This window comes from Elaeis guineensis, chromosome 5, assembly GCF_000442705.2.
Source record: "Elaeis guineensis isolate ETL-2024a chromosome 5, EG11, whole genome shotgun sequence".
NCBI classification, from domain to species: domain Eukaryota; kingdom Viridiplantae; phylum Streptophyta; class Magnoliopsida; order Arecales; family Arecaceae; genus Elaeis; species Elaeis guineensis.
The window spans coordinates 38,907,514-38,979,602 of NC_025997.2; the positions used below are offsets into that span (position 1 = coordinate 38,907,514).

General features: G+C 35.1%; 3 protein-coding genes across 6 annotated transcripts; 1 reads left to right on the forward strand and 2 right to left on the reverse strand.

Moving 5' to 3' along the window:
• Positions 1 to 26,262: 26,262 nt before the first annotated feature.
• On the forward strand, positions 26,263 to 31,882 carry LOC105045364 (acyl carrier protein 2, mitochondrial). The gene is made up of 2 exons (XM_010923620.4): positions 26,263 to 26,637; positions 31,263 to 31,882. The coding sequence occupies exons 1-2, from the start codon at positions 26,278 to 26,280 to the stop codon at positions 31,437 to 31,439; spliced, it is 537 nt and encodes a 178-aa protein (XP_010921922.3). The 5' UTR covers positions 26,263 to 26,277; the 3' UTR covers positions 31,440 to 31,882.
• Positions 31,883 to 37,084: 5,202 nt separating this feature from the next.
• On the reverse strand, positions 37,085 to 58,644 carry LOC105045366 (DDT domain-containing protein PTM). 4 transcript variants are annotated; one of them, XM_019850794.3, is made up of 12 exons: positions 57,226 to 58,644; positions 56,508 to 57,119; positions 53,141 to 54,266; positions 52,756 to 53,041; positions 52,541 to 52,665; positions 51,963 to 52,429; positions 49,496 to 49,524; positions 44,061 to 44,636; positions 42,970 to 43,728; positions 42,807 to 42,882; positions 39,071 to 39,221; positions 37,085 to 37,380 (listed from the first exon to the last, which is right to left on the reverse strand). In XM_019850794.3, the coding sequence occupies exons 1-9, from the start codon at positions 58,419 to 58,421 to the stop codon at positions 43,286 to 43,288; spliced, it is 4,860 nt and encodes a 1,619-aa protein (XP_019706353.1). In that variant the 5' UTR covers positions 58,422 to 58,644; the 3' UTR covers positions 37,085 to 37,380; positions 39,071 to 39,221; positions 42,807 to 42,882; positions 42,970 to 43,285. The 4 variants fall into 4 exon arrangements, with proteins under 4 accessions (XP_019706353.1, XP_010921924.1, XP_073114009.1 ...); XM_010923622.4 differs by lacking the exon at positions 39,071 to 39,221 and adding an exon at positions 42,641 to 42,668; XM_073257908.1 differs by lacking the exon at positions 39,071 to 39,221 and having other exon boundaries at positions 53,141 to 54,107.
• An 8,146-nt stretch (positions 58,645 to 66,790) lies between these two features.
• LOC140857992 (zinc finger BED domain-containing protein RICESLEEPER 2-like) lies at positions 66,791 to 67,769 on the reverse strand. The gene is made up of 3 exons (XM_073257396.1): positions 67,437 to 67,769; positions 67,002 to 67,323; positions 66,791 to 66,891 (listed from the first exon to the last, which is right to left on the reverse strand). The coding sequence occupies exons 1-3, from the start codon at positions 67,767 to 67,769 to the stop codon at positions 66,791 to 66,793; spliced, it is 756 nt and encodes a 251-aa protein (XP_073113497.1).
• Positions 67,770 to 72,089: the final 4,320 nt, after the last annotated feature.

Genomic DNA, 72,089 nt, shown 5'->3' on the forward strand with positions numbered 1-72,089 from the left:
TGTGACCCCGTAGGTTCGAACCTAAGTCGGTAGCACAGGAACCAATTCCTGTACTAATCGAAATGATCATCTAGCAATGGTACCCGATGTCCGGATAGGTCGAATAGTTACAATCACAATATTCAGAACCTACGCGAATATGGTTACTGTATAATTCATCCCTTTTGACCCCTGTGTATAGGATGACTCAGGGTTAAACTGTCAATCCTGATCAGATCATCCAAATCGTGCTCAACTCAAACAGTCTGTGACTCCTCACCAGGACTATCCTGACCAAGATTTTGCTAAATTGAAACACGACTGTATACAGCTCCTGAACTGGAGTGGTCAATCCCATCTTGACACGCATACCGACAGTCAAGTACTTAACTACACCCAGTAGTCTTCTATCACTGAATTAGAAATTCAGATAGTCCAGTGCCTAAGTACAGTGAGTTGCTTGCAAGTCACTGTGGCAGTCTCAGGTCGGAGAGACAGTTATACCCATATCCCATCGGAGCAAATCTTGACAGTAGAAAAAGCTCCAGAGTCGATCACATTCAGTGCAGATGTTCCCTTACATCTCACCTGTATGCCATACCAGTGTCTCCACACTCCTTGATTAAGAGGACAACCAATCCATATGGCACACAACAACCTATGCTTGATAAATATTGTTGTCCTTGGTAACAACGTATCATTTGATCGCGAGCAGGTTTAAGGACTAAATGACAAATTCTCCTTTGTCGAGTCTAAATAGTCCTAAGGACTTCACCACAACACAGGAGTTCATTAGAAGATGAAACAATTTGTGATGAAAATATCAAATAATTTTTATTTATTTATAATTCATATACTAATACAAGAAAGAGCACAACCATCAACTGGCTGACGATTAGCTTTGGGACACTATTCCCAACAATCTCCTACTTGGCTTAAAGTCAATCGGTGTAGTATCTAATACCCATCTTCGACTTGAAGTCATCGAACTCCTTCACCACAATGGCTTTAGTGAATGGGTCGGCTAGGTTCTCCTTTCCATCGATCTTCTGAAGATCGACGTCACCTCTATTCACGATTTTACAGATAAGATGATAGCGGCGCAGAATATACTTCGTCCGCTGGTATGCCTTCGGTTCCTTCACCTGAGCAATGGCTCCAGAGCTGTCACAATAGAGCAGAACTGGACCAACAAGGGAGGGTGCAACTCCAAGCTCGGTGATAAATTTTCTCAGCCACACCGCTTCTTTGGCAGCATCTAATGCAGCGACATACTCTGTCTCACAAACTAAATCAGCCACAGTGTACTGCTTGAAATTTTTCCAGCAGACAGCCCCACCATTAAGGATAAAAATAAATCCCGACACACTCTTGCTGTCATCGTGATCAGACTGAAAACTAGAGTCTGTAAATCCTATAAGTCTCAAGTCCGATTCACCATAAATAAGCCACTAGTCTTTAGTATTTCTTAAATACTTCAGGATAGTTTTAACAACCTTCCAGTGATTCTCTCTTGGATCACATTGGTATCTACTCACTACCCTAGTGAGTATGCCACATCTGATCGTGTACATGTCATGGCGTACATGATAGATCCCACTGTGGAAGCATATGAAATTCTATCCATACGCTCTCTCTCTTGAGGTGTTGTCGGACAATCCCTCTTCAAGAGAGAAATTCCATGGCCTATCGGTAGATAGCCTTTCTTGGAATTCTTCATGCTGAACATTTTCAGCATAGTATCAATGTACGTGAACTGAAATAAGCCAAGCAACCTTTTAGATCTATCCCTATAGATCCTCATCCCTAGGATGTAGGAAGCTTCTCCTAGATCCTTCATGGAGAACTGTGACGACAGTCAAATCTTTATTCCCTGTAATTCAAGGACATCATTTTCGATTAAGAGAATGTCATCTACATACAATACAAGAAATACCACTACTGGACCATTAGTCCACTTATAAATGCAGGGCTCTTCTCCATTCTTAACGAAGCCATACGTTTTGATCGTCCTATCAAAACGTATGTTCCAACTCCGGGATGCCTGCATAAGTCCATAAATGGACCTTTGTAGCCTGCACACCTTAGACTCATCTGTGGATGTGAACCCTTCAGGTTGTATCATATACACTTCTTCGTCCAGCTCTCCATTTAGGAAAGCTGTCTTCACATCCATCTGCCAGATTTCATAGTCCAGATGGGCAGCTATCGCAAGCATAATCCGAATGGATTTGAGCATTGCCATAGGAGAAAACATCTCGTCATAGTCTATACCATAACGTTGACGATATCCTTTGACAATCAGACGGGCTTTATAGGTCTCCACCTTTCCGTCTGTGCCCCTCTTCCTCTTGAAGACCCACTTACACCCTATGAGTTTTACTCCTTCGGGTGGGTCAACCAATATCCACACATCGTTGACCTTCATGGACTCTATTTCGGATTTCATGGCCTCTAGTCATTTCTCAGAATCAGGTCTCTGCATTGCATCCATGTAGGTGATCGGATCCTCATATCATTTTCATCAAGTTCGACAGGATCGCCATCCCGGACCAAGAAACCATAATATCTGTCCGGTTGACGTGGTACTCTATCAGACTGCCTTAAGGGTGCAGGAACAATGGGCTCCAGATCTGATCTAACCAAATTCGGTTCAGGTTCAGCAACTTGTGTCGATTTTTCCACCTATCAAACTTCCTCAAGTTCGATCTTAGAGGCAACAGTCCCTTCACCAAGGAACTTCTTTTCCAAAAAGATTGTCTTAAGGCTAACAAACACCTTTTGCTCATCAGCTAGGTAGAAATAATACCCTTTGGTTTCTTTTGGGTATCCTATGAAATAACACTTGTCAGACCTAGGTCCAAGCTTGTCCGTAATTAAACATTTAACATAAGCCGGACACCCCCAAACCCTAAGTTGTGAGAGTACTGGCTTACGTCCTATCCATATCTCATAAGGCATTTTGGTTACAGACTTACTCGAAATCCTATTTAGAAGGTAACAAGTCGATTCGAGCGCATATCCCCAGAGGAAGATCGGCAGACCAACAAACCCCATCATGGATCGAACCATGTCCAACAAGGTCCGATTCCTCCTTTCAGACACACCATTATGCTGTGGTGTTCCAAGAGGAGTCTACTGAAAGAGAATCCTATTCTCCTCAAGATATGTCAAAAACTCATTGGAAAATATTCATCTCCTCGATCAAATCGAAGAGTTTTAATACACTTTTCAGTTTATTTTTCAACCTCATTTCGGAATAGTTTGAACATTTCAAATGACTCTGACTTATGCTTCATTGAGTAGACATACCCATACCTCGATAGGTCATCTGTGAAGGTTATGAAGTAGAAATATCTACCTCTTGCACTTGAGCTCATGGGTCCACATACATCAGAATGTATCAGACCCAAGAGTTCACTGGCTCGCTCACCTTTTCCAGTAAAAGGTGATTTGGTCATCTTCCCAAGAAGACAGGACTCACAGGTTGGAAGTGATTCACAATCACCAACTTCAAAAATTCCTTCTTGAGCCAACCTGTTTATCCTATTCTTATTAATATGACCTAGCCTACAGTGCCAAAGGTAGACTTCTGACATATTATCCATTCTAGGACATTTACCGGAGGTTTGAACCACATTAACAGGCTGTGATAGTAAGTAAATTCTATTATTTAGTTGTCTAATAAACATTGTAACACCATTCAAAATGATATTGCAAACATTTCTTTTTATTAAAAATTTATAACTGTACATCGCCAAAAGGCCTACAGAAATAATATTTAATAAAAAACTTGGACAATAGTGACATTCACTCAGAATTACATTACGAGAGTTGATTACAAGGTTCATGATTCCTAAAGCTAGAACTGGAACTTTGCTTCCATCTCTAATGTTCAGGAACCTCTCACCTTCATCAAATCTCCTACTGACCTGCTGACCCTCCATTGAATTATAGATATGATAAGGGCTTCCGGTATCCAATACCCAGACAGTAGTATCACAAATGAAAAAGTTGCAAGGTGTTATCATATAATTATCTTGCTTCTTCTTCGACCTGTTCGAGTCCAGGGAGGCAATGTATAGAGGACAGTTCCTCTTCCAGTGCCCCTACTTCTTGCAAAAGAAGCACTCCGTCTGGCTCTGGTCGGGCTTGTGCTTCTTGGTCTGACCCTGTGCAGACGTCCCAGCATGCGGCTGCACCTTCTTGTTCTTCTTCTTCTTGTTCTTCTTCCCTTTCTTAAAGGGTCGACGACCAGAAGAAGACCCTCCCACAACATTCACCGACTCCTTATGGAGCTGGTGGTCCTTCTCAAAGTTCTGCAGCAACCCCAACAAGCCGTGATAATTCACAGCAGGCTTTGTCATCCGAAAATGAGTAAGGAAGGGGAGGAAGGACTTGGGTAAAGAATTAAGGATTGCATCCTTATCGAGCTGCTCGTGCAAGGGAAAGCCCAGTTTACTTAGGCGCTCAATCATTTCGATCATGTATAGTACATGATCGGTGACTGAGGCTCCATCCCTCATCCGAGCATTGAAAATGGCACAACTAGTTTTGTGCCTTTCAACGTCGTCAGACATCCCAAAGGAGTCGTTCAACATTTGAAGCATCTCCTGCGGCTGGGCATTCTCGAACCTGCGACTGAACTCATCATTCATTGCCGTCAGTATTATGCACCGAATGGTGGTGTGGTCGTTGAGCCACTTCTGGTAAGTATCTCGGACCGTCCCTCTAGCATTCGGGGCTGGCTTCTCAGGTGCCGGATCCATTACTACATAAAGGATCTGCTCATGCTCAAGGATGATTTTCAATTTTCGATACCAGCTATCGAAATTAGGTCCCATGAGCTTGTCATTATCTAATAATGATCGGAGCGACAGGGTAGTGGCCATAGGTGCATAAAGAAAATCAGACCTTTATTAGTATATAAATTATTAATACTAAAGACTTGGACTTTAGTCTAAAGTTTCTCTCAGTATTTTTATGAACTGATAGCCTCAACCTCCAATTCGAGGAATTACTTTAATTCTTTAGTGGGTACTAGAATCCACACAAACCACACACGAGCCCAACTTTGGTTGGTCAACCCATGTGCATCTATGGGTAGGTTCATAACCAGTTATTTCTCTAAACAACTTCTAGTAATTAATTTTACCCCAGAACCTAATCAGTAGGCTTTGGCCTCCACTGAAAAGATCTGGTTAGGTCCAACCATTAACATGACTTGATTTGGTGAATCAGACCAATAAATGATCAGACCCGACTTTGGCCGGCCATCCTGACCACCATCAGAAAGACTCAACCAAATTATCATATTATGAATGATAATTCTATTAGTCAATAAGCACCAGGCCTTTGGGCCTCCAGTGATTATTAAACTAATGGACTCATTATCACTCACTTAATGGGAGGCTATGACTTAGTTATCACTATAACTTAATTATTTTTAGGGATCTAATAATTTTTGAAGATTTTATTAAAGGATAGAAGAGAAGAAATTAACCAGCCAATTTCAATCCTCCCACTGACTTCACCAAGTCAGATTAAAAAGGATTTAATTAAAGTCGGTATTAGGAGCACCTAAATCAGTCACACTGATTTACCTAATGACATGGGTGAGCCCTAACCACCAAGTGATCTAATCAAAATCTAACTCACCAGGTTGGCCAGGTAAGTGAGATCAGTGAAAGGGATGTGCCATTAACTCGTCAGAGATCGAATCAATGCGAGTAGCTCCCAATTAAAAATCACTAGTCAGACTGCCGAACTTACCTTAGACACCAACCGGTTCATTAGTTTTAATTTGATCAACTTAGTGAATAGGGTTCCACCGCGTAGCCATGAATTAAGTCCATCTTGGTCTAGTTAAAGACATGGACCCATTCAACTACAACTATTGGAGTTGAGTCTAGAGTGTCCTTGACCTAATCTAATTCAACTTTTGATTAGATTTGACCAATTACTCTAATTTAGTCTATTTCTTTAAGCTAACCTTAGGTCTAACCCAATTATGGACCTAATCCATCTAACCTATTAACCTACAAGTTTATGCAATTGTCTTAGGTCTTAATTCACAATTCTAGACCAACTAGACAACGCTTAATTCTTTAAATTAAGTATTAGGGCTGATGGGTCAGGGTTTGACATTTCGAAAATAATTTGAAATTTTAAAAATTTTTATTTTCTGTTCACTAAATGTGTTGACTCATTTCACAAACAGATCAACATATTTCATAAACAACAATCATATTGCTAATTACATAACAGAAAATAACTCAATCAAAATAAATCATGAATATTCTTTTAGATCTAATCTAACACATTCATGATAAATTTCATAATTGAGCCTTTACAATTAAGTCCTTTCGCTGCTTCGTCTGCATGGGATATAATCGCTCGGCACCCTTATCGCCATAGTAGAACCCCATCGAATGGGAGGAGAGGACCTTTAAACCCTACTTTTCTCCTATGACCAGATGATCATGGCAACCAATCCAATTAGACTACTTGCTACTTGGATCAAGTATATCTAAATATACTAATTTCAAAATTTAAATTTCAAATTTTAAATTTTAAATTTTAAATTTTAAATTTTAAATTTTAAATAAATTTCAAATTTCAAATTTCAAATTTTTGAATTTCAAATTTTGAATTTTAAATTTTAAATTTTGAATTTCAAATTTTTTTAATTTTGAATTTTGAATTTCGAATTTCAAATTTCAAAATTCAAATTTTAAATTTTGAATTTCAAATTTTAAATTCAAATTTCAAATTTAAACTTTTAGATTACTACTTAATCTACGCATACAAATGTAAATTATATTTTAGAACCTGCTTTGATACCATTTGTGGAAATTTCAATGCAGGGGTAAAATGGTAACTTTAAATTTTTTTTAAATTATAATTTTACAATAAAAATTATTAATTAATCTAAATAATTAACATATATTAATCCTACACAAGAGTCTAAATATGATATATATAGCATACATTTAAATTTAAAATTTTGAATTCTACAGTAAACATTTTACTGTTATGTGTTCAGAACACATTACCTTCGTGCAGGTAGTCGATCGCCGCAGTCTGATCACCGTCGGAATGGTCTAATCATCGCAATGCAGCCACACAATATGTCGGCCTCTATGGATCATCCACACGAAGCTTCCGATCTGATCAGCTCCTCACGAATGCTAGTTCATTGCAGAACCCTTTCGATAGCCGATGCTGATCGAACTCCTTCGATCGGTGTCTGTCGACTCCTCGGATACTCCAGATCATCAGCAAAGGAACTTGAGAGATTGATGAAGCTTTCTCTAAAGTTTGGTGGGCTCACGACACTCATAGCTCACCTTCTCACTTCCCCAACCCTAGGCAGAAACCCTAGGGTACTCACAGAAGACCCTGCGCCCTTTCTCTCTTCTTTTCTTTTCTTTTCTCATGCAGAAGGCCTTTCTCACACCACCTTTTCTCTCTCGGATCAGATATTCGCACGTCCCATCTTCTCTTACTTTTTTAAAATGGTGTAAGACCGCATCTTTACAGTATTTTCATCACATGAGAGGATAAAGCTAGGTGGTTGCTCACTTGAATTCAAATCGAATTTAAATTCAAATGCCAACCAACCAATCTTTATCCACTCTTGGTGTGAGAAGAAGGGGGCGTGGGTTCTTTGTGCATGGAGAATTTACACGAGAAACTTTTTCTCATGTAGAATAAGTGGCGCACAAGTGGATAAGGTGGCGCATGAGATTAGTTGCCCATTCAAATTCAAACTTCATTTGAATTTGAATGGCCAACCAACCATCTTTATCCACTTAAAATGTCACACAAAAGAGGGGCGTGGGAAGGCTTCTGCGTGGGAGAAAATTTATGAGAACTTATTTCTCATGAATTCAAATAGGCGCAGGTGAGGTAAGGTAGCGCAGAGAGATAATTCAAAGGTGGTTTCAAATATTAAATCAACCTAATTGAACCAACCTTATTAAAATAGGTTAGGCACAATTAGACTAAGTTAAACCCAATATAATTAGGCTTAATTAGGCTCAATAAAATTTTAATCAAATCAAGAATTGACTAAGCCCAACCCCTGATCAGATCAGGGATCAAACCATCTCAGCAATTAGGTCAACTTTTAACCTAATCAGGTCAAACCCAACTGAATCTAATTCAATTGGACTTAAACTAAAAATAATTACTCAATCAAATTGAGTTAATTAGTGATCAAATTATTAATTAAATCTCTCATAAATACTGAGTCCAAATTCGATGGGCAATCGAGCATCAAAGTCCATCGATATGAAACCTTGATTGAAGAGTCCCAAACCAGTGGGACTCTTGACCCCGGTACCCAAAATGTATGGAACTCATGATCAGAAAATTTTGATTCTCGATTACAGAGTCTCAGACACGTAGGACTCAGAGTCCCTGAGCATTAGGACTCTTGGTCGAAGAGTTCCAGTCCAGTTGGACTCTTCACCAGCCATCAGATCAGATAGGAACCTCTAATGTGTGTGACCCCGCAGGTTTGAACCTAAGCTGGTAGCACAGGAATCAATTCCTGTACTAATCGAAGTGACCATCTAGCAATGGTACCCGACATCCGGATAGGTCGAATAGTCACAATCACAATATTCAGAACCTACGCGAATATGGATACTGTATAATTCATCTCTTTTGACCCCTGTGTATAGGACGACTCAGGGTTAAACTGTCAACCCTGATCAGATCATCCGAATCGTGCTCAACTCAAATAGTCCTGTGACTCCTCACTAGGACTACCCTGGTCAAGGTTTTGCTAAACTGAAACATGACTGTACACAGCTCCTGAAGTGGAGTGGTCAATCCCATCTTGACACATGCACCGACAAGTCAAGTACTTGACTACACCCAGCAGTCTTTCGTCACTGAATTAGAAATTCAGATAGTCCAGTGCTTAAGTGCAGTGAGTTGCTTGTAAGTCACTGTGGCAGTCTCAGTTCGGAGGGACAGTTATACCCATATCCCATCAGAGCAAATCTTAACAGCAAAAAAAACTCTGTAGTCGGTCACGTTCAGTGCAGATGTACCCTTACATCTCACCTGTATGCCATACCAGTGTCTCCACACTCCTTGATTAAGAGGACAACCAATCCATATGGCACACAATGACCTATGCTTGATAAACATTGTTGTCCTTGGTAACAACGTATCATTTGGTCGCGAACAGGTTTAAGGACTAAACGACAAATCCTCCTTTGTCGAGTCTAAATAGTCCTAAGGACTTCACCACAACACAGGAGTTTATTAGAAGATGAAATAATTTGTGATGAAAAATATTAAAATAATTTTTATTTATTTATAATTTATATACTAATATAAGAAAGAGCACAACCGTCAACTGGCTGACGATTGGCTTTGGGACACTATTTCCAATACTATGTGGGATCATTCATGGCTGCAAGATTTGCTTATGGAGAAGTAGCTTCTGCTTGATAGAATTAATCAAAACGATAGTAACATGTCAAGACCGTGTGACCATATTTACAGCAAACTTGATAATATACATTATTTTGAGTTTGTCAATTAATAGTACTTGAAAGTCTTGAGTTATGGTTCTTTTGATGGTAAAGGTCCCTATGGAGAAAAAGTAGATGCTCCATCATTAGAGAAATTATGTGTTGGCTGTGGGGCATGTTGTGGTGGACCTCGCTGTTTATCTTTTTGCACATAATTGACAGTAGGTAGAATCCCACCCATAGCCAAACAAGTTTCGAAAGTTTGGAGTATTAGTTGGGTATTATATTGAAAAAAGAATGTCATATAGTTTTTCAAAACTAGCAAGTTGCTCATACTCTGGACTAAGGTCAAGCAAGAATTGATGGCATAAATCAACGGACAACATCGATCTATGAATGGTAGCTAGGTTGTCTTAGGAGTATGAAAATCCGTACCCTACTCATCCCTTATCCTCCTACCCACCACCTGATCCTACCCACCATGGCGGGTAAAAATTTTAAATTCTTATCCTACCCATATGGGTGGTGGATAATACCCTACTGTTGCTCCATTAATTGATTTTGATGATTATAAAATATTTGAGGGGGTTACTAATGATTTTGATTTGAAAAAAGATTTATTGTATTTCAGGGATAAAATCATAATTTTATCAAGTTCTGATTCAAAAGCCTCAAGAGTAAGAACAGAAGATTTATGATCTATTAGAGGTAATTTCATATTTTTTGAATATATATTTTGAAAAAAAATCAACCCTAGGTCGATCCCTGTCAAAAGAAACTGAATGGCATGCTATTTTTGGCTGGCACACCCAAAGAAGATGACCCAAGGGGTCGATCCCTGTTTCAAGGGTCAACCTCTATTGTCTGTGCAAGCCAAAGATACAGAACGGTCACTTTCTGTTCTGTGCCACAGAGGTCGACCCCTGCGATGAAAAATCTCCGTAATGACTAATTTTTCAGCTCATTTTGGTCATATTTAATGCTCATTTAAAGCTCTCCAACGGCTCTAAACCTGTCTAAATTTTTCTCCACCATCTATTGAAGATATAAAGGCACCTAAAAAAGAAAAAATACAAGAGATTGAAGCATTCATTTTAGCCCTAAGTAAAAAGCCCTCTTCAAATAAAAGAAGCTTTCATTTCAAGTTCACCAACCCCTCAAAAGCTCATTCAAATCTTCAACAATCTTGAGAAAAATCAAAAAAACTTCTTTCTTATTGTATAAAGTATACTTAAAGTTTTATTTGCTCATTAAAAGAGCTAAACTTATATTTCTTTGTCATTAACTCTTATACTCTATTTTTGTCTTGATCTTTAGTTTTGGAAGGATTTCAAAACTTGGATAGGATAATTCGAACCTTGAATCGGATTATATTGGGTTCGTTTGTATCCAAGAAATAAGTGATCTAACTTGGGATAGCTAGAGTCGGAGGTACCGACGTTGTATTCTTGTTAAATACATTTTAGTGGATTTAAATTCTCAAATAGGAGCTTGGAGAGTAGATGTAGATGCAAAGTTGGCACCGAACCACTATAAATCTTAATTGTTTGTATTGTGCTTACTTGCTTTTTTTCTAAATTTTTTTATTTTCTTACATTCTTGCATCTTATTTCTACACCTTGCTTAAATCACTTACTATATATAACTTGCTTATTATTACTTAATCCTTATGGTTCTAAATTAACTTTAAAATTTTAAAAATTCAATTCACCCCCCCCCTCTTGGGTTGCATAGCTGAGCAACAAGTGGTATCAAAGTCCGATGCTCTAGCCCTACTTTGATTTAACCATCAAAGAGCTAAAAATCTATGGCAACTCAAATTGGTGCTTGACTAGCCGAAGGACGGTCCACGAACCGACCTTCACTTTTCAATGGGTCAAACTACACCTATTGAAAAGCTCGGATAAAAATTTTTATTCAAGCACTTCACTATGATATGTGAAGTATCATAGTTAATGGACCACACACACCCACTAAGATAATTGATGGTGTAAAATCAACAAATCCGAAAGAGAATGGGATGAGATTGATAAGAAAATGGCTCAACTCAATGCTAAAGCCATGAATATTTTATATTGTACTTTAGATGCAAATAAATTTAATCGTATTTCAACATGCATGTTGGCTAAAAAAATATGGGATAGGTTAGAAGTAACACATGAAGGCACTAATCAAGTTAAGGAATAAAAAATAAACATACTTGTACACAAATATGAACTCTATAAAATGAAGCATGATGAATCAATAACTGAAATATTTACTCATTTTATGAATATTATTAATGATCTAAAAAATTTTGGTGAGTCTTATTCTAACAGCAATCTTGTGAGAAAGATTCTTAGATCTTTACTAAGGACTTGGGAGGCCAAAGTGACCACAATCTAAGAAGCCAAAGATCTGAATATTTTACTCTTGGAGGAGCTTCTAGGATCGCTAATGACACACAAGCTAAGCATGAAATAACATCAAGAAGAAGATGTCAAGAAGAAGAGGAAATCGCCCTCAAATCCACTGCTCAACTCGATGAGGAATCCGATGAAACAGAAAATGAAGAGTAAAATGAAGAAATAGCCCTCATCACTAGAAAGTTTAAAAGATTTTTGAAGAAAAAAAATAAGGGATGAGGAGGAGACCACCTACAAAAGGGAAGCATAGCAAGGAAAAGGATAAGGAGCAGCCCCTTATGTGTTATGAATATAAGAAGCTGGGACACTTTAGGTCTGAATATCCACAACTTAAGAAGGGCCTCAAGAAGTATAAGAAGAAGGCTATGGTCGCTACATGGAGTGATAGTGATGAGTCAAGCTCCGAAGAAGAAGATTCACATGAACAAGCCAACTTGTGCCTTATGGCACATAAAAATGAGGTAAACATTGAAACTCCTAATGACTTTACTTTTGAAAAACTTCAAGAAGTATTTTATGATCTAGTTGATGATCTAAAGAAGTTAGGGGTAAAAAATAAAGAATTGAAATCAAAGAATCAATCTTTACTAAAAGAAAATGAGATTATTTCAAATGAAAAATTGATCTTAACACAAAAAAAATTGAACTTGAAAAATGAAATTGCTAAGTTAAAACCTATGATAGAAAAGTTCACTCTAAGTTCAAATAAACTTCAAATGATACTTGATAATCAAAAGGCCGTTTATGATAAAGCCAGTCTTGGCTACAAACTTTTAAAGAAACAAAGATTTCTAAAAAATATCTTTGTAAACTCATCAAGCAATAAATTTTTAAATATTACTTGCTTAAACATGATAAAGTAGGACACAAATCCTATACATGTTTCTCTAATAAATCTGAAAATTCTAATATGAAGAAAATATAGATTCCAAAAGGAACCATTGTGACTAACCAAAAAGGATCCAAGAAAACTTGGGTACCTAAAGTCAAAACTTAATTTTTGTATATAAGTGTGTCTTGCATCCCAAGAAATAAATCAAAAATGATATTTTGATAGCGGGTGCTTAAGATACATGACCGGTGATGAATCTCAATTCATCACACTTGATGCAAAAGATGGAGAGATGGTCACCTTTGGAGACAATAGAAAAGGAAAGATCATCAGTATAGATAACATTGGTATCACTTTCTTCAAGTATATTGAAAATATTTTATTAGTAGATGATTTGAAACATAATCAATTAAGTATTAGTCAATTTTGTGACAAAGGATACAAAGTTATTTTTGAATCTTCATTATGCATAGTAACTAGTCCCAATGATGAAGGTATTAAATTTATTGGGCATAGACATGGTAATATTTATATGGTAGATTTAAATGATCTTTTCAAGATACACATGCAATGCTTAGTAGCCTTGAATACCAAAATTAATGAGACTAGTTGGCTTTGGCATCGTAAGCTTGCACATATTAGCATGCATTCACTTTTAAAACTTATTAAAAAGGAATTGGTTACCGGTTTACCTAAATTAAATTTTAAAAAGGATAGAATTTGTGATGCATGCCAACTAGATAAACAAACAAAAATCTCATTCAAATCTAAAAATATTGTTTTAACTTCTAGGCTATTAGAATTATTGCACATGGATTTATTTGGACCCACTAGAACTACTAGTTTAGGTGAAAAATGATATGGCTTTGTAATTATTGATGATTTCTCTCGTTTTACATAGATTTTCTTTTTGGCACATAAGGATGAAACTTTCCATGTGCTCTCAAAATTTTATCGAAAAGTTACTAATAAAAAAAAAATTTAATTCAAAATATTCGAAGTGATCATGGAACCAAATTTGAAAATCAAGATTTTAAAAAGTTTTGTGATGAAAAAGGCATTTACCATAACTTTTTAGCACTAGGACACCCCAATAAAATGAGATAGTAGAAAAAAAAATAAAATCCTTGAAAAATAGCCCATACCATGCTATGTGAAAGCTACCTCCCAAGATATTTTTGGGCGGAAGCAATTAACATGGCATGTTACATTTTAAACCTACTTTAATTAGATCAATTTTAAAGAAAATACTTTATAAGCTTTGGAAAGGAAGAAAACCAAACATTGCATTCTTTCATATTTTTGGTTGCCGATATTTTATTTTGAACAATGGTAAAGAGAGATTAGAAAATTTTGATGCAAAATCTAATAAAGCTATTTTTCTTGGTTCCTCCTCTTCTAGCAAAGCTTTTAGAGTTTTCAACAAAAAAACTTTAGTAGTAGAGGAGTCAAAATATATTATTTTTTATGAGACTAATGATCTTCCTTCAAAAAAGAGTGAAGATATTGATGATGCAGATCCTCTTATAGAAGGGATGAAGGAGCTCATCCTAAAAGACTCAACAATCAAAAATGAAGAAGAACATGAAAACAAACTAGGGGATGAAGGTGAAGAACAACAAGAACAACCTCAAGGTACAAATGATCTTTCCAAAGAATGGAGGTATGATCACAATCACCTCAAAGAATTAATCATTGGTGATCCTACACATAGAGTAAGAACTCATTCTTCACTTAGAGATGCATACAATTATTTTGCATTTGTTTCTCATTTTGAACCTAAAATTATAGATGAAACTGAAAAAGATTATAATTGGATAAATAAAATACAAGAGAAACTTAATCAATTCGAAAGAAATAATGTATAAATTTTATTATCAAGACCTAAAAATTATCCAGTAATTGGCATAAAATGAGTATATAGGAATAAATTGGATGAATAAGCAAATATAATTAGGAATAAAGCAAGATTGGTTGCAAAGGGTTATAATCAAGAAGAGAAAATTGATTTTGATGAGACCTTTGCACCTATTGCTAGATTAGAAGCAATTAAGCTTTTACTTGCATATGCATGCTTTATAAATTTTAAGTTATTCCAAATGGATGTCAAAAGTGTTTTTCTAAATGGTTATATTGCTGAAGAAGTATATGTAGAATAATCTTCTAATTTTGAAAATCATACTTTTTCTAATCATATTTTCAAATTAAACAAAATATTATATGATTTAAAATAAGTACCTAGGGCTTGATATGAAAGGTTAAATAAATTATTGCTTAATAATGATTTTTCAAGAGAAAATATAGATACAACCCTTTTCATTAAAAGAAATCGTGATGATATCTTAGTTATACAAATATACATTGATGATATTATATTTGGATCTACTAATGAAACTCTTTGTCAAGATTTTACTAAGCTCATGCAGGAGAAGTTCAAGATGAGCATAATGGGAGAACTTACATTCTTCCTCAGACTCCAAATCAAACAAACAAAGGAAGGGATCTCCATCATCCAAAACAAGTACACAAGAGAACTACTCAAAAAATTTAGAATGGAGGGCTCCAAAGCAATTGGTACCCCCATGAGCCCATCATGTAAGCTTGACAAAGATAAAAGAGATAAAAATATAGACTCAAAACTTTATAGAGGCATGATTGATTCTTTATTGTATTTAACTGCTAGTAGATCAGATATTATATTTAGTATTTGTCTATGTGCACACTTTCAATCAAATCCAAAAGAATCATATTTAAATATAGTTAAAAAAATTCTTAAATATTTAAAAGGTATACAAACTCTAGGATTATGGTATTCTAAGGACTCATCAATTGACTTAATAGGATATTCAGATACCGATTTTGCTGGATGTAGATTAGATAGAAAAAATACTAGTGAAACTTATCAATTTTTAGGAGTTAACTTAATCTCTTGGTTTAGCAAGAAATAAAATTCAGTGGCACTGTCTATGGTCGAGGTCGAATACATTGCAGTTGGAAGTTGCTGTGCTCAAATCTTGTGGATTAAGCAACAACTTGAGGACTTTGGCATCAAAAACTCAATGAAACTCCCATAAGATGTGATAACACTAGTGCTATTAATCTAACTAAAAATTTAATTCAGTACTCTAGATCAAAGCATATTGAAATTAGACATCATTTTATAAGAGAATATGTCCAAAATAATGATATAATTCTTGATTATGTATGTACTGAAAAATAATTGGCTGACATCTTTACGAAGGCCTTAAGTAAAGATAGATTTTATGAAATTAGAAAAGAATTAGGAATCCTTGATTCATCAGTTTAAGAATCTTTCTGATTCCAAGCTCTTTTTGTCAAAAATTTATTGAACCAAATTTTGAGCTCAATTCTTATCTCTTCTTTTTTAAAAGCTCAAAACTATCCTTTATATGATCAATCTCTTAAATAGACATCATGTCCTCAAGTTTTAATTTTTTTCAAAATTTTTTCATCATTTTTTGAATTTTGTTAGCCATGAGTCAACTCTAGGGTCAACTTGTAATTTTTATTAAAATCCATCAGATGCTCTGCTTTATTGAGAAATCTCCATTAGTTAAGAGGCCGACCCTTTGCCTTTCGTCTTCCTCTTCCCATCGAACAAAAATCCCCTCCCTCTCCACTCTCTCAACCATAAAAATTCTCTTAAAATCCCTCTTCCCACCAGGTTTTCCCCCTTCAAATCATCCTTTTAGGAACTAAATCTCTTTTCTTTTTCTTCTTCATTTGGGCAGATCAAGCTTACCCTAACTCCAAACCCTCTTCTCCAAACCAACGGTCTATCTCCCCAAAATCTTTAGTTTTTCTCTAAAATCCTTTCCACTCTACCTCTCATTAGGTCTTCTAGGCTGTTTGCAAGTCTCTCTTGTGTGAAATGGCTCCCAAATTGAAGCTACCACAGAGAAGAAAGTCTGCTCGTGGGTTAGAAGAAGATGTGCACAGAAATAGAATGGCAGTTGAGCCCTCTCCCACTCCAACCCCAGTTTTAGGTCTTGCTTCAGCTTCTTTACAGTCCCCACTTAGTCCAAGCAAGGTACCTCTCTCAAATCAAAATGTAGAACCTGAAAAGAATATAGATTTTAATTTTTTTAAAAAAGAGGGGTTCTCAATTGGATCAAAAATTGAAAGTCAAGGATGGGAGTTTTACTATCTATTGAAGAAAAAAGACTTATGTTGATTTGGTCAGAGAGTTCTATTTAAATTTAAGTTACTACAATAGAACAGTAAAGTCTTTAGGGTGTTAATATTATTCTTGATCCATTATTTTTGGGACAAATCTTACACTTGCCTTATGAAGGTTATATTCATATAGAGCTCCCAATCAAAGAAGAGAGACTAAGTGTTGTTTTAGGAAGAGCATTTACTAAAAATTTAAATAAATTAGAAATAAGGATACTTTCAGTAAAGATGAGACTTTTGCATCACATGGTGACCAAACTTTTTATCCCTAAAAGTGACAGACATGATCTCTTACCTAGTAGGGATATATACATCATATACCATGTGATCACTGAGACCCCCTTGAACCTTCCTACTCTGATGATTGAGGCCATGAGAGAGATCCTAAATAAGTCTAAGGCTCACATGCCTTATGGTATGGCACTCACCCTGATCTTTAGAAGGTTCGGAGTCTATTTTGAAGGAGAGACAGTCACCAGATTATCACATTCTGACACCATCAACTGTCACACACTGCACCGTATGGGTTTTTCAAAGACTGATGGCGGTTGGTCAAAGGGTGTTGAGGAGAGAGCAGAGAAGGAGGGACCATCTTCACCTCCTTATGATCACAGAGCATCTCCTAATATTCAGTTCATGTCTGATCACAAGGCTAATCCCTCAGAGTCAGTGAGGAGGGATGCTTCTGTACCACAATCAGGGAGCAGAGTAGATCCTTCAGTGATCAGACTTGCAGACAATCAGATTCAGTTGATTTTCTAGCAGATTGCTTCTATCTTATCCCAGCAGTTTGTCACCTCAGGTTTTACTCAAAGGATAACATCTTAGACTGTTCCAGATCAGACTATGATCCCTCATGTCTCTACTGTCTTTTAGATACTTACAGCTCAGTCCGTACGAATTGAGAAGTTTGAGGGATGTATTCTGAGACTGACTGACAGAGTTTTTGATTTGTAAAGACAGGTATTAGCCTTAGCCCATCTCCAGCCGTAAGAGGACATCACGGAGGTCTTCAACCTGTCTGCAGAGGTGGCTAGGCTTCGAGGCATTTTGGAGAGTGACTTTGATTGTTTGAGGAGAGAGATCAGGGACTCCAGTGAGGCTGTCTCTACTCAGATTGATACCCTAATGCAGTCCATATCGAGGGCTTTGGAACAATTGGACACCATCAAATTTGTTCTCCTAGCTGAGTCCATATCTTCTCAGGCTCCAGGACTTTCTCGCCCTTCTGCTCGTGCCGGTACTTCTACCCGTGGCCGAGGCAGACGTGGTCGAGGACGTGCCCGTGGCCTTGATCCTGAGTCTCCTCATCATATCTCTGACTCTTCTGATTCTGATGCCTCTAGCCATGATATTTATTAGATCTAGCATAGTTAGTCTTTTATGTCTAAGATCTAACTTATGACCTTTGTATTTGTTGGCTGATTGACTCATGAATAGTTATATTTTTTGTTATCCATGACTTCTGTATGGCCTATGTATTTTGACTTGACTCTTATATATTGTGATACTTATGTATCTGATAACTCTTCAGTTATATATATATATACATATATATATATATACATATATATATATATGCTTTTAACTTCTATGAATGTTATTTGGATTAATTTTTATGAATGGCATCAATTGAAATATCTTAATTATGTGATATGAAAAATACCTCATATATATGCTATGAAATATTATGAATGACAATATCTTTTATATGAGCAAATTGAAATGTCCTTTATAATTACTATAGTGAGGGGGAGTTTTTTTCATTTTTCTTTAAAATTTCTTAAGATCTTAGTTGATGTTGTCAAAAAAAGAGAGTAGAAAAATAAAATCAGACAATAAGCAAATTTGTCAAAGAAAATAATCTCATAAGCAATTTTCAAACTAATCTTCAAACTACTCATGATGTTCAAACTACTCATGATGTATTTTATTCAAATAATTGGCTATAATATTTAAGTGATGCATCTTCATAAATTTGAAATTCTTAATCAATGCTTTATATATGTTATATTTTGCTTTTGCTCAAGTATTTTATCATCATCAAAAAGGAGGAGATTGTTGCTCCATGAATTGATTTTGATGATTACAAAATATTTGAGAGAATTACTAATGATTTTGGCTTGGAAAAAGATTTATTGTATTTCAGGGGTAAAATCATAATTTTATCAAGTTCTGATTCGAAAGTCTCAAGAGCAAGAACAGAAGATTTGTGATCTATTAAAAATAATTTTATATTTTTTGGATGTATATTTTGAGAGAAAATCAAGTTTAAAGAAAAGAATCGATCCCTAGGTCGACCCCTGTCAAAAGGGGCTGAACGGCCTGCTATTTTTGGCTGGCACACTCAAAAGGAATGATTCTAAGGGTCGACCTCTGTTGTCTATGCAAGTCAAATATACAGAACAGTCACTTTCTGTTCTGCGCCACAGAGGTCGACCCCTGTGCAGGGGACGACCCTATGAGTCAACCCCTGCGATGGAAAATCTCCGTAACGGCTAATTTTTCAGCTCATTTTGTCCGTATTTAATGCTCATTTAAAGCTCTCCAACGGCTCCAAATCTGTCCAGATTTTTCTCCACCATCTATTGAAGATATAAAGACACCTAAAGGAGAAAAAATACAAGAGATTAAAGCATTCATTTCAGCCCTAAGTAAAAAGTCCTTTTCAAGCAAAAGAAGCTTTCATTTCAAGTTCACCAACCCCTCAAGAGCTCATTCAAGTCTTCAACAATCTTGAGAAAAATCAGAAAAGCTTCCTTCTTGTTGTGTAAAGTGTACTTAAAATTTTATTTGCTCATTAAAGGAGCTAAAATTATATTTCTTTGTCATTAACTCTTATACTCTGTTTTTGTCTTGATCTTTAGTTTTGGAAGGATTTCAAAACTTAGATAGGTTGATCCGAACCTTGAATCGGATTGTATTGGATTGGCTTGTACCTAAGAAATAAGTGTTCTAGCTTGAGATAGCTAGAGTCAGAGGTACTGACGTTGTATTCTTGTTGAATACGTTTTAGTAGATTTAAATTTTCAAGTAGGATCTTGGGGAGTGGATGTAAGTGCAAAATTGGTACCGAACCACTATAAATCTTGATTGTTTGTGTTGTGCTTACTTTCTCTCTTTCTAAATTTTTTTATTTTCTTGCATTCTTACATCTCATTTCTACACCTTGCTTAAATCACTTACTACATATAACTTGCTTATTATTACTTAATCCTCGTAGTTCTAAATTAACTTTAAAATTTCAAAAATCTAATTCACTCCCCCCTAGGGTTGCATAGCTGGACAACACCTACCCTATCCACAATCCATCAAAGCAAATACACAATGCAAACACCATCAAATCAAATCTGTTTCAAATTTATCAAGTTTTATACCTATTTTAAATCAAATAAGTTCTAAAATATGTTTCAACCATCAATTTGTATAATACAAACATATACATACTATAACAAAAGAAATCTTAAATCCTTAACAGATTTGGTATATATATGTAGGTATATTTGTAAATATGCTATTATGGAGAGGATATTTTAGTAAATATATATACGTAACGGGTCGGCTAGGATAGGATTTAGGGATAAATCCACAACCCAATCCTATCCGCTGTGGGTTTTCAAAACCAAGACTAACCTGACCTGTGGTAGTTTTTGAAAGAAAAAAATCCGACCCTACCCGATGGATAGGGGCGGGAACCCATCAGGTAGGGTACCCATTGATATCCCTACTCATGCATGTGGCAGTCTAACAATGTGAACCATCATCATATTAGATACTAGCTTAGAACCTCATGCGATGCACGACATATAATTATTTCTGTAAATTATTTTTTTATAAATTAAAAATCCAACATAATATAAAAGACATCATAGATGATATCAAATATTCTAAATAAAAATATTAACTCATTGATGCATACTGTCTCTTCTTTTCTACCCCACATAAAATTGCCTGCACACCTCAATTCTTCTTTTTGTACTTTCAAGGCAACTTGGACGTACGTAACCATATTTTTATTTTATTTTATTTAAAAATATGGTGCAATGCCACAACTTGGACGTACTTTCAAGGCAACTTGGTGCAATGCCACAACGCTTACCATGTAACTGAGATCAAACACAATTAAATCATTGAAACAATAAATTAAGAAAAAGCAATGCCAAGAAAATATTAATATGTAGACATCAAAGTCTCCTAAACAATCAACAAAAAAATTATACATTGGTTATGCTACCAAAAATGTCACTCAGAAAAAATTAAATGGTTCAGATATTACTTCATACGCAGCAGAAGTTCAACTTATGTGGCTTGCAAACTATATCGACAGACTCAAAAACCAAATGCATTGCTTATTCTACTTACTTAATTGCAGTATTATATTCCCATTTGCAAAAAGGTAGCAAGAAAACCAATGCTACATAGAATAAAACAAACAAAAATAAAATAAAATCTTACAACAGGATTTTTCAATTCCAAGAGTGCCTTGGCAGCCTGCTCCTTGTTGGAAAATGTCACAAATGCAAAGCCTTTGTTCTTGTTGGTGGCAAAATCTTTGTTGAGCCGAACCTTAACAACCTCCCCAATTTTTTCAAATGCTTTCTTAATATTTGCTTCCACAGCATCACGGTCCAAACCCCCAACAATGATCTCCTGCTCTTTTTTCATCTTTCTCTTCCTAGCCATATCTGAGATCTCAATCTGTTCATCCTCCTCCACCTGTGCACCTCCTTCCTCTTCTTCCCCAACCACTGTCTCCTCTCATTCTCTACTTGCTGCCTCCTCCTCCCTGCCCACAAACTCCTCATCACCAAGCTCTTAGAACCCTCTGGCTCCCCCCCTCCTCCATCAGCCGGTCTCTCGCAGCCTCTTTTTTCTCATTCTTGACTGGATTGCTCTCTAGCTCGTCCTTGACATACGTGACAGCTTCGGCCTTCGCATATGTGATAGCTTCGGCCTTCGCATCTGGGACAGCTTTAGCCTTCACATACAGGATAACTTCGGCCTTTGGCTCTTTGTCCTCCTCCATCTCCTCCTTACTTGCATCTTCTTCAGCTTTCGATAGTGGCTCTTCAGTGGCATACATCACCTCTGGTGCTGCTGGCTCTTCCACAACCTCCTCCACCTTAGGAGCAGCTGCAGCAGCCCTCCCACCCAACAGTGATTTGGCCTTATCGGTTGCCTTCTTCTCTGGAGGAGACTTCACAGGCAAAGCCAACTTCTTCTCATCGGCCAGAGTTGCCACCTCGTCGACTAGATCAATGACGCATATTATCAAACACCTAGACTACACAACAACATAAACCTACAGTTAAAGAACCAAGGCTCCTACCTCTAGGGTCTGGTTTGGCATCAGTCGTGGTGGGTACAGGAGTAGGGGAATAGGTGGCGGCGGTTCCTTTCCCTCTCTATCTACATACCTCGCCCTCCTTCCCATCATTCTCAGTGTCGTCCTTGCCAGCACCAACGTGGTTTCACTCCATGCGGCAAACCAATGTTGAACCACGTATCAAACGGAGACAACCCAATGCGGTTGCTTCATTTTATATTATATATATTAGATATTGTTGAGAAACCATGCCAAAGCAACTTGATCATGGAGAAATGATGGTTCATAGGCCGAATTAGAGATCGACTTTTCTATTCTTCCATCATCTAAAGTTGTGTTAATGTTGGAGGTAAAGGTGAGGTCGTGCCATATATAAGATTTCATAATCAATTAGCTGTAAAGAAAGACTAAATATGTGCCTTCCAAGTAATAAAATTATCTTAATTAAGTTGATCGAACTGCAATTGAAGGCAAAATGGTATGTATATAGGCATGGAGTTGGAGAAGGATGCCATAGAGGTTGTTAAGGTTGAAGGCTCTAATACCATGTGGGAAAAAGAATATGCAAGAAAGAAAATATTATGCAAAAACTTTTCGATCTCAATTTTGTGATGTGGTCATATATATTTATAGTTGAAAATAGACAAGAGATTACAATCAAGATAGGAAAAAAATAACAAATAAATCTCTAGAATCTCTCCTAAATTTATGCTATTCAAAATTTAAAATTCAAATTCAAATGCCTCCTTAATGTATAGCTTAGTATGGATCCAAGATGAGGATACTGCCAACAAAATATAACATAATATGCTTTCTTTATAGATAATTTTATCAGATTTTTTTTTTTCATGTCAAATTTAGGTAAGGATGGACATAATTTTTTGCATATTATTTTGATGGACTGTACATGGCTTTCCTTAAATGATTTTTTGCATTTTCTTATGGCTCTAAAAGGCTTTTTCTTCCAATATTTTTTTCTATTTGGATGCTCTCAAATAAGAACATTAAAATGCTAAGACATCATCTCAGTAAACTCACATTTTCCTAGGTAGCTATTAATTTTAAATAAAAAATTATTATATTACCAATAATTTTGTAAAAGAAAAATAATTTTTAATTGAAAAATAATATGTTATGAAGAGTCTAATTGGTTCTGAAATTTATGATATAGTGTTGTTATAGTTTTTTTGGACTCTAAATAGCTTTCCTTCCCTTTTTTCATAGGCTCTCAACCAAGAATTTTAAAATGATGAGTTATCATCACACTGCTAGCACATACCAACTAACATCTATGTGAACTCATATTGTACTAAAAAAATAATTCATGATAGAAAGCAGCAATGAAGCCAAAAAGAAAGGCCATATGGCCACATGAAGTGACGATGATGGTAGTGACTCTAAAGAGGAGAATCAAGATATTGCCAACCTATGCCTCACAGCTTACGAGGACAAGATGATATCTATATGATCGCTCATCATGCACAAATTTTTTGAATATTAAACATTATCTAAACAAGTGAATTGACTTTTGTGATTTTGTTTGAACTCTTTAAAATTTATGGTAATATTTAAAATTAAATTAATAAAATAGACACTTCTTTACTTCCATACTAAAGAAAAAACTAATATATAACCCACATGATGCCCGAGACACCTCTTTTTATTATTTAAAAAATATTAACATATCTTTTAAACTCTGTGATACTAAATCTATCTAAGTCATAATTATCAAAGTAGCTGATGAATCCACTACCATAATGATAGTAAAGGAGATACTTAATAAATCCACTGTAGTGAATCTGTATAGCAAATAAATTATTATCCATCCTTATAAGAATAGATGAGTAAAATACAAGAAGCTTAACATAAACTTATATGAAAATAAATAACTTTTATGAAATAAAAATACAAGAACCTAGAATGAAATAGATAACTTCATAATCTTCTTACATGAACATAGACAACTACATGAAATGGCATATTGTAACTTATATGAAACCAGTGACAAGTGTAGCTATGGCACAAAAGGAACCACAGCTCTATTGCAAGAAAGAGTTTTAAGAGCCTTGCATTCGGTTGAAAATTATTGCATGGATAACTTGACTCATGTTTCAAAGGTTAGAAAATTGAAATAGAATGCTCAAATCAACTAGCCTTTTGTCAACCTATTTAGCCTAAAAAATCATAGCAGTAGTTAAAGCATTTTTTGTGCTTCCATTATGTATTCAAAAAGTCATCACATCAGTCAAAAACTATATGATGTTAAGGCTTCCACTATGGCTACGGTAGTCAAAAATATAATTTAGCTTCCACAATGGCTACCATAGTCAAAAAGACTTTTTTAAACTTTGACTATAGCATATTTAGGTTAAAAATGAAATACACACATACAACACATAAGAGGTCTAATTTAGAATAATCACCAAACTCTATATGAATCACTTTAGCCACTACATATAGGGTTAGATAGGGTTCAGAAACAAAATCTGCCATATCAGAAAGTCGAGTCGCAAGCTAAACTTCTAAAAGCTATAACTTGGTGATACGATGTATAATTTCTATAATTTTTTTCTAAATCGGATAGTTTTTAAGATTTATATATGACATCATGCCCTTTAGAAGGCAGGGCCCTAAACGATCAGATCCAAACTCTTTTATTTGGGATCTAAAATAGGTCGATCAAATGAAAAAAAGATTTTGGATAAAATTTTGACTAGCCATGACTTTTAATACTAAAAAAATCTAGTCAAGTGACAAAAGACAGAGCTGATGTAAAAGTTGAGATCTATCTGTAAAGATTGTTAGATTTTTCTAAATTATTTTCACTAAACATATGTATTTTAGATAAAAGAGTCCAACTAGAATTAGAAAAATGAATCTGACTTATTGTGTAAGGATGAAAATTCTTCTAAAAGCTAAAAAGAAGAATCCAATCCAAATTAAATAAGGACAGACATCGTTACTATAAATAGAGATAGTATACCTTATTTGTAATAAATAAGAAGAAAGAAAAAGGCCTTTAAGTGCTACTTTTGAAAATCTTTTATTTTTCTACTTTGTTTTACTTTTGTGAGATTCGAGTTAAGTGGATTAAAGAATATCTTCATTCTCTCTGATTGGATCAAGATCATAATACACGAGCATAGAGTTAAAAGAATTTTTTAACAAAAGACTGTTAAACACTAACCATTGAATCCCAAATAAGAGGGACTACAATGCAACACATACCAGCGAACATTGCATGCACGAAAACAATATTATATCGTAAAACAATCAACCCAATACACGCACATATTGTGCATGAACAGAGCAAAATTTGACCTCTAAATCTAGAGTTATAATGAGTAAATTGAAGTTGGTATCTAAACCGACACCCCAATACATAATGTGCACTAAATTAAGAAGTTTTAAGAAAAATATTAAGTAAAAGCATTGCTAGCCGAAGAAGAGGTGAAGCACCCTTCGTGCTTTGATAGAGGTTGTATTTTTCAAATGCCTGTTAAGGAGTTGCACAAGGAAGTAAGGAGTTGCACAAGGAAGGAGAGATAGGCAGATCCGAGCAAAGGATGGAATTATCAGTATTTGTCAAAAAAAATTACTAAAAGATGGAGGATGTGATTCAGAAGATTTGAATAGAATAACTTGTATTTGCCAAAAAAAATTGCGGAAGGATGGAGGACATGATTCAGAAGATTTGAACAGAATAACTCGTAGGTTAAAAAAAAGATAAGTTGAAATTTATTTTTAATTATGTAAATAATGAAAGAATATTTTTATTAATTGAAATAGCAAGCTAACACCATCTCTTGGTCAAGAAGCCATGGGTCAATTTTGAAATATTCTTAAAGCTAGAAGGGTTAGTTTGGTAGTTTCTAAAATAGAGACGATGGAAGTAAAATTTGTCAAAGATGTCTTAAGAATTTAAAAAAAAAAAAATCAAAAATCTATCTTGACCTTTAGAATTAATATATATATTAAAAAAATCAAGGCACTATGGCCTGGTTCCAGGCAAACCTTACTGGGCATTTTGGAGGCCCAGCTTACATGGAAAAATTAGCAAGGCAACAACTGCTCCGGGGGAACACCAGAACGCAACTCCAAAGGCGTTATCGCCGTCTCGCGAGCAACGGGAGGAAGAGATATTCGAAGTTTCGATCTTTTCTCTTGCTCTGCTCTCCAATGGCGGTGGCGGCGGCACGAAGCGCTCTCCTGAAGCACCTCAGGGTGACGGTGGCATCTCCGGCGCCTCCCCGCCGGGCGGCTCCCCTCTTCTTCGACCAGCTCGTCCTCCGCCGCCGCGGCTTCTCCACGGACGAGGCCAGGGGCACCTTCCTCGACAAGTCGGAGGTCGCCGATCGGGTCATCACCGTAGTCAAGAATTTCCAGAAGGTCGATCCCTCCAAGGTAATCTCGATCTCAACTTCCCCCAGTTCCTGGAAAGTCCTGTTTTACCATTCGTTCTTCTCTACTTTGCTCGCTCTCTCTTGGCGGAGCTCAAGAGGCTCTCGGAGAGCTGAGACCTCATCCGAATCGAGCGTATGTCCGCTCACACCTACCTCTGGTTTCACGTTTTAATTTTTTTTCTAAGGCAACGGAAAGGAAGAAAAGAGAGCAAGCTTTGGAGGCGAACAGACTCCAAAGTCACAATCATCGACAAAATTCTTACCCTCCATCTTTTTACTTATTTATTTCAGAAGCTTCATCTATCACTCTATCACTGAATAGCACACAATGCATGGAAAAAATTAATTCAATATAAAGTCATACTATTGATTCTTTCAGCACATAAAAAATATACATCTACACAACATATGCTGGAGTAACAACATATGCTGGAGTAACAAACGAATAATCTGATTGAAAACCCAGATTCCACATGTTAAACGTACAAATTGGAGAGTTGCCTATCGTATTGCTGACATGATTAGTATTATTTTTGAAAGATGGTTTATTACCGTTAGTCCCTAACCAAACACGAAGAACCCGAATTCTCCAAAACCAAAATCCTAGAGTGCGACTCCTCAATCCAAACCCTAGATTTTGCAAAAATCAAAAATCAAACTCTGAAACTACGCTCGGCACTCCATATTCCCCCAAGAGCCCTCTTTCTCCTATCTTTCCTCTATTATTTGACTCAACTCCCTCGCCTAATGCCACAGAGTCGGAGACAAAAAAGAGAACGATGATTGGAGACAATAGGGGAAAGCGACGGGAGAGAAAAAGAAAACGAGGTGGGAGAGAGAAGGTTGAGAGATGGGTTTTGGGTGTGCCGGATTTTGCTATATTTGAATCGCTTTTGGCATCTGTTGACATAGCATTGCTTCGTTTCTCCGTTTTCCGCTGGCTGCAAGCTATTCGCTAGATACACATGTCAAATGGAGGCTCTACCAACAGAGAAGCCTCCGTTTATATATATATATATATATATATATATATATATATATACACACACACACACACATATATATATATATAAAGTATTACAGTTGGTTTGAATTCGTTGAGTTGTTGTGCTGCTGGTATTGTGCTTTTATTCTTTTTGCTGCTTGATTAGGGGAAGTCTTTTTGTGTTCTTTTATTGTCGTTTCTTGATTCTTACTAGTTATTTGGTATTCGTTTGATCAACTAATAGTTTCAAGAATTTTTATTCAAGTTATCAACATAGCATCATAGTTAACACTCCCAAATTTAGTTGATTATATGCATCTATAAATTATCTGCATAAATTTCTTAGTGTGCTAATTTCAGGTAGCATGATCTTACTTCAAAGCATGGACAGCAGAGGGTAGAGTAATATTGATTTGATCCTAATTGAAAGAAAGTAGTTATAAAACTGAAATAGCTTGAAAAATCTGTTGGAATGGCCTTGTCCACATTTCCTACTGAAGCTGATAGTGAAAATTGTTTGATAATATACATGTGGAACATTTTTATTATCTTTGACTTCTAAAATAGTTAACTAACCTAGCATGCGCAAAAGCAGGTATTGTTGCCTTAACATCTTTCTGATCGAATCTCTTAGATCTTTGCCCATGCTTATATTCTTGTGCACTACCTTTAGTTTGTCCCTGTCCTTATCATTGATATATTAGTATCTCTTAGAATCGTGGCCTATGGATAATAATAGATGCCTTGATTTCTTTCTGATTGAAGTTCTTATATCTTTTCCCAAGCTTGTATGGTTATTGATTACCTTAAATTTGTCCCTGTCCTCATCTCTTATATGCTAGTATCTCTTAGTATTAATGGCCTATGCATTACAATGCATCACCTGAACTTTGTTGGTGTCCTCTTCCTAGCTATGAGACTATCTTTCACATTTGGGTTATTTGCTATATTTTTTTTGGATCTTTTGTGTTCTAATTCACTAAGTCAATAACATTCTAGGTAAATATATGTGCTATGTGCCATTGCAAGACTAGTACTATGTTGTTGATTAACAAGACTCTATTATTATTTTTAGGTGCCTTTCTCTGGAAGCTGCATAAATCTTTCAACCCTCACCTATGTGAATGTTTCAACATCTTGCCATCATTGTCATATCACCTTTCTTTTTTCCACTTTTTTTTGTTTTGGTGTGCATGTGTGGGGCTGGTTCATCGGACTATTCGACTGTCCTGTACAAGATGGGCCGCTGAATCATGCATGAATTTTTACACATGCATCAAAGACATGCTAAAGCAAAAATTACAGTATTACCCTTGCATGCATCTCGATACTGCATCAGATTATCAAATGATATTGGATCCAACCTTACTGAAATAAGAATCCCAAACTCCCAATCTTTGTACAGAAAAAAAATAATAATAATAATAAATCTGGAACAGTACGTGGAAGTAAGATTTCGTTCTCATGTCACCTGTATTGAGCTAAACACTGCAAAGCATATCTTGCTCATGTCTAGCTGGTGATTTTAAAGCTCGAAAATCACAGATCGTATTATGCTCGTGTATTAATTTGACACAAATATAGATATTACTTAATAGTGTGTAAACCATATCAGAAGAATTTTATAGGATATGACCATGGTAACTCATACTTCAATTGCACTGTGGGTGCATATATTCGTCAGTAATAGGATTTATGATTAAGGTTGCATATCTATGTCTATGCATGAGTGCATATGGTTTTCCCACCTCACTAAACCATACCTAGCATCATTAACTTAGACTCAAGAATTTGCAGAAACAACATGGAATTTATCCTAATTAAATATACTGAGTAAAATGGAAAATGAAAGATAGCATGAGATTGTTTGAAATTAGTGTGTTAATACAATTATAAATTGCATGGATTCAACTTAACCAAAGGAAAATGATTTTCATTTCTTATTTGTATTTTTTGAAGTAGATATTAGCATTATAATGCCTTGATAAGAGATAATATCTAGATTTGGTTCACAATTTTTCCCCTTATGCAAGTTTGGTGTTTCTTTGTGCTTTTTCCTAGCTTCTTCCACACTTTTTGAAAGCTTGATGCTATTCTTACACTCTTAAGGCTGTGGGTCACTTTTTGTAAATCTCTCTAGTTAGACTTAGTGCTTGAGTTCTGTCTTTCTTGCTGGGATATTCTTGCAGAAGCTTGTTTTGTATTGAAAATTATTTAAAAAAAAAAAAAACAAAGGCATGTGTGTACAATTGAACAAAAAATCTAGATATATGATATGCATAGGCAACCAATGAATAATTCTAGATAAGAGCAAGAATTGATGTGTCTGTATTGGCATACTTAACATATGTGATACTGTAGATTTTAGAGGTAATTGGTTAATAGCATATATCAGAGGTTGATCTTTGTATTGTCACAGGCATGCATGGAGCAGTAATACATGCATTAAAGCTAGCCATGACACCACAATGGAATTTTTATCCGAGCCTGCACTAGTAATCAACCTTTTAGCCCTTGTTATTTTAGACTATGACAGATCGATTTTTGATTCAGGGCCATATTATATTTAATTCACAAATGGTGTATTGTTTCTTGATGGAACAAATTTAATGTCCAATGCTAAATTTTATTTATCAAGGTTAATGGATCAAAAATTTAGAACTAAAACAAGGCATATAGAGTGTGAGTAAGGTGGATATTTAGACTTATTACCTACTTAAAATTTGTGCCCGATCATGGTCAATGGAAGACATTTAAGTAGAATCAAATGAGGCTAGGGGATGTGTACTTCAGGGGTATTCTGCAACCTTGGGGAACTTTTACTAAAAATATTATGAGTAACATGAGGCTCACAATGTTGGGTGCATATGAATGTCTGGAAATAACAAGAAACTTGGAATGTAAAACAGCATGACACAATGATGTGTTTTAGTAATATACAAAAAGATGGGATTAAAAGGTAGTAAAAATGGAGTTGCACTAAAAACATAGCAGAAGAGCATAACTTTATTATGCTAACAAAGATCTTGACAAATACACTTGACCTTGGAGGGCCAGCATGTACTTCAAAGTGATGATTGGCCAGCACTCTTTGGAAAATATAATTATTTTGCATTATTCTGGTTATCTAAAACTTTAAAAATGTTGTGGCATGATTAAGATGTTGTTTATATAAATGATAAACGTATATGTGTTAAGTTACTATTTTTGTTGCCATAAAATTATTAAAATATTTAGAATGGCTTTATTTTTTTTGGTAGAAAGAGCACCGCTTGCTTGTTTGAAATGTTGCACTGTGCACCAAAGAGCACCGCTTGCTGTTTTTGACCAACTCAGGGACTGCCCTTTGATATTTTCTAAGACTTCAGTTCCAAAAGGGTGGTGGTAAATGTTGATCATCATCTTCTGCATGGATGCTACTATTGCTATTCAACCATTGCAAGTCACAGGTGATGATTAACTAGCCTATGAACCCATTATGTAGAATAGCATATAAAATTTTGGAAGAAAAAAGAATCTAAAAATTGCTGGTTCCAGATTCATGAATACCAACAATTTGTAATATCATGAACCAAACTTTACACTGTTACTTGATACTACTCCTAAAACTAGAGTGGTCCAATACTGTGGTCGTTGTGCAGGTCACACCAAATGCTTATTTCCAAAAGGACCTTGGCCTGGATAGTTTGGACACCGTAGAGATTGTCATGGCCCTAGAAGAAGAATTTGGCTTTGAGATCCCTGACAACGAAGCAGACAAGATTGACTCCATTAGCTTAGCCGTTGACTTTATTGCTTCACATCCCCAGGCAAAATGAGATAATGTCTATGTCGCTTTGTTTCCCTCTGCTTTTTCAGAAGTCTCCACAGGCTGTTTTGTTCTAAAAATTCAGTTTGAGCTCGAAGTTGGACTCTTTTCTTGATCATTTCAGAGCAGATCAATGCACAGCACTCAGATCGACAGTCGATCGGTTATGGTATTTTTAAGCTGAAGATATCATGGACATTCAATCTGTTTGGGCTTATTGTGTGTTTCTGGATATAACAAAAGTAACAGAAATCTTTAACTGATTTTTGTCGAGGATAAATTTATTCTCCTGAATAATACCACTAGTTCTGCATATGCCAAGGCAGTTCTGTGACAAATGGCGTGCTGAAGGTCCCTGGTTTTCTTTTAAAAAGGATGAAATTCCAAGCTTGTTTGATGTGAATATTCTCCTGAAATAAAGATTCTTCCCTTTGTCAATTGGTTAATGACCTATATGAGGATTGGGCAATCTGCACTTTCAAAGAATCTTATCATGTAGGGGGTGGCGGTGGAAGGTGTGTATTTTCTTTGAAGGCCTCATCTTTCCCTTCCAGTACTTTCATGTGGCTAATAAAAGGATTGTCTTAACACCTCAAATATGCAACGTCGGATACATATGGGATCTGCATGGTGATGGGTTTGCTTCCCTCTACTGTTTCGTGTCCTTTTGATCGCCAACGAGCGGGAGACTACATGGGTAAGGCAGTGGCAATGACTGTTTCGTGTCCTTTTGATCGCCAACGAGCGGGAGACTACATGGGTAAGGCAGTGGCAATGGGTAGCAAAACTCTTGAAGAATCTGCAGACCGTGAAACCCAGATGACATGCTTCCGTCCTCCAGAGTAGCCAGTACACGCACGTTTCTGGGGTTGCGCAATCCAAGCCGAGTCAAGGGCTGTTTCTTACCATTGGCATCATAGATAGCAGTCACATGGGGGTGAACCTTAAATTATATAGCATGGAAAATCTACAAGAATAAATGAATGCGAGGAACGTCACATAGGGGTGAATGTTAAATTATATAGCATGGAAATATTGGGAGATCAATGCAAGAGATCAGGAAACTAGCAATAAAAGGCAAGCATTTGGTTCCGCCTAAATGTTTGTCATACGTCTCATAAAACACTAAACGGAGATTTCTTAAAAACACCAAGCACAAGCATCCTCTCCACTAAAGAGTATTCAAGAAACCTGTCAGTCCCACGAGCATCTTAGGACAATACATCAAGGATTTCTTGGAAGAATGAAGAGGACTCTGGACACCGAGCAGGCAACTTCACATCAGGTTTGAGATTGTAGGCGGTTGTAATTGTCCAAATACGTATATGGTATTAAAAAATTAAAAAAAAAAAAAAAGGTGTAAAGAATTACTCAATAGTCACAATCCCAAGTGCAATATTCATTGTTTGTCACCACATGCACATGGAGCAAGTAACTGCACAGAGAATTCAGGGGCTCGACTAGGAATTGCTTCTACAATCCGACCCATAGAGGTGAAATAGCCATCTCCATTCACTGAATCAATTACTCATCAAAATAGGTATCAGTTCTGGGATACAACTGAAGTCAAGAAGCACAAAAGGAATCTAGAGATGTTGCATAGCACCTATGCTGCATGATTAAGTTATGAAAGCTATTGCTGCAACTTTCAGACATACAGGTCCAGAAAACCGTGATATTAAAATGTAAATTGAAACCATGTTTGCATGCAGGAAATTATTCAAATACAAGATCTTGAGAACAGGAGGCTCTACTATCTGTTGATCTCCACAACTTGTTCCTTCATTGATTACATCACCGGCTAATAATGCCTTCTTGGGTATCCAAGATTCCAAGTTTGACTTCCAAGATTTAAGAATACTATTCCTATAAGGAACTTGTATCCAAATTTCACACTAATTCATCTCATTTGTTTTTCATAATTGATCATTGTTTCTGAGCCCTCTTGGCTGGAGAACCCTAATTGTTTATCAGACCATAAGCCTAATAAGTGAAGGGAGATGAGTGAAGCCAGTCACAAACAGGTTGGCATGGAAAGAGGGTAAAAAAAGGTGTTGTAGGACATCCCAAGAAAGAACAAAGTCTTTGATGCTCTCGACAATCATGTGCTAAAGTCACCAACTTTAAACTGCTTCAATAGCATCCATATCCTGCTAATAATACCTGAATTTTCATCATGTTTCAAATTGACTTTATATCTACTGGCAGCTAGCCAGCAGGCTTGCTTGCCAAACAACCATCATAACTGAAACCAAGGTTTCAACATATAAGTCACCTCAGCAGCAGCTTAACCAGTTGTATGGATCAACTTGGCCCTTGGTCATTATGGATAAGCCCCAAAACAATTCACACTAATCAGTTGGTAATAAAGCAAAGAACTTCTATAGGTCAAAGAAGAGGTCGTCATAGTTTATAGGCCTCGTAAATAACGTCCAGCATAAAGTATGCAAACAAAATTATGGTTTTAGTCAGTCTACAAAAATGGTTTTGGTTTTAGCTAGATGAAATAAATTCCAATTCTGGTAGTCTTGTTCAAGGTTCGCTGGACTGATGCTTTCCAAGTTGGTACTGTACAGCTCATGTACCCACATAAGGTCGGAGACCCTTTTCACATGCCCCACCCTGGTACCATCCAAAACTGGGCGCTACATGGTACAACACACAGGCAGAAATGGTATACAAACCAATGCAAACTCCTACGCAATAATGAACCTATATTGGTATCCAACCAGTACGCCAACACAAGACAAATAGAAGTCAGTATGGCAAACCATGGCATTCTTTTTTTTTTATTTCAAAATGTCATAAGAAAACCCAAGTCAATCAAAATTAGGCAAAAAAATGTAAAAATAAAATAAAATAAAATAAATCTAGGAAATAAAGTAGAAATCAGTTCAAGTTAATTCATATTCTTTTAGGACCTTTATATTGCTCTTGGTTTTTTTACTGAAATAATCAAAAAGTTGTTTCCATACATAAAATATTGAATAACAATGTCTTGAGATGCTATTGTTGTCATATTTTTCTATGGTAGTTTAACATACAAAATATAATATTTGAGTTTTAAAATTCAGATATCCACTTCCAAAAGTCGAGTTCCAAATTTTCATTGAAACACAAAGCTTCTGAAATCTCATAAATTCATTTAATTTTGAGAAAACGGCTCACAACGTTTAAAATAATAAAGAAATGAAAAAGAAATTGATACTAATCGATCATACATACACTCAATTTGGTTCAAAAATTTTGGTTCAGCTGGGATTTTGGAATTGACCCTGGTTGCTGATAGTTTCCTGCGAGCATCAAAATATTTTGGTTCCGATTTACGCTTATTTTGGTTCCATGTGTTCTGTTTTGACCTGAATTTCAAAACTGCCCCTAGTTTCATATCAGTCCTAGCTTTCAGTTTGGGCTAGAGGTGTTGGACAAGTCTTCAAAGTTCAACCACAATAAAGTGTTGAAAATGGACAGTATATAGATCGGATGCCGGTATATCCATATTTTTCATGAATACAGATATGGATGCGAATATAGATATTAAAATAATACTTAATATCTATATTTATTTTAAATAGAAATATATATGAGTCAAAATTAAGCATATCCATATTTGTTCCAAACAGACCGAGATAATATGTTGGATATTATTTATATCCATATTTTCTATCCCAATGTAGACATAAGTCAAATATTATTCAGATATATACCAAATTTTCAGTGGAAATGTCTGATGAAAACTAACATTAACTTTATCATCATAAAGGACTGGAATAGAATTTACTATGCAGATCACACACATAAAAAACAGATAAACCTAGGATTTTAGGCATGGTTATTAAACCACACGGAAACTAAGGTGGTTAAGTGTCCAAGCCACTAATTCGATCAGCTTGCATTAAAATATTAAAAATCAAACATTATTAAGATAAAAATATAATATAAAAATATCAATATTTTTTTTGCATTGAATATGTTACTACTTTTTAATTATAGTATCAATAAAATTAATCATGAATTATCTATTCTTAGAAAGCTTTAAGAACAAAATCTTTGAAAATATCATAAAGAATAAAATAAAGTATGTCCGGTTTTCATTTTTATCAAAAAGAAACCTTTTTATAAAAAATAATGATTAAACATGAAATATCATGATATACTAAATAATTATTTAACGACTTGAATACATGTGAATTAGTAAATAAACTCATTAAGATAGGAATGCATATTGTAGCCTCTGAATTTTTTAGAATTTTTTTACCAAATATCTGGATCCAGATTCAAAAAGTATTTAAAATCTAAAATTCAGATCCATATTCAGCAAGATTTATAAATAAATATTCGAATTCAGATCCAGATGCAACCAAATATCACAATCTCTATATGAATCTGATCCACTTTGCATATGGAAACAGATGCGGTCAAATAAAATTTGGCCCATTTTCAGTCTTATTTAGTAGCATCAGGAAATTCAAGAAAGCTAAAATTCTGCAAAACCCTTCAACATTCATCATCCTTTATAACAGCTCCTGGTGGAAGACATGAATCATATCCTACAGCCAGATAAACCACTAGATCTGCATAATATAATGTAATCTTCAAATTAATGGAAAAGGTACAATTACATATTCTATTGCAGCAATTTTTAATGAGACACAAAGGTATGTATGATTCTGTGGTTGGTTCTATAAATGCTGTCACTGAAGGACACAAATTATACCCACAAAAGAATCATCAAGTTCTCAACTCCTAAATGTAAGAAACAGAAAAATCCATATTTTGTTAGCAAAAACATGGAAAGGCCTTAGGATCCTCATGCCGCACAAATCCAATTGTTTCAGTTATGAGTACCACTACTTTGTTAGAAGGGCAGAGCAAAGCATTCATTAATAGGGGTTAACATGGAAATGTTGAATATGACCCTTTTTTTTATATATATCTTTTCATTATTTTCTAACAACGAAATAGCCGGAACAGCTTCACCATCTGAAACTAGGATATTATGCATTAGAGGATGCGATGTTTGACTGTTGAAAAATTATAATGGGACTGTCAAAATTCTAGTGAGTGTTTCATTTCCATCTTCAAATTAGATGTCAGTCTGTCCTGAATTCATATGGAAATTTAGCAGACAGATATCTAGCATGCATATTCAAGCCAATTATATTTATCTCAACATATCGCATCCCATACTCTGCTAATAAACTCTAAATACTGATTTCAAATAATACTGTACAATCATTTCTATACTAAATTAAAATTGATGGTTATCAACTAACACCTAAACTTGCAAATTTACTGAGAAATAGATAAATATCCATGTTTTCTAGCAATCTGATTTCTTTGATTTCACCAGAAAACTCTTCCTCGTTTCATCAAAAACAGAAATAACCATGAATCCAAGCTCAAGAACAGGGACTTTTGATGCTTTTAACATATTTTAACCCATTTAAATAGGAATATCAAAGTCTTCCTCTGGAGAAAATGCACACCTAGTCCCTAATCTGTCGCAACATCTGCAGCAAAGTTCATGCAGAATAGGCTTGCAGGGAAACATCCTCATACAAATTAGTTTATATGCAAGAAGATAAAACTTAATACCAATGAACCTGCTGACAACAAGAAGTTTCTGAATGTGATGTTAATCAATATCGAGAATTAACCATGTAAATTAAAATTTTTGATTCCTTGCTTTTTATATCCAGACAAGTGATAATAACAAGAGGGTGTAAGCTCAGATCAATGTCTTTCGCATGTCTAAATGATATCTTTGAATAAACGTTTGAGTTAGTAGATTAGCTTCCATTTTCCTACTCAGGTCAAAGAATGGATGGAAATGTGTTGATTCCGCAGAAAAAGATAAACCAATTGTAGAGTGAGATAGAATGTTGAACTATGGTCTCCAAACAGCAGAAGAATAGTGTTATCTTCAACAGCATGCCCAGTGTACCCTCCTGCCCACAAGGAATGAAATATGAGCAACAAAATAAACTGTTCACCTTCCATTCTACTTGAGAATAGCTTTACAGTTATAACATCAGATGAGAAGAAAGATTATAGAAGATGATCAGGTAATTATCAATAGCTATCATAAGTAAAAATCTTTTTATTGTCCATAAATGCATATCCCATGCCCAGGCACTAAAATAGTAACTGTATGCAGGAAATTTATATTATAATTTTTCCCAACAGGCCTCATCCCAGTTAATTTGGAATGGTATTGCACAACCTACTTTGTCATTTATTACCATCAAGGTTTGTCACAAGCATGGCAGACACATAGACAGCAGATCAATAATGGTATGATCCTAATAATTAATAAATATACAGTAAATGACTGCATGTATGGTAAGAAATCATAAAGTGGTAAGCAGTGCAGTGCTGGCATGTTAGAGCTGACTGTTAACCAGGAGACCAAAACTGTGGGCTGCTAGTTATAAACATACACTACCTTAAATCTTCATGAGGATTAAGTAATAAGATGCCACATTTCCTTGCCCGTTTTCACTTGTTTCAGGTACACCACGTGTTCATGAGGGCAATTAGGTTGCCTTTTGGTGGACTGAAAATTTTCTAATTTCCCATCTGTAACAGTATGGAAAATATGTTGGCACAAAGTCTAGCTTTGCCGTTAGCTTGTTTTACCATACTCAATATCCAGCATAGCTATCTAACATGTAAAAACCATCACTGAATTAAAAGAACAGAAAAGCTTCCTCCTCTAGAATAAGAATTACAACTTTTTAACTAAAAATTCCTGTATCCACCACGGGTATGATTTCCAAGGGGTTAAAAAGAATAGGGCACTTCGCCTGAGACGCTTCCAGAGCTAGTTTCAAGGAGGGTAGGAAGGATTCCAGGATACCCCATTGCCGTGCATCTGTTGTGATCATAACAGCTACCAAGCACTTCACTCCTGCATCCGTACATTATTGCTAAAATACTAAAAGGAAAACATTAAGAATTTGTTGTGAATCTGACCCAAAATTGCTATGAACATAGAGGGGACATGGAGATCCTTTTTCTTGTATAAACTTTTAGGCACTCTTCAACCATTTTAAATGGGTGATTAATCATTATTTTAATGACATATGGGTGACAGCTGGTCTGCACCAGCACATGAGATTTTGGCATGTGAGGAAAAGCATGGTGTAGACAACACACTGGTGTGAGTAGAAGAAACAACAAGCTTATCAATAAAGCATCAAGGTCGCTAAACATTCCCTGGATTTTTCCTCTTCCACTACATTCACACCTTGAAGATGATCAGTACACCATCATCAAGTCAAAATACGTGAAAAGGCACTCATTTGCATGACAACCCTACAATTTTAGTAATATACTTTTCTTACTGGCATTTTAGGGAAATAAATGAAGGCACTAAAAGAAAAGAATAAATATGAAAATATATTACCCAAGACTAACACCGGTCAAATATATGATTAAAATCATCCAAGAAAATCACAAATTGGGACATCATATGCCACAAAAAGATTTCTCAGGGTTGAACCATAACTAAGTTGAACAGCTCGTCTACTTTGAGTTAACGTTGAACTATCAACCCGCCATCATCATCAAAAACATAACAGAAGAGAAGAATCTACATCCTAGTCACCTGGAGCTAAATGGTCCAACTTTAATTACCTGAAGCAGTGAACATGATAGCAGATTCAGGTGCAGGTGCTGGGAAACAGATCTTTAAAAGACTCAAGGATAGGAAGTGCTTAGAAAACATGTGCAGGAAAGAGCTTCATGAGATATTTGGTAATGGGTGCGGCACCTTAGAAGTTTCCCTCTGTATAGATCCAATGATCAACAAAAAGATAATGAGCTTGATGCCTTCTCAAAATACACCAGATCAATAAGAACAACCACAGTGACTTGAAAGATCTGCATCAAAATTATGCTAGATGAAGAAGATTAAAAAGGAAAGGACAGAGATTTCTAATACATGGGAATGGAAACCATGTTGCCACTTGATCTCACAATTGAGGAGCCTCCTCAGGCCTTTCTTTTAAAATATTGCATGGTAGGCATGCCAACAGCAACTGGTGGCACCATGAAGGACCTCTACATGCAATGCATGCTAAGAAACAACCACTAGATGGTCAATTGGTAGCAGGAGTCAGGTTTTTCCTACTCAACATTCTGTTTATAGACTCCTAAATCTTGTGACTTGAACTAGTTACATAAGATTGCAGTCTTTAACATTAAACTGCTAGAGACTGGTGGGGATGCAATGGGCCAAAATATGACAAGTGGCAGGCTGAAATTATGACTCAACCCCCAAAGTTATGATCACCAGCAGTTGACAGACATGAATGAACCAAGCCCAACAATGTAAAGACCAAATCGATTGATTATACCCCTTTCTTCACCTTTCATCTCACGAATCAATAAAAAAGACTAAGGCCCTGTTTGGGATTGCTCTTAGTAGTAGAGCTTTTGTAAGCTTTTGGAGAGTAGAGCTTTTACAAAAAGCTATTTGTTGTTTGGTTCTTACAGTTGTAAAGTGCTTTGAAACTTTAACATGTGTTTGATAAGAGTATAATACAATGTAATATTACATATTATATACAATATTCTAATATAAAGTATTATAATTATTATTATTACATATTAATATATTATTACATAGTATAATATTTTTTATGGTATTTGTTCATGAGAATTTTGGTCACCACAAAAATTTTATTAAAGCCAAAACAACTTCTCAACATCCACTAGAAAGCACTTTTTGGAAGAAGCTACAAAATGGAGCTTCTCCCAAATAGATCTTTTCAGCTTGCTAGCAAAGCCAAAACAACTTCTAGATTTTTTACTGAACACCACTACACCAACCAAAAGTGCTAATGGAGGGCCAGAAAATACTTTTTCGCTCTCCAAAACTTTGCCAAACTGGGCCTGAATCACTTATTATATCTAACTTAATTGTAAAATAGCAAAGAGATCAACCCATAAATGCAGAAGTTGTAATTTTTGATAGCCATTTGCAATATTCTGGGAACTTGTATCCCTACACAAAAAGTAGACGACTATTCCTATCAAGAACTACATCCACCGGACACCAACTCTCTCAGTTACAAGGCAACCGATTTAAGTTAGAGAAAATGGGTACATTTATCCCATGATGCACTTCTAGATGAAAAATCCATGTCAACCAAAAGATTCAGAACTATTTTTTATGATTATAGTACCGCACCTCCTAATTTTTGCCAGGGTATAGAACCTCTCTGGCATTCTAAATAACTGGATGCTTGCTCTAGTGGAAGTATTTTGAGTTAATTGATTGGCTATGTGGACCTGAAAGAATTTCCAGGTAATATTCAGTATTACTTTCATAATTTAAGAGTTGTTTCATAACGATTTCATTTGCCATATTTATGAAGTTGCAAGATTATAAAATATATGTTGTCTATCAATAGGATTATTTGAAAAGGATTGTGCCCTTAAGAAGTCAAGCAATAGCAGATATTATGCTATATCTTCTTACTATTTTATTATGGCGAACCTATAAAGGTGATCTGCTATCAAGGACAATTACTGATCAAAGATCCAACTAAATGTTGATGAATCTCCAACCAAGATCTTCCAAATTCTAGAAAAAATAAAAATAATCTTCTACCAAAGATTCTACTACATATCGAAGTTGGTGGGAGATTCAATGAAGGATGCAATTCTGACAATGTGGAAGATGATGAATCAACACCAAGATCCATAATTTCATTCCAACTTTCTTCATTCCTACATCAGTTTACTTCTTCCATTTATTGTACTTTCCCCTTCTAGATGGCAAAGAAATGCCATAAAAGACAACCGCAGGTCATGATCAAAGATCAATGAATTTCTTTGAGTGGTCTGAGGGGATTGAACCCCTCTCTAAGTGCATCCCAAAGATATGGACAAAGTCCTAGAATTCCCGCTTCTGACTTTCTCCCTCAAGCCAAAGCCACATTTCTCTACCTTCAAAACCAAAAATCAATCACCAAACCCCATTTCAGGCTGTTATCTGAATCAGTAACTATGTGCAACTCTTCCATCAACCCTCACCAATCATCTCTAAACACTTTTCCCCCATCATTCTACCTTAGATCCCCGCAATACTACATCAAAATCAGCAACCAACAACCCTTATTCAGCCACTAAACACAAGGCCTGCGATGATCTCATGTAGGGAAAACATGCAGCAATTTTAGCATCTGATCGGAGACATAGCATGGCAAACTGCAAAAAGGGAAGGAAAAACAGCATTCTTGCCTCAATTCCATGGTGATATCGCTCTGAAGCATTCCTCTTTCATATCTTTATTTGCTTCTTTACAAATGAAGTATGATATCAGTACACTAGTCCTATCATTTGCATCTTACATCCATTTAAATCCTATCATTTGTTTGTTGTTCATGCCCAGGGCCCAAAGGTCCCAAACCTGGCCTCGAATTGCTTATATTCCAACTAATTAGTGAACCCTAGCATCCAATTATTGGTTTTCCTACTATGCAAGTCGCCCATCTTCTCACATAACTTTATGTCATAAATGCAGCAAACAAGCAAAAGCATTTTTGTCAATAAAGCAATTCATTGCACAAAGTCATGCAAGAAGATATTCATGACTGAGACAAATAAGCAGGAACATCAACACTGCATTATTCTACCTGAGGAGATTCACAAGACACCAAAACAAACTAGCAAGATGGTAAATCTTATTCATCATATTGAGTTTCTGTTAGACCTTTAAGTTGGATTATGTTTCATCTATTTTCTAAGAATACTTCATATTTTTTTCCATTGTTCTTTGATCTGATGAATCTTTTCCTAAGTTTCGCACTAATTAAGAATTTAACAAAATTAGCTAAACTTGCCAACTCATGCTTAGAATGAGACGTCTAGTTTTCATTCCGTAAAATGACACATTCCTGGGTTTCCTTGATTTTCAAAAATTTGTTAATGTAGGAAACCAATAAGCAAATAGATGGCAGAAATAGGTGATATAAACAGTTTATGCACTCACAGAATACAATCTTTTATGATATCATGAATCTTCCAATAAGTTAAATACCACATCATCACTGGCTGATAGATAATGCAGAAGTTGGCATGAAGAATGACTACCTAGCTCAAGCATGATTTACAGTATTGAAGGAGAAATAGAATTCTAACATCATAAAAAAGATAAGAGAAATGAAATGGAAAACAAACAGTAGCAACTATATTTACTTGGATAACATCTGACAGTCTGATGTTCCTGAGACAGAAGAAAGCCACCAAAATTCTTGAACAACTTAGCATATCTCAGATAAGTTCATTTGAAAGTTGAAATCAAACAAAATGAGCAGGAAGCCAAAAAAATGCTTAAAGTTCATTAAACTTGAAAGATTGTAACCTCTGGAATCTGGTCCAACGCATGCAAGCCAAAAATGGAAATGATGAGCAACCAAATCCACCATGGACTTTATAAGCTGAGAAAAAATAGAATTTGCCAATTAACAGACACTCAACATACGACATATAAGCTTTTTAACAGTCAGGGAATGAATGATGCTTACACAATTCATTGATCCATGAGTGCATAACGCGACAGAGAATTAATGGCAAAATCCCAGGTCAGATTCAATCTAACAAGAATCACACGAAAAACTGTTCTCTTACATGTGCGAGCTTTTACCAAGTTGGACCATCCCAACAAATTGTAATCATGAAGTTGCACCAACCATAATGATAACTCATTGCATCAAAAATGAAGAAAACATCTTTTACTTCAATGACAGCCAACTATGGTGCTGATAGAATTGTCTGTTTTTGAATGTGGAACAGCAGAATGACCAAGCATACCAGCTAATAGCAACTCATACTATCACCATTTCATTCAAACCCTCCCATCTCACGTGATGCTACCAGTATTTGAATTTCATTCTGATGTCCAGAAGATGTGACTGTTTCCTCTGCATTTTCAAGCAACTGATCAGCAATAGGTCCTGCTGTTAACCCAGTTTCACTGGACAACATAAGTTCCTCTTCAGCATGTTTAGTGCCTTCTTTTTGCTCCTCATCTAGATAAACATTATTATGAACTGTAGCTGCACAATCTTCATATATTCCACTGTGAGATTTTTCCTTATCAGTTTGATCCTCAATACCAACAGCCCCTCCAATGCATTCATCATTTGATTGACCCTCACCAATTACTGAATTTCGTGAGAATGGACATGCAGGGATGCTTCTTCTACGGCATTTATGGCACTTAAAACCAATCAGATTGTTGATATTCTCAAGAGTAAGGCAATAAATATCTCCATGAAACCAATCTGCACAGAAACATAAAGATCAAAAAGATTTCCAAAAATAAATTATGTGTAAAGCTTTCTGGATGCTGCAATGAAGAGCTATTAGACTGTAGTATGGTATCATCAAGACTCAAAATAAGAGGGATAAAGCTTGATAGACGAGGTTATGCAATTAGAACATTACTGTATTAGAAATAAATTTTGCATTTCCCTTTGGTATTGTTTTTTCCAGAAAAAAAGGAAAAGGAAAAGATGTTGGCTACATTGTAATCAATAACTGGACTATCTGCTACCAACCACAAGAAGCATTAATCAAGCAGAAGGCAGCAGGGGCATAAGAGAGATGTTTTTACCTTCACAACTTTCGCAACCAATATAGATGATGTCTGAATTGTATTCTTTACCACAAAGGCAGCACACTGGTTGTACAGAGGGGTCTCCCAAATGTTGGGATGGCAGAAGAACTTTTCTTCTTCTAAAACACTTCCCCTGTTCATTGTCTAGTTTCCCTGTCCACTGAAGACCATCTAGCCAGTAGGAATGATGCACAATTGTTCTTTTTCTCTTAGGCCAGCTGATACCATTATCTGATTTTCTGGACTGACTCCTTTTAGGTTTACCCTTTTTACCTTTTTTACCTTTCTTTTTTCCATTGAACTTTTTTTGGTTTTTCGCCACTACATGCTTTCCCGTCTTAGGCAACAGGCGTTGCGCATGCTTTCCTTTCTTAGGCAATCCATTTGAAGCACACTTTCCTTTCATAGGCAAACCCTTTGACTTTTTACCTGTCAAGGTTTTTCTTTTCTTTGAAACTCCTTTACGGCCTTGAGCTTTTATCTTCATAGTATTTTTATCCTTGCATCTGTAGCAAGTGTAAGTTGTAGTGATGGCACCTTTGGGCACTCTGAAATGCCTTCTATGAAAATAGCCTGTAAAGGAAAAACAATCAGCTAACAAATTTGCAAATTTACCCCATTGACATGGCTGCATTTTAAGCACTCAGATTTAGAACTTAATGAGAGAAGAAAGAATAATCAAGTAATTTCCTTTTCTTCATTGATAACTAAGTACTTTTGAAAGGATGAAACATCATTAAAAAAACATAGCTATATGGAAAACAATTCTATAGGAAATATATTGCTTATATGCAAACTGCTTCCCAAAGATTTTCCTAAAATAGGATAATCCAGGTCCACTTGTATTTGAAAGTGCAGTAAGTCATGACATGATGACATTATCTATGAGGAACTCTGTATGGTAACTAAAGAAAAATCAGAAACATGTAGAACCCATGTATATTTGAATAAGCATAAGAGAAAGGTGTCATAACCAATATTTCCCTCCAATAATCCACACTTATAAGTGTCAAATTAAAAGGCTTCATAATTAACAAGGGAATCATGATATAGTCATTTTCCCATTTATCTGTTATGTTTTTGGATAGCTTCACAAGTTTCTGGAAGCATTCTAAACTGCAATTGTACCATAAGATGAAGCAGCAGGTCCCTCATGGAAAAGTTATGTAAAGATCTTCAGAGTCACAGCATGGCCACCTCACTATTCCACAACAATACAATATCAAGACCAAATCAAATGCTGGGTGATTCATAGGAAACACAATGGATAAGAAAACACAAAATAACCCAAAAGAGACAATAGTTAAGCACTAGTCAACTCCAGGTTATGTAATGGAGCTCTCGAACAATGAGTCAGCCTTCCGACACAGCAAATGATAGATAACCTAGGACTCATTTGGTTTGTGGAAGAACTTTTTTTCTAAGAAGTTACTTCCTGGGAATATGATACCTAGGAATATAATTGTGGTATGTTTGGCTGACCATGAAAAAGTGGGTTATTGCAGAGTGGTTTAAGTTTGGTTGAGCATCCACTTTCTCAGAAAAACTGTATAAAATACTTATTATACCCTTAATAGATATAAGACCATACCATTTTGCTCCCAAACTCTGTATAAATATTAATATCATATTTATATTAATATAAATAGGATATTAATATAATAAAATAAAATTTTAGATCATAATCATATTAATATATATTATTAAATTAATACAACATTAATATATATGTATTGATATAATATTAATATTTTAATATAACAAATTTATTAATATAAATATTGATATAAACATTAATATATTGATATTTATAAAAATATTACATTAGTACAAATATTAAAATAATATTAACATATTATAAAAATTATACTATTTATATTAATATAAATATTACTATAATATTAATATTATATTACATTAATATTTATAAGGTCAACATTAAAAGGATATTTTTGAAAAGAAAAATAGCCATCAATTTCCATCCCGTGGAAAGTCCCAAAACCCATCTCCTTCATGGGTTCATAAAATATAAGGAATTATCTTCCCATGGAAAGGTTTTTTTTCATTCTCTCTCCTCTTAAAACTCCAATCAAACAAGGAGACTCCCCTCCACTTCCCAAGAATTGTCTCTTCCCCCCTCCACTTCCCGCGAACCAAATGAGTCCTTAAGAATAGTCCCTTCAAGGCACATAATCTTGTCAAGGAATAATTTTTCTTAAATGTCAATATTGCAATAGAAATTTGTTCTTGAAACTAATGATAACCATATGAAAACTAGAGAATGGTCACATCTTTTTTTCCTCTTGTAAGCTTTCTCTTGGATGGATTGTATGCTTCTTGACGGTGATTAGAACTCCCAGTGCAAAATTGCAAAACTGCCCAGGTGCAGCCAGACACTGGACCCCCAATGGCCTAGGCAGCCAGCTAGGGATGATAGACAGCAGAAAATTTGAATATTGCTTCATCACAGACATGTTCAAAAAAATTATATAAACAACATAAAGACTCTTTTTTGGGGGGTGGGAGGGGGTATACTATATTTGGCACAATTGAACCCATTTTCTGCCATTCATCACAGCACCTATAACAAAACAAGTCTAATCATAGACAAGCAACACAAAACAACATCAAATAACCAATAGAACCTCATGAAAAATGAAAATACCACAATCTTCAAAATTGATATCCATCTCATTCTCTTCATCCTATTTATAGCTTTGGATTTCACATCATAGGAAAAACCAAGGTTTTAAAACTTGGTTTTGGTTTCTTTGCCAGCTGTAGAGTTTGGAATTCAGCCATTTCAGCTGTTTCAGTCGCTACCCTCCAAGAATCAGACACCAGTCAAAAAGATAAATATATAAAATATTAAGTTAAAAAAAAAAAAAAATCAAGTTAAGTTACATCATTTTCTTGTGTTTTGGGTTATCTAGAATCATAATATTTCAGTTTGGGTAGTTCTGTACTGAAAAGGAACTTATGGAAGCTTAATGCATTAAACATATCATGGGAAATTATTAATCTAAAGAGCATCACTTGTCAATATCAATCAAGCATAAACTATAATTTTCAAACAACTAGAAAAGAGTAAGAAATTAATTATGTATACCTATTCAGCACCACCTTCAATAGGAAAAAGGTGAAAGACACAGAAGTGACATCAATAAAGCCTCATTAGCTGTTCATAATCGCCGAGCTTCTCGAATCGGATAAAAGGCCCCCATCTCCCCAAACAACCCATTTTCAAATTAGACATACACATGCATCTTCTCATGTTGTTGTCTTGTGTATAGCTTAAAGACAAATCGCATATACATGCTGATGCTTTGATGGATGAAATTGCAGCCAATCCACCACATAAATTACTAACAAAGCTTTGATGAATGCAACACAACTTAAGGAAATGTCTGGTTGAATAATAGTGATAGTTTTTAAAATACAAAATTTATTCACTTGTCAAACCAAAACAAAAGGAAAAAAGTAGTTTCAGTTGAAACTATCAAAACGAAGTGAACTGACTGAAAAACTGACCAAAATAGAAACTTTCAGTTTAACTCCTTATTGGTTTCAAATCAAACAGATAGGTTTTGCATCCAAAACTTAAGACCTTGAGAAAAAACATGGTTGATATGACCAGTGGAAGAAGAGGGTAAAACACTAGCTGCAACACTGGGTTGGGTATAGAAGAAGGGAACTGAGGGAAAAAGGAAAACAGCATAGGCTATGGCAGAACAAGAAAAAAAGGAACTAAAGAAGTAGGAAAACTAGTCTGGTTTAAGTGCCTAGACAAGAGCCTATGACAACCCCGGCCCACTTTGCAATCATCCTTGTATATTTCTTTGAAGTTGTTTCACTCATGAAGTTACCTAACTACTTTTACAAGCTTAAGAATCCATCTTGGACGTCAGTCACCATGATCAGACACCAAATGTTGGAGCCAAAGATTATAGGATATACCTTATACATAACATGATTTTACACAGCAAACAATCCACATTTGAACTTACATACAGCCAATGCTAGAATATATATATTCAAGCTGATAAGTTGCAAATTGTACATCCAATATTTGCATGTATGCAGCTCAATTCTGCATCAGTTATATTAGCATGTAAGTTGGCTGCATAGATACCACTATCATAAGTGTCCTAAATGTTGGAGGTTGTAAATAATGAAGTCAAAAGTGAACCAGGTTTGTATTTTGTTGGAATACAATAGAAACTAGTTCAAACCTGTTTGACTTGCTACCAAAAGTAGGTTAAAACCTGAGCTTGGACTGGTTCCGTTCTGCTACCTCTGTTTTAGCTTGCCATGTCTTCATCTGGTTCTAAAAATTTCTATTAACCAAAACCAAGTTGGATTTGAATGTTTAAAACTGATTAAACGTTGCATCATAGTTGATCGACACTCTAGAAGCATTTTCCAACTGCATTTTCCAATTCCTTTAATAGCAAAGTGACAAAGCCCTAAATTTCGAATCTCGATTCCATGATCCTTATGTTTTCACCATAAGTAAACAAAGAAGTCTTTCTTTTGCCCAAATAAAACCTTCCTTTTATAATCTCACATTAGAAGAAGGATATATCTCATCAGAGATATAATTTAAGGCTTCAAGCAATCCAAAGAAATCTGAATTCTAAGGCATCATGACCTCAAATGACCTGCTCGGTATCCTATAGTCCAGCCAATACCTCCATTATTCTTCCATGAAAAGGTACAGGATAACAAAATGATAAATATAATGCAGCAAACTTATGCCCACGAGCAACATATATATCAGTAGCGACTTAAGATTCGCTTTCTTTTAGCATCCTTAAGATGTTCAAGGCTTTTCAAATCAATCCCATCTACAAACATCAAATTCATAACTGCCACGCTTGTGTCATACACCACTCCTATTCCAGTCATTACTCCCATTCCTTTTCAGCATGATGAGCAACATTGCAAGAACCTCATTTCCATGAAAAACGAACCACCAAAATTTATTAGACACTTCCAATTGGACCTTCCCGAAGAGGAAGAACATATAGACATATATATGCAACAAATTTAAATCAAACCTTCTATTAGTACTGAAGGATAAACAGCATAATCATCACCATGAAACAACTTGGTAGCACATAATTAGTCAACAACACTTCCTGATAGAAATGCTGGATATAGATTTGTCATCATAACCTTTTGCTTGATTCCATGACCACCATCAATCATTAAATAGAAATATTCTGACCTATAGACATAATTAATAACTCCCGCATAGAATTTCAGGCTTTTAAAGTGTTAAGCATCAACAATCTACCATTTGATCAAGATGTGAAGTAACATGATTAATTCATATTGAAGTAAAAATATCAGCAGGAGCAGCAGAAACAAAAAGGCTCTTCACATGAAATGCTAAAAATCAAAATCTGAACAATGTTCAAAGTACATACCATTACAAATTTCGCAGCTCACAGCTTCTCTGTTGGAACAAAATTGAAGCATAAGTTAAATCATTAGTATTAAAAAAGGGGAAGAAACCAATATGTAGCATAACAGGAAGGAAATGATACATTTTGAAATAAGTTATGTTTATGTATTTATATTTCTGTGCATGAATATATGCATGACTTTAGTGACATAGAAGAGCTTGATGTACATAATCATTGGAAGCATTGCTCCGAATTCATCAAAATTAAATGATTGAGACATTGATGGAAGCAAAATAAGTGCAAGGTAGAACCAGAAAAGCCTTCTCGCTTCATTTTAGAAAATCACTGGAACCATTGGAACCAAGCCTGCTAAGATGGCTGCAGGTTCATTACTCTTCACCATTAAACAGTTGTTTTAGAACATAGCAACAGGAAAACAGTTTTCTACGTTAAAATTAACCAATCATGAGAAAAAATAACAATTCAGCATGAATTGGAACTTTAATCTGGAGCAGAAATGCCCAGGTAAAACCAGAATGATCCAACATATATCTCTCTCGATATTACTTGAGATAATCAACATATTGTATGCTATTGTTCCACTTCAGCTTAACATTATTAAGCAGAAATAAGCTCCACCATTTATGACTTGCAAATGTGCCTTTTGTATGTAGTCTAAAGCTGGTTGTTTTATTAGGACCAGCTCATCTCATTGAGTTTCTAAATGTTCGAGTTAATTATTAAGATTACCTACTTCCGTGATGCAGAGTTTCAGTATTATCTAGATACCAAGCCTATGCAAATCAGTAAATATTTCTGACCTTATTTAAGATCTAGAGGTTCTTCCTCATTTATCTTTTAGTGAACTAATCATAAATACTCAAGCATGTCAAGAAGTCCATCAAAAAATAAAATTTTAAAAAAAAGGTCAAAGAGAAACAAACTTTGCCTTGTAACTGAGATCATTGCTCATAATACTCAAGATACCACCTCTTACGTGCACCCTATTAACTGTTCTTGTGATGCAACTTCTACTGCGAAGGATACCTCTTGCACCCCTTAACCTTCAAAAATAGAAGTTCACAGCTCCACACTACAAGCTCTCCATGCCATTATTTGCATGATTCACACGTGAATAGGATCTCTTACTATATCTAGGGATGGTAATCGGGTCGGGTCGGGTCAAAAATCTGTCAACTCGAACCCAACCCACTTATTAAATAGGTCAATTCATATCTGAACACGATCTGTTTATCAAACAGATAACACCAGACCTACATAACCCGTTTACTAAACAAGTTGAGTCAAATTAAACAGATTAAACAAGTTAAGTGGGTCTTTAATAGATTAAATAGATTTAAATAGGTTAAACAGGTGAGGCAGGTTGGGTTAAACAAGTTGAGTAGGTCAGGTCAAACAAGATGGAAACGGCTTATGTATATTTTAAATGGGTTAAACAAGTATTAAATGAATTAACATGAGCCGACCAATTATTAAATAGATCAAAATGGGTTAAATGGGTCATAGGCCTAAACCTGAACCCGACCCATTTAATAACCAGGTCTAGATGAGTTGACCCAAGTATGACCCAAGCCCATTTATGTCAAAACCAAACCTAGTTAAAGATGGTCGTTTGCAAATCTGGTTGATGGATTGAGTCATAAATTACCACCTCTAACCATATCTAGTAGTGTGAAGTCATTGCCCCTTATTTATATCTTAACCAATTCTCGAGTACATGTTCCTCTACTTTATCTATGCTTGCTTGTCTTTTGTAAGTTAACAACTTTGGCCTTCCAATTTCATACCTTGCCCTTTCTGCCCATGCAAGAGCTTATGATCTCAGATTCAGTTCCTCGTTGATCTTGGTCTCATTCTTACAAATCCTTCCCGCTCCACCTTTTAAATAATAACTAGGAAGTTTTATCGGATATGAACTGCCTTTTCAGAACTAAACTTAAAATTAGATTCAATTGTAAGATCCATCTAAATAAAACCTAATATAACACAAATTGCATAGGAGAAAAAATATATTAATTTTGTGCATATCATTTAGCTATTATGAAGTTAATATTTGAATCATTTTTCAAACACTATTAAAAAGGTACCATCAACATCAAGTGCCTTATGTAAATCTACAAGCTACAGCTTTGAAAATGCATCTCTGAGATTCTTTTCTATGCATCCTAATGCACAACTTAAATATATGCTTCCTACAAAACATCACACCAAATATGAAGTTACCAAACCCTTCCACAACCAAACAGCATATTATGTGCATCATAATAGAAATGAATGCTAAATATTCTAATTTTATGGCTAAAGCTTGAAAGCACTAAATATGTACTAACCAAAAATGCAAATTAGATTCAACAACAGGATCACACCATATGGACAATAACATAGACTGTTAATGACTACAGGTGTATATGAGATTAAAAAAAAAAAAAGCTAAAAAAAATGCAAGTGCATGTATGTGATCTCATACCTAATCAGTACATCTTTGTTACAGTGCCCACAAAGCTGGCTCTCTAATTTTTCTGCTTTCAATATTAGGTGAGAAAGTCCCTTTGATCTTTTGCGCTTCTTCATGTTGCAGCTATTTACCTTCTCGGAAAGCAGTCCAGAATTTGTCCTTTTAAGTAAGCGAGCAATTTTTTTCTCTTCAAAAGACTTCAGAAGGTTTAGAGGAACATGAATTTCATTCAACCAATATTTCTTTCTTTCACTATTGGGTTCTTCAAACATAACCCCATGTCTGGCAACAATAGGAGGGACACACTCTCTCTTGCCAAAATCAAGTAGATATTTCACATTTGTTCCCTCAATACACTTTCTGCGGATCATCACCTTCTTGAATAGCCTTGCTAATTTCTTGGATTCATTAGTCAGCTGCGGGAAAAGCTGACTGTTTGAAAGTTCAGTCCACCTAATATTTGAATCAAATTCTTTAATCTGAAAACACATTAAACGAAATAGTAAGAACTACTGAAATATCCAACTTATTCAATCCTTCTACTTAAATATTTATTCCTTGACTCCTGGGTTCATACAAGTGGTTATTACCTGAAAAATGAGCTGCGCAACACTCTGTGACATCTCAACAGCAGCTCGCCAGGCAACAAATTTGCTTCTCCTGGCAAACTCTGAACCATCAGGATATAATATATTTGGAATTTTCTTACAGCCAGCTGCAATTTCAAAAGATGTTTAGCATGTTTTCTTCATTTGGTCATAAATAAGAATCTCTGAAAAATATCAACAATTAAGAACATCCTAACCTTGGTGACCACCCTTGGAAGCCAAAGATCGAGGCAATATCTTCCACTGAAAAACTTGTCGGGACAGTCTTCCACCCCTCCACCAAAAAAGACTTCCAGCAGCAGGTTCACGAACACTCTCAGAAACAGATAAGGTTTTTTTGCTCTGTTTTCTACTACCACCATTATTTGACGATACAAGCAAGGAACCAGTCACTACATGAGATGCTGAACCAACTATCTCAACAGAATCCACAGGTTTTAGCCATTCTGCTGAAAGTGCAACACGACGCAAATTTGATTCTAACTGCAGCACAGGACTCTCATTAAGTATATTTCTACTATATTAACAACAAAAGGAAACAGGACAACAGTCAGCTCCTTAATAGATTAAGTAATCACTTACATTAAGAAGCAGATGTTTTAGTGATGCAACATCCGATGCCTTCAGAACAGCCTTGCGCCAGAGGTTACTGTAATGTGGATTCTCCCATAGACCAGATAAAAAGCAACGCACGCGGTCTTCAATCGACAAAATATGATGCATAGCAGAAAGAATGTGACTTTTCTTTTTCTTTTCAGAACGAAGTCCAGCTGTCCGGGGCTTAGAACTTTCAAGATGCTTGTCATCCATAACTTTAAATAAACAATCACTACCATTCAGACTTTTGCAGGAATAACACCAACCACATTTTTCTTTCTGTGCATCCAATGATAACTTCTGGTTACTGTACCAACAAAATCTGATTGAATTCTTAGAGATCGCCTTTAGTTGTTGTGACATCATGTCCTCAACAGGCTTCTTAGACTCCTTATTGCCACTCTCAGACGCTTTATGCATTAGCTCTTGAGCAACAGAGAAAGCTATTCGACCAAAAGTATAGTAATTCACATAACAACCAGGATCAGATTGCAGTCGAGAATCCACACCTTTCCATCGGTCGGTTATCAATGATATGCCAACCCCCCAACCAGGGAGTTCAACATATTTTTCATTCTCAACAGATAAGTCCACTGGTTTCACAGAAATAAATTCTTTATCAGGAACATTTTCGTTCTTAGAACATTCATTGTATATTTGCTGAGAAAGTTGATCACAGGTTGTAGCATCAGCCATTTCATCTACAGATTCAGAACATGCAAATGGCCGGTTTATTTCTGCAGACTGATGAGAGTCCATCAAATTCAACTGTCTTAAATCTGAAGCACTAAGACAATTAGGTTCAGAGCATCCAGGTGAAGCAGAATATTCCTTCGGTGCATTTTCAATAATGCCATCAATGGAAACCTCTTGCTTTGCGAGTGCTAAGTGTTGAGAGTGCATACTAGCATCCAAGACTTCATGCACGTTAGGAATCTCATGGCCATGATTGCTGGAATTAGAGGCATTTACAGGAACTTTCCAATATGAGGATATTGCATTCACAATTGCACTATAAGAAGCATGAGATGATTTCAACAATTTGATAACAGCCACCAAATCATTTTTGTTATAATAATGAGATGGAGCAACTGTATCACATGAATCAGACCTGCAAGTCCACCATTAATAAAAAAACTTGGTAATATCAAAGCCGAAAAACATGGCTTAAATACCAATCAGATAAGATTACTATCTAACAAGGACAGATAAAAATCATTCACGGATAAGTTACTCATGAAAAGATCATTACCGACACGTGGAAAATCCTGTGGGAAAAAGATATAAAATAGATAACAATCATTCGATGCCTTAATAACTAAATAAATTTAAGTTGATTAACATATAACACATGGTTCATACATCATAAAGTGAAAGAATGTCTCTCACATGCAATGTTGCTTAGACACTGTAGCAGGTTTCAGTACCAGGCACTATATGATGTTTTGTTTTCTCCAACCTTTAAACATAGAACTAGCCAACATTATATGCACATCAAGTCTGTAATCGAAGTTGAAAACCTATCGAACTGAGCATTCAAATCAATAGGCAAATTACATAAAATTATCATTTATTATGTCAAAGAACAATGTAGGTAGCAGCAATTGGCAAATGCAAAGTCCTTGAAAGCAATGATTAGAAAATAAGGACTCATTCATTAAGCCAACCTTAAATACTTGGTTGAAAACATCATGATTATTGTTTACATGAACAAAGGCATGACCGCAAACATATTAGATGAAAAATTAAATCTTATATTGCAGGAGCCTAGAGGTCGTACCCCTCTATTTAACAACCAGGGGTTTTGGTGCAAGCCCTGGGCGATGCATCACCAAGTATTTGAGCTTTGGTAAGTATAGTACAGGTGGATTTCCTTCCCTGTCTATTAAGAAAAATAATAATAAAACCTTACATAATATGAATCAAATCTTAGATACTCGGGCGAAGTCTTCATGGTTATTGGTTCATGAAAAAGGCATGATTACGAAAGTCTCATATGAATTAATCAACAACTGTTATATTAAACATTGTTCAAGAAACACGGTGAATTTTGCATTCATCATACTATTATTCTTCAAGAAAATTCCATATAATTTCCAAGAACTTTCAAGCTAAGCAGAGATAAATATGTATTGGTAAAAGACTCTAGCTTTACAAAAAAAACCCTATATTGCTCCACAGAAAAGTAAAAATTCAATCGACTGGTGAGAAAATGCCATTAAGGCATACAGGCAAAAAAGCTAGAAAAACAGATGAAAACAAAGAAAATGTTCTAAAAAACAAATTCTATGATGACAACATAAAAGATTAATTCAAGTAAAATTACAACTCATAAGGATTAATGAAATTGATCTCAATAATTCAACATTATATTTACTTAAGTAATTTGTAATTTCTTGAATATTAGGTTCTATAAGATTCATTAAGCAAGAACATATAATGCATTCACCCACTCTACATTAAACCAGTTGCCGATTTTCAATGATGAATGAGCCCTGTAGAACTTTGCATCTAAAAAAAATGGGCCTTTTCATAATGAAGTACCCCCTACTTGATCAGTCAAGGTCCCAATCCAATGGAATTTATCTCTCAAGAAAAATACAATATGCAAGTGGGGCCCAAAGAGAAATAAAGATTTTACTGGTTTTTACTTGCTCCCTTTTTGTTTTGGGCTCCAAAATATATCAGATGGAGGTTAAATCATTAAGTCGTCTTTATTTTGTGAAAAGCCTTAGGATCCACAAGAATCATGCTTTCTTTTCCCAGTACAAGACAGCTCAATCATGAAAACATATAGACTGGCATATTCCTGACATAATAATCATAATTTTCTCAAAATAAGTTTATGACCAACTCCCGATAAAAAGGTAATATATAGGTGGTTACAAAACCAAATACATCAACCTTTGCGAGCAGGAATGTTTTAGAGCACCCTAGCCACCTACTCACAGCAACCTATACCAAGCCCAAATCCTTGGATAACTAACTAAAATTGTTCAAATTTTCTATATTCCTATAAGATAATCTTTCCTTATATGAAAATTTTCACCATTTCTACTCTCTGTGAAAATTAATGGATTCTCCCTTCCTATATACAAAAAAGAAAAGCAAGTTCTGTTTAAGCGTCGTCTTTGTACTTTGGTCCTTAGGTCAACAATGGAATTTGAGATCAGTTTCAGACATCTGTATTCCAAATTGTGCCCCAGAAGAATGAAATTCTAAACAGTTATGGTATGCAAATACAGACTTTTTTTTTTGGAGGAAACCAAAGTTGAATTTGTATAAGAAAAGACAGTTCAGCAAGAGATAAGTAGAGCAGAAAAAAATGTGCAAGATTTGCAGAATTACGTACACCAAAAGATAGCCACAACAGCTGAAATACAGGCGTCCATGTGGATCTATTCCCAAAGTCTCTGCTCCATGGCAAGACTTTGACAAATTTACCAATCCATCTCCTTTCTCAATCAAGCACTCTGGACAATACCAGTAGCCTTCAGGCAAAAGATCTTTGGCCACTCCCACGCACCTAGAATGAAAAGCAGCAGGACAACCATCACAGCATATTAAGCTACCATCCATCTTACAGAGGCAACATTCATCGCTATTTCCATCAGCAGTTTCTTCAAATGCATCTTGAGCCAAAGACAAATGTGCCGAACCATTCATGCACAAATAATTCCTCTTCCTTGCACCGTTCATGCTACTAAAAACATCCAGATTAGGTTCAAATTCTATCATCCTTGCATTAAGTTCTGATCTTATCACTTCAACTTCAATGACATCATCACACAGGCAACGAAGTATCTCCAGCTTTACCCCAGCTGGCTGTTTATAGTACTCCATGTTCAAAAGTTTCAAATGTGTAAGCTTAAAGTCACACCTCACTGATGGACAATGAACTAGTAAATATTCAGCAAGATATACAGGCCATGTAACTAAGTCTAACAGCTCCCAATTGAGATTCCTACAAAGATATGTGAGCAGACCAGAATTTTTAAAAGATTAAACAACAAAATGATGTATTTAAAACTTAAAAGGAAGGAACTCATAGAATAGTGTATGAGAGGTACCTGAGACAATCAGCAGCTGACCTTGATCCTTCTTCAGAAAGAAACTCCAAATGCTGTTTCAAGGCTTGCAAGAGAGAAAAATGTATGGAATCAATCAAATTATTAACAAATTTGCATCGCAATGCTGCCACAAAAGCTTCCAGACGAAATGGACTCAAAAAAAGCAACCGACTGAAGGACCTTAAACAAGTATAAACAGAGAAGAGATCAAGAATGGGGAGCCCATCTAAATCCACATCATTCGAAGATGGGGGAAGCTCCAGCTTGGAATCCTCAACAACCAAGCCACAATCTTTCCTATTAAACATGACATTCTCAGAAGCCAGCATATTCTTCTCCACCTGACGGGGAACAGAATCCACTGGAGATAACTGAGCAGCTCTTGCTCTACGAGCACTCCTCCTCAAAGGCATCTCTGGAAGGGACTTGATTTTCTCAGATAGCCTTTGCCTTTTCTGTGGGCCCTGCTCATCCTTCTCTACCTTACAGGCGCTAACCCCTCCTTGACCTTCCGAAAACACATAATCAGAATTGCAATCTTTCAACAAAGGTTCCTCCACGAGGGTATCTTTACAACCTTCTAAATGGGCAGTTTCCTCTGGATGCGCCACCAATGTTTCAGCCTTCATCTCAGAGCCATCAGTACCATCAAAACCATCCTTCTCCTCCAATTTCTCTATTTTGGGAGTTCCTTCGAAACCCTGAGGTGAACCAATCTCCCTTATGCACACATTTGAACAATCCCCATTCACATGGGTTCCTCCACCAACTACCAAATCACCATTTTCATTCACAATCCCATCAGACACTGCACCATTTTCCACCGAAACCCCACCCACCTCCACTACGTTTCCACCTTCCCCAACCAAACCCTTACCCATAACCTTACCTCTCAGAAGTTCATCCTCCCCTCCCCCACCGGAACCGCCATGCGCCACCCGATCCGGCTCGCTCCGGCGCCGCTTCTTGGGCCTCCGCCCTCGATTACTCCGCCTGGGCTGCCCCTCGGGCAGCGGCGACGATTCCCCCATCTCCGTCAGCATCAAGGCGATCTCCCCAAAGTCGACCTCCTCCGAGTCCCCATCCTCGTATACCACCTTGAAGTAGCCTACCGATGGATCATAAGACTCGACCATTCCCTCAAAGATCCCAAACCCCGGAAATCTCTTCCTCACCGCCCTCCCGACCAGCTCCATCACCTCAAAAACTAGGGTTCTGAGCGCTCCCAGGAATTGAATCGATCCAAATCGAAGAAACAATTGGAAGAACAGGAAGAAATCAAAGGGAAAGGAGAGAGTAAGGAGAGCGAGAGGGGCGAGGGTTTGGTTTCCGATCTCTTTCTAAAGGGGATTCAGGAGGGCGAGAGAGCAAGCCCCCTGGGCGAAAAGGGAGCCAAATGGCAACCGGTCGTTCGGGTCCCGCTTCTCCTACCCCGCAGGAATGTTTTACATTATACTACGCCACTCATAAAAAAGGGAGGTTTGCTAATTGGACGGCTGTGATTCTCGTAAAACCAGATATTTGACCCAGTGATACAACTTATTAGTCTGTGACTGTGGAGTATTGGAACGAGGTTGGGGAGGGAGAGGGTGGGCGTTTTGCATTTTGTACAGACGAACGGACTGGGCACCGGGGGAATGAGATTTTGAGGTTGGGATTTGGAGGGAGGGAGGGGGACTGAATGTGGGGGATAAGGGAAGGGGTGTAGTGAGGGAGGGAATGGCGTAAATAAGTGGAGCTTTCTTGTCTCTGTCATAGGTGATTTTATTAGCCGTTGGGGAAGGTTGGTTTCGACAACATTTTGAATGCTTAAAGGAGGGAATGGCAATTGGTGGACATGCTTTCCAAGTCACTTGATCATGTTGTGCTCAATTGGGTAAGTCTTGTTGAGCCATGATTGATTATGTCTCATCCAGTGATTAGAGGGCCATGGTTGAGCTTGATTGATTGAATTTTGACTTACAACTAATTTCAAATCTACAGTGATAACTGTCAAGTCTTGAATCAAGAGCGTAACGGACGTGTATGCCTACAAGGTGGATCACACAAAAATATAAAGCTATTTAAACAACAAATCCAATCATTTGATGATAATTTTGAATTAATAACAAAGTAATTTTGATTCTCGAGAATTTAGATCTATCAAATACTCCGATAACCTAGCACACTACTCCAAATCATATAACTAATCATATATCAAAATATAAAAAAATAATAAGCTACACTAGTCCAATAAACAATATAACACTTTAGAGTGGATAAGAGCATATCACTAAATAATAAATCAAATATAATAATATATTACTGACTATGAAAAAAATTATTCTAATCAAATTTCAAAGAATATTCTTTCTTTTAAAATATATTTTTTGAAAGGTTATTAAATCTAATATTTGGCTATAGCTGTATAATCCAATGGTTTGGATCTGATACTGAATGACAGATAATAAATAATAAGAGCCCAATAATCACTATTTTAATCATCAGTGGTGCGATGTTAAAACTAATTTCTTATATTATAAATCGATAGGACCAACGTATAATCTCCATTAACAGGACCAAATCATAGCTATATTGAATATATAAATACAAAATTTTGATAAGCTATCTAGTTAAACTTTTTAAAACAAGTCATGCGTTCAAAATAACTCATTTTCAAGAATATAAGAATATATTTTATACTTATATCATTTTCAAAGATAAAATATAATGTACTTGATCACTTAATTAATAGAAGTACAAATCATAAAAGCCATTTTGTCAAAAATTATAAACTATAATTTTTCAAGATCTCTTAAAAAATATTGTGAAGTGTTAAATTATATACCTTATGGATGTCAACGGATAATCTAATTACCTTACTGAAGTTCCTCATAACCTAATAATCCAAAAAACTACACACATACATTAAGTCAATAGCACACTAGTATTTTAAAATAATTTTTAAAAAATCTCAAAAATTTTAAAATTCTGAAAAATCAACTATCATTATAATAGAAAACAAGATACTAATCTTACCATGCTTTCTATCACAAGATAGAAGAGGAGAGGCAACAATGAAAACTTTCTGAAACATAGCTCGAAGATAGGAGAGAATTTAATAGCGAGCTTGAGGGAGAGAGAGTATGAGAGGGATAGAAGAGAAGGCCTCTCACCAGCTAATATCCACATACATACGCAGAGTAGAGCAGAAGAGAGAGATTAAGAGGGGATAAAGGGTGCGCAAGAGAAAGCAAGAGAGGGCAAGAGAGAGCAAAATAGGGAAATGAAGGTTAAGATGATGGTTGCATAGGGAAATAAAAGAAACAGGGATATGGCCTAGGTTTTAATAGAGCATAGCCTCTTTCTTACTTCGTGCTTATGCATAGGACCACCTTAAACTTGCTCAGAATCCGAGCCGCCCACTAGCCCACCCAAGTCTAGCCCCCTTAAAATAAGCTCGGGCTATGATTTTTAGCTCGATGAGTTGGACTGGGCTTAAAAATCGAGCTTGAATTTTTAAATGGGCCGAGTTCGAATTTATATTTATCCCACCTAATTTATATTCCATTCCAAACACTCGTAGGCCACCATGCCTATAAAGTCCGTAACAGTAAAAAGTAAGAATCGTAATCCGATCCCTATTCCTCTTTTTTCTGACTCTCCCAATCTTAATCTCCGATTCACAACTACAACCACCCCATCTCTGTATCTGAATTTTGATTCATTGACACTAACGCATTGCCCATGAGGCCACAACCTCCACCTTCATCTCTACAAACACCACCATCGCTTCCCCATTGATAGCCCTAAGCTCTCGATCTTCTACTACTTCCACAAAAGCTAGCTCCTGCACTTAGTCCAATTAGTGTCTTCACCTCACCGTCGAGCTTTGCACCATTATCATTGCCTCCGACTACCGCCTCACGTCTGAGTACCACCTCCTATCTTCCTCGACGTGCTTAGCTCTTCCCAATCGGGCTAGAGCTAGGGCTAGAGTTTTTTCTCTCCGCCGTAGTGCCTCCCCATCTTGTCTTCCCACCTCATCTCTGCCTCCCCAGCATCAGCATCCTCCCCAACTCCCTACCTTCTCTCATCTAGTGATATCAGCTCTGGCAGATAAGCATGATTAATTATTTTAATCCAAATCTTAATCATATGCCAATTAACCAGCTAAATAGCTGATAGATATGTCTGGGATCTTCTTTCTTGAGAATCTGCTTGGAATATCATGTGCCCATTAACATTGTCCTAATGGATTTTGATTTTGAGATTTAGGTATCAAATTATTTTATTAAACCATCACTTTGAACCAAATTACATGGCTCACTTCAACTATTATACAATCTTTTGAGACTATAAAGAAGACTTGAAATTGGACGATTTTAATGATCCTTATTACAATAGATACTACATCTTCCGAGTCCCATTTTTGCTCTTGTTTTACTTTCCAACCCTTCTTCCACTTTGTTATGTTTCTTATTGATTTTTTTAAATATTGTGCGACACAGAACTTCAAAAATTAATGGCTAGTGCTAATGCATCAGTTAGTATGGATGTACAAGATGGATATAATGAGTATGATAGTCCTAAGCGTTAGAAGTTAAATTCTAAAGTATGGGATAACATGGAGGAGATTATAGAAAATGATGAAGTGAAGGCCAAATGCAAGCATTGTAAGAGGTTATTTGCAGCTAGTTCTAACAAAAAAACTTATCATTCATTGCATCACATAAATGGATGTCCTAAAAAGAAGAACAAAGATATTAGGCAACATATGCTTCAAGCTCATACTTCCATTGATGTAAGCACATCAATAAAAAATTATAAATTTAATCATGAAGAGTCTCGTAAACCACTTATTATTTTTTTGATAGCTAAAAAATATTCTTTTACTATTATAGAGGAGCTTGTCTTTAGATACTTATATAAGTGAACTGTCCGAAGATTAATAATATAAGTAGGCATACTGTGAGAAGAGATTTGTTCTCCTATTACGTGAAAGAGAGAGAACTTATCCAGAAAAAGTTGATGAAAGCTCATGGTAGAATTTATTTGGCTTCTGACAATTAAAAATCTAAGCACATGATTGATAAATATATTTGTATTACTGTTCATTGGGTTGATAGTGATTGGAAGTTGCAAAAGAAAATTATCCATTTTAGGGTCTTAACTTCTCTTTTTGATGGGTTATCTATAGTAGATGAGGTAGCATTGTGCTTGGCTCAATAGAAAATAAGCAATAAAATTTTTAACATCACATTGGACAATGTATCTTGCAATAATTCTATAGCTAATTTTCTCAAATATCGATTTTTTGCCAAAAAAATTCTTTACTATGTGATGGTAAGATTTTTTAAATTCATTGTTGTGGCCATATTTTGAATCTCATTGTGTAGTGTGGTTTAAACATTATTGAAGATGTAACTACTAAAATTCTTAATGGAATCAAGTATATTAAAAAATTAGTTCCTCAAGAAAATTTTTTTTATAAAATTGCTATTAAGAGTTTTCAATTGAATATAGAGAATAAATTATATTGTGGTGTCTGTGTGAGATGGAGTTCGATATATTTGATGCTTGATCATATACTTTATTTCAAGAATATGTTACAGCATTGAGCATAAAGAGATAAAATTTTAAGTTTGCACTTTTTGAAGAGGAATGAAAAAAAGGTAAGCATACTTCATAGATTTTTAAAAGTATTTTATGAAGTAACATGCATATTTTTCGGTACTAAATACCTAACTTCTACTATTTAGTTAAAAGGGGTGTAAAAGATTCATACTTATTTGTTAGAAGCAAAAAGAGGTTCATATAGTTTCATGTCTAATATGATTGATAATGTGCTTTGAAAATTTGATAAGTATTGGGCCGAATATAATTTAATTTTGTCTTGTATGGTAATATTGGATCCCCAGTATAAGGTACATTTTATAAGCTATTGTTTTACTAAGCTTTATGGTGAGAGTGCTGAAGTGCATATAAAAAAGATTGTGACAACCCTTTATGATTTGTTTGATGAATATAGAAGAAATGCTCCCACCACTTTATCTGCTATTGGATCTTCCATTGGTTCAAATTCTTCAATTAAAATTTATGATGATGATGCTAACTTTAATGATTACAAATAATTTATGAGCCAACTATCTGATCCTCGATCTGAAAAGTCTCAATTAAATATGTATTTGGAAGAATGCAGTGAAAATGATATACATAGTGAAATTGATGTTTTAGACTATTGATATAAGAATTCATCAAGATATCCAAAGCTTACATTAATGGTCTGTGATAAATCTTTGGAGAAGCTCATTTAAATTAAAGATGGTTCAGCTTATTGGATGATGGATCATCTAGCTCTACTGATGATGAGGTTGATGAGAAAAAAGATGATGGTGGTAATATTTTTTTAGATATTTTTGTTGATTTTATTTTCTATTTGCTTGGCAAACATATTTTCTTTATATTGAATTTTTTTTTTTGTAGGCATTGAATCTCTTGATGTTTGCTTAGTTGATTTTAATTTAACTGATTTTTTTTGTATTTGAGATCTACAGACTCTTTCAAATAGTAAAGAATAAAGATGAGGAGGAAGATATAGTTTGTTTTGATAGTATGATTATTCTACACTCTACGATATATCAATGAAGTATTATGGAGTATTTATATAAATATTGTCTAGTGCTTATTTCTTTTTTTATTTAATCCTATAAACGTGATTATTTCAATGTTAAAACTTAGTGCAACTTAGCACTTGGTACTTTAATTGTAATTTTACTTTTAATCCTTGCACTTGGTATTTTGTTTGATTATTTCCTCTTATTTAGCTTGATTATTTTCTCTTATATTTTGTTTAGAAGTTTTCTTCTAATTCCAATATAGTGAGGTAGAAGAGCTGCATATACTTATGCAAAAAGTAGACCAAGGCCTAAAAATAATATACAGTCAAAATGAGTAATCATTTTCTAATTTCCATCGATCATATATAAATAGTATGTAGGAGAGCTTTATAATTTGAAGTTTGTGAATATTTAAGGACTAAGAAACCTATCGCACTATTTTCTACTATTATGTTTTTGTTACCAAAGTGGGGATGGATGAAAAATATAGTGGATAGCTATTGCATCATAGTTAAGATAGCAGCAATGGCCAACATATGAAAAAAGTTAAAAAATGTAGAAGACATGATGATCTAAACAACAAAACAAAGAGAAAAATATTGGACCAATACAAAAATTATTGGCCTAATTTTTCTGTTATTCCAATTTTCAATGAATTAAATGGAAAAAAAAAAGGCTCGAAAGACCAAAGCCTAGTATATAGTGGGCTCAGACCTAAAAAGAAGGCCTGAAGGCCGGGCCAGGCTGAGCCTAAGCCTAAAAAATTATTAACTTTCCTTGAGGTGAGCTTAGCCCAGCCAGCCCAATAAACAGGTCTAGAGCATGTAAAATGGTTCGCTCATATGGAAAAAGCTATTATAGTAACCTTAAATGAAACAGAGATTAATGGAGTCTATATCAAGGACAAATTATATATTTGATCAATTGAGCTAATATTGTTGAGAAGGAGATACAAGTTTAAAAGATGATAAAAATTGATAATCCTATTGGAACTGAGTTTGGGTCACTTTTCCTTACTTGGACTTTAAGTAGGTTGAGCATGGGTTAGAGCTTGGACCCAACTCAAGGAGAAATTATTAGGTAGACTTATTCTATCACGTAGAATATAGGTAAAGTCAATGCAAACCCCGATATTTCAGTTGATTTCTCATTAATGGCTAACCATGGTTTAAAAAGAAACATTAATGGCTTAAAAATTACTTATGTGGTAGACTGAATCATATTTTAAATAAAAAAGAGGTGGGGTGCATTGTATTTTGAATTAAATCAAGATTCCAATATGATAGTAGGGTCCATCATACAAAAAACTCTTTTTCGTCCATTTTGGAGTTTTTTAGATCCACCATATTTTGAATTAAATCTGAAGTCCACCGTGGTAGTGGGGCTTGCCATAGAGAAAAATAAGCCTTACTTGCCCATTTGAGAATTTTTTCTCCATGATGGGCCCCACTACCATGGTGGATCCCATATTTTCAACTCTTTGCACTCATAGCCAACAAAGATTTTATTCAAAATATAGATCTTACTTTCTTTTTTGATTGAAAATATGGTGTACCTCTTGACCTTATGCCTAATAAAATCTTTCAAGCCATTAATGGTTCCCTGCTAAACCATGATTAACTATGACTAGCCATTAATAAAAAATCAACTGATGTATGGGGTTTTTATTGGCTTTGCCTCTATTCTATATGGTAGAATGAGTCTATCTAATAATTTTTCCAACTCAAGATATAAAGATGGAGTTCTATTTTGGTTGAAACAATTTAAAGGTTTCATGTTAATGTTAATATATAAACCATGTGATCCATGAGATGCATTTTTTTCACTTTTTTCAATTATTTTTGAAATGCAATATAGAATGGATAAATAGAATAAATAACAAATATAGAATAAAATATAATAGATATAAGAACTTAATTATTTTATAAAATAAATTTTGGATATTGATATTATGATATAACTATCACTGCACAAACTTCTAAAGAACATATATACTATATGGATAATATAATACAATATAATAATATATTATTATAAAATAATAATATCATGATCTAACCTATGTGTAACAAGAAATAGAAAAGTATTGCATTTAAAGAGTATTTAAATGAAACATAGTGGGATCACTAGCACTTTAGTTTAATTTTAAATAAGATCATGATTATAAAATTATAATAAAAATTAATAAAATACAAGTGCAATCTAACATAGAATATGAGTAGGATATAATGTTAATAAAAATATTTGTTATTAATATCCACATACACTAAACAAATATAGATATTAATGATGCCATTAATTTCTATATTAATTTAGTAGTACTAATAAAAAGTTATTTTAATACAATTTAATGAGCTAATAACTTCTTATTGATGATATTATATTACTATATTTTGATAAATATTTATACTAAATAAGAGTTTGACATTAGAGTTTTATTAATAATATTATTAATATGGGGATCCAGGTTAGAGCCGTCAAAATGGGTCGGCTCGGTCCGTGGAGGGCCGACCCTTCACAAACCGGGCCCATTAGGGCCGGGCCAAAAAAACTCTTTTGATAAACGGGCCATCAAATAGGCGGTCCAGCCCCAGCCCTTATAAGTGAAGGGCCTAAACGGGCCAGCCCTTATAGCTCACCAAAAAAATTAAAATAATTATAAAAATTATAAAAATTAAAAAATTATAATAAATTAAAAAAACTCTCAAATATAATACTTCATCAAATAAATAAATAAAATCAATTCCTACATCAAATTTTAAAACACCAAAAGTAAACATGAAAAAACTTCAAAATTTTTGTAATAATATCATAATCTCCATTCTCCATAAGAAAAAATACCACAGACTAATTAAACTCCACAAAATCAAACAAACCAAGAAGTAATAAATATTGTTCAAATAACATTGAGTCCAACTATTGAAATTTAGTCTCTGTTCTTAAGATTTTTGCTAATATTTCATTAATCAATAATCATCCTCATCTTCATCAATTATAACATTAAAAATTTGACAATCTTGTTTTGGCAAATTTGCATCAACTTTTGTAGTTGAATCATCATCTTCATCTGCAATCCACAAGTAACAAATAACAAAGATCAATAAATAGTTAGAAAAAATCTATTTTGCATCCAACTAAATTCAAATTCTTATCTTAAATTATAAAAAAAGATATTACCATCATGAATAAAGTCATGTAACCAATTGCGGGTGTAAATGAGAGCTTGCACATGATCACCAAGGAGGCAGCATCTATATTTATTTAAAACACGAGCACCAATGCTAAAAGCTGATTCGCTAGCCACTGTAGTGATTGGTATGCTTAGTATATCACAGGCCATTCTTGATAGATTAGGAAACCGATGTTTATTATCTTTCCAATATTGTAGCACATTCAATTTTGAAAAATATTTAGGTTCAAGTTTTGGCTCCTCCAAGTATAGATCCAATTGTGACTTTCCAATTGTAGAATTGTTTTGGCTCACATAAGTTACATACTCCTGCATCATTTCAAACATATTGGCAACAAAGAATTATTAATCAAAGGAACAATTAAGAAAAATTATCATGCAATTGAATTTTTTAAAAAGAATATCAAATACATTCAACTTACATCAAATGCATCCAAGCCTTCTAATTGTATTTTCTCATCTTGTCCTCCTCCAACGAGCGCATATGTAGATTGTAGACTAGAAGAATGAATCTGAGAATCACTTAATGCACTTGGATCACTAGAGGATTTATCTTTTTTATATTCCTCAAAAAGCATATACAACTTACATTTGATGGTTTGCAACTTCTCTTGGCAAGTAGTGGGCTCAAGTTGTGAGTAATAAAAATTTAGCAAATCAAACTTCATGCGTGGATCAAAAATAGCCCCAAGTGCAAGAACAATAATGTAATCACTCCAATACTTATCAAACTTTTTTTTCATCTTAATAGCCATGTCTTTAATAATTGGATCTTCACTGTTCACATTATCTTTCAATAAACACTCAATTTTTCAAACTTCCATAAAATACAAGTTTGAGGTTGGGTAAGATGAGCCGGAAACCAAGTTGGTCATCACATAGAATGGGCGCAAGAACTGAAATATTTTTTCTCCTCTTCTCCACTCTTCATTTGATGGATAAAACTTAAAATTTCTATCATTCAATTGAAGACTAGCAAAAGTACATCGATACTTAATTGCACTTTCAAGCATAGTATAAGTAGAATTTCATCTAGTAGACACATCCAGATGCAAACCAACTGAAGTATCAATACCACCAACTTGTTGAACACATTCTTAAAAATATATTTTTCTTGCCTCCGATGCCTTTACATATTTGATGCTCTCTCTAATTTTGTGCAAAGCCACACTAGTCACTTTCAAACCCTCTTGAACTATAAGATTCAAGATATGTGCACAACATCTCACATGAAAGAATTGACCATCACATAGCAAGCTATTTTGCAAAGCAAATTGTTCCTTCAAAATATCTTGCATATTATCATTAGCAGAGGCATTGTCCAAAGTAAGAGAGAATACTTTTCTATCTATTTTTCAATCTTTCAAACAATCAAATACCTTTCTTGCCAATTCAACCCCAGAGTGCGGAGGCTCCATTTTACAAAAAGATAAAATTTTACTATTTAGCTTCCAATTTTCATCAACAAAATATGCAGTCAAACAAATATACCCCTCACTAGTATAAGCAATCTAACAATCAGAGGTCAAACATATTCTACTAGGACTCTTATGCATAACTTGTTTCAATTTCTCCTTCTGAGCCATATAAAATTTCATCACATCAGACACAACAGTATTTCTACTATAATGTTTTGCATCTGGATTAAGTAAAGAGTGAAGTTCTCTAATCCGTTTATATTCAACAAATGAAAATGGAAGATCATTCTCAATGATAGCCATAGATATGACTTCACGTAAACGCTTATGATCCAATTTTCTAGATTTTAACTTTTCAGTATGATCTAATATTATCTCACCCACATCAAAAATTTAGGTAGAAGCTTACAACTCGACATGTGATGAAATAGATGAGAAGTCCCATTAGCACCACCCGCAACAAACTCTTTTCCACACCCATTATATGTTGCCTTTTCTTTACCATTTTTCACACCTATTTTAGTGAAACAATTCCATACCTGTGAGTTGATAGATCTAGCTCTTTTACTTGATTTTTTCTCAAAATTATTATTTGTGCCTTCTTGTTGACTAGGAGTAATTTTAGGTGCATCCAACATTTCTAATTCATCATCATCGATATTTTTGCTATGATCAATATTTTCAGAATCCATACTGCAAAATCAAATTAAAGTATCATATAATCAATCATCCAATGATTATATATCATATAATCAATTGTTTGTTTAGTAATGGAACTAAAAAAAGAGACAGATGGAAAGCAAAAAGTTCTGATAATAAAATAGTCTCTCCCCCGTGTCTTATCCTCCCTCTCCCCTAGCATCCGCATCCTCCTCTCTCTCTCCTGCTCTTTTTTTTTTTTTTGCATATGCATCCTCCCTTTCCTCCGGTGTCCGCATTCGTGTGTGCATCCACGGTGAATCCAAAAAAAACATGAAGATAAAAAAAAAACCGTATTCTTCCTGTGATTCGTATGTGCATCTATAGTGAGTCCAGAAAAAATATAAAGACCGAAAAAAAAATTTATATCATTCCTGTGATTTATGTGTGCATCTATGGTGGTCCAGAAAAAACATGAAAAATCAAAAAAAAAATTACATCCTTCGCATAACTTCATTCCATGAAATCATTATAAACATCAATAAATTAAAAAAAAAGATTGACAAGATAATAAGACATACCTTTGAGGGCTTAAAGAAGCAGAAATATAGAACCACCATGGATATTTGAAGAAAGAAGAGAGTAATAATGATCAGATGGGTAGTGGGAAGATGAACAGGGACTAAGGCTTGGAAAAAGTGATTTGAGTTATTAGACATTAACGATGGAAGTAATGACTAATGAGGCATAGAAATGAGAAAAAGGATATTTTAGAAATAATTGATTATTTACTGATTACTTTAAGTGGTTAAGTTATTTTAAAATAATTTTTTTAAAAAAAATGGGCTGGCCTGCGGGCTAGACGGGCCAGCCCTTCACGGGCTGGGCCATAAACGGGTCGGGCTAAAAAGCTCTTTTGTTAAATGGGCTGCTAAAACATTGGCCCAGCCCTACTATTTTAAGGGCTTAAACGGGCCGGCCCGCGAGCCAAGGCCCATTTTAATGGCTCTAATCCAAATTATGAATGGACAGCTTTGCACAAGTAGAGCCTCCATTTTAATATTTTAATATACACACATAGATATAGAATTTTTTTTTTTAAGAAATTTAATTTTTTTAATAAAATCATTTTGAAAACAAGCCATTGAAATTTATATGCAAGGTCTAGTCTATTAGGAATGGGGCATTACAAAGTAAATCTTATTAGGATCAAATGGGTCATTTTGTGTCATGGATGTAGAATTGTGAATATAGATTGGCCAAAGGGTCTTGGCCTTTCGTAGAGGACAAATTTTCTATATTTTTATTTTAACTTGATCAAACCTAAACTTGACCTGTATCAACTTGTTGCCACCCTTTAGCAAGATGATGCATTTTGAATTTCTTATCATAGAAAACCCAAAAATTAATTATTAAATCTTTTATATTTTATTATTATTTAGAGTAAAATATAAAACCCTCCCTAATTAGTTTACATTTATTATACTTACACATAATAGTTTAAAAAATATATGCTTAAATCTAATTAGAATAACAATGTTGGTACTGTTGGATGTATGCCCTAGAAGTCAATCATTGGCAGACGCATTATATAATTTTAGGATATAAGTTTATACTTATAAAATTTTATTAATTAATAAAAAATATTTTTATTTTCAATCATATTTTTATGTGTCCATGATTTATCCTAGAGATTAATAGATGATATCGTATATTCTCAAGGTATTGAGAATTTAAGACATACTATTGATAGTTAATTTCTAAAGGCTTCTGATCGAAGAATCATCATGGAGGACAGTGATCGATTCAGTTAGATCGATGTACAGATCTCTCTCTTTCGGATAGATAAATCTCGAATCTGCAGTATGGAGACACTGGGATGAAAATGCAGGTGATTGTTAGAGAACAACTTGTACTGAGCGTGATCAATATGAGAAACTACTTGAATGTCTAATCACTCATTAATGATTTGCTCAATACTACAATGGTATAAATGATCCTTTGACCTGCGGTTCATTGGCTATTCGTAGTGAGGCTACTGAATTTGATTGCATCCAGACTTGGACTCTTAACCATTTAGGTCCTTACGGTGTATGTTGGCTTCAATGGGTTCAGGTTCAGGTTCAGTATTAGGAGTATGATGTACCTAAATAGAATCTATCGATCTTGATAAAAAAAAAATTTCTATGTGATTTGTGAGACTGAGTTCAGAAAATCTTCGATCGAAACAAGTGTGAATACTGAAAAGAAGTTTCTACAGGATTCATGAATAAACTCGAGTTGAGCTAATTTAACATATGACTGACGTTGGGATTTGACGAGTTTTTAATGACCTTCGTCAAGTCAGGACTCATGATAGAAAGACTAAATCACATAGTAACTATACCTAGAGGTTCAATACTTTCATTTTATTGGATTGCCACTACGTACTGCTAGATGTCACTGATGGATTATGAGACTTGTTGAGCGTTCTCTTAATGATCGATGATCCTCGAAGGATAGAGTTGAAATTATTTCAATCCATCGAAAAGAGTTTCGATGATATTGTGATGAAGATCATAATATATCTTACTATTAGACAGAATAGAACCTATGGAATCATACACAAAAGTAATTTCTATCTAATCAGATGGTTGATTAGCGATTATAAATCGTTAATAAGTTTAATCGTTAGTATGATTGATGATTAACCTTATGCAAAAGTTACAATAAAATAATTCATTAAGAGTTAGTGAATTATAGGAAGATTAATTAGTAATTAGATTACTGATTGGTTCAATTTGATTGAACAATGAGGTTCAAATCAGATCTAATTGAATTGAATTCGATTTAACTCAAATTGAATTTGATTGGATCAAGTTTGATTGAGTTATGAGATAATCCAATTGCAAGAGAGATTAATTCTTGATTTGATCAGGACTTGAATTCAGTTAATTCCTAATTAGATTAGAATCTCATTGAGAAGATTGGTTTTTAATTAGATTAGGTTCACTTATCTCTTTGGATTCAACCAAATTG

Bases quoted from the DNA above. Each gene is read 5' to 3' on its own strand.
- LOC140857992 (XM_073257396.1), bottom strand. From the start codon at position 67,769: ATGGCTATTAAGATGAAAAAAAAGTTTGATAAGTATTGGAGTGATTAC. The intron at 67,324-67,436 runs GTAAGTTGAATG...GAAATGATGCAG, and splicing joins AAGGCTTGGATGCATTTGAT to GAGTATGTAACTTATGTGAG. The intron at 66,892-67,001 runs GTAATATCTTTT...TGTGGATTGCAG, and splicing joins ACATGACTTTATTCATGATG to ATGAAGATGATGATTCAACT.
- LOC105045364 (XM_010923620.4), top strand. From the start codon at position 26,278: ATGGAAAAATTAGCAAGGCAACAACTGCTCCGGGGGAACACCAGAACG. The intron at 26,638-31,262 runs GTAATCTCGATC...GTCGTTGTGCAG, and splicing joins AGAAGGTCGATCCCTCCAAG to GTCACACCAAATGCTTATTT.
- LOC105045366 (XM_010923621.4), bottom strand. From the start codon at position 58,421: ATGGAGCTGGTCGGGAGGGCGGTGAGGAAGAGATTTCCGGGGTTTGGG. The intron at 53,042-53,140 runs GTAAGTGATTAC...CCTGTGCTGCAG, and splicing joins TAAAACATCTGCTTCTTAAT to TTAGAATCAAATTTGCGTCG. The intron at 44,637-49,495 runs GTATGTACTTTG...TTTCCTTTACAG, and splicing joins GAGCTGCGAAATTTGTAATG to GCTATTTTCATAGAAGGCAT.